Here is a 72,089-nt window from a genome sequence, read left to right on the forward strand (position 1 = left end):
CTGGAAGGATAATAAGAACCAACAATGCAAGCAGCTTTTTGTGTGCCAGTCCATCACTCTCTGGGGTCCATGGAAACATTTCTATTAGTGTTTTTATCACAGCATGTTTGTGTGTTTGCTTGTGAGTATTTTTATTTGCATGTGTTTGGATTGAGCCCTCTCAGCCACCGTACATTTAGGCCTTGTGAGGTTATAACAATTACTGACATCCGAATGAAAAGTGATACCACATTTCCTGCAACCATTCTGTGAACAAACTCCACAACTTATTTAAAATATATATACACTTAGTATAGGCACATATTGTGGTCTTATTTCACAATAATGGAATTTTAACTGCAACTTTGCATTGATTTTCTGACTTTAATAAGGCTATTAGCATCCGAGAGAGACTCTCACTGTATTGATATGGATGTACTGAACATTTTCACTGACATCATGAGGAAGTTTACACAAACAGAGAAAACTCCTTCATTCATGAGATTCTTGTTTTTTTTTCAGCTGGATTTTCCAAACGTTGAGACCTTTTGAATTAAGGCAGCGCTGAAAAGTAGCAGGTGGAGCGACCGGTGTGGCCTGCAGCAGTGCATCTGTCCACACAGAGGAGAAACGTCCCCACATTGCCTGTCCTGTCTCACTCAGCACTGTTCTTCCCCCAAAGACCCTCTGTCACTTAAGTCCAGGGAGTCGGCGGGTATGGGAGTTTTCCTCCCGCAGTTTGCCGCCTGGCTGGAGTAAACCTCCACAGATTTTGAGATGGAGTGCACGGAGCGATCCCGAAAATATCCAAAAGCCTCCCTCGCGTGCTCCTCCCGGATGCTTTGCTCAAAGGTCTTGCGCTTGTGCCTGAACTCGATGACGGTCTTGGTGTAAGAGTTGAGGGTGGTGACGGAGGCACCCATACAGCAGGTGAAGGAGGCCCAGGCCATGCTGATGTCAGACACAGAAAACACATTTTGAGAACTCAGCTGTGGGAAAAAAAACAAAACACTAAAACGCTTTGGGTTTAGCCAAGCAGTCGTTAGTGCATCCTAACATTTCACCTCCAGTGCTCTGACACTGTTGTATTTGGGGAGATTAGTGGCAATCAGGCAAACAGGCACACACACATGTGAGATCAGACAATCAAATCATCATCTCATGTAGTTTTCACGCAGGTTAGTTAATGCCCAGAAAAGGTCAAGAATTTGTTTCAGCATACTGTGCATATCGTAAAGGAGTGAATTATTATCCTCTTATGCAATTCCAATCACGCCTGTATTGGGGCTTTGGACACCAAAGCCTAATCCGTCCATAACATGAGAGCTTTGGGCTTTTTTCATTACAGACAGTGATGCTGGAGAGAGGTGAGAGCAGAGCGACAACTGACAATTTTGGCACTGTGACACGTTCCTCTGGATTCCCTAATGGAGGAGTTGGTTTCACTTTATAAACACATATATGTGAGACTTTAAATAAGGCAAATGATGTCATGCTGTAGTCTGGCCAGTCATCCAAATTCATCTTCTATTCTCTACAAAGAACTAGTTTGGTCTCTATGGATTTGAGTTGGATTTTCAGGGAGGGGTTAGTACCAACAGATGCAGAATGAACTGCCTCTGGATGCATTCACACACACAGACAAATGAAGCAGAGCGACAACCAGACCAGCATCAACAAAATCCAAAAGTGTGCAGTAGAGTCCGAAACATGAGGTGTAATTAGCAAATCTGTTCAATATAATAAACCTAAGCCTCGTTTCAGATAAATGGTTGTTATTTGGTACGACAGAGTTTGTACCGGCTGTGAATGGGAGAGATTCCAGACCCATTTTCACACAGTGAATGTGTATGGCTGGTCAGGCTAGTCATGTTCAAGTCCTACCAGAAAGACCAGCCGTAGTCCCAGTTGTATGGCCTCCAGTCAGGTGGGCCGAGGCTGACGGTGACCTGGAAGACCTGTGTGTACATCACATGAGCCACCATGCCAAGAAGACCTGAAATACATAGAGTCACACTCACTACCATTCACATGCAGCACAGCACAGTTCAGCGTTTGCAGTGTGATGTGCAGTATGATGGTCACAGTGTCCATTTATAATGTGCAATAACACTATTATCAGTGTTTATTTATTGTAAGCATTCTTTAATTTAATTATGCATCTTTAGCCAGTTATTCTATTGGGCTTTTTCTCACGATAACTGACGTTATCCTTCAGATTAATTTAAAAAGAAAATGACAATGATGGTGAGTGTAGTGGTATATTTTTGTGTTTTATGAAGATGTCACGTTGCAAAACAAGGAGAACTTCAGGCTACCTGAGAGGACGGTGAAGACGGCAGCGAAGGCGTTGAGCTTGAGTCCGTCGATGACGTTGCTGGAGTGGACCAGCTCCAAACACATGAGGCTGAATCCCACCACCAGCAGAACAATGTACAACATCTCAGAAACCAGCGACAGCCACAGCATCCCTGGAACGAGCAGAATCCCACAAAAGGGGTCTTTAATCCACGTTTAAGGCCAGATTGTGATTGTGGCTTTTACACAGAATTGATGACGATGGAGGGGGAAATAATTCTTCCTCTATAGGAAAAATCCTCATCTGACCTGACCCTCTGACGAGATTAGCTCATATCTGAGCCGATCTTCATCTCAGCATCCTCCTCTTCATCGGAAAGCTGAGGCTTTACTACTGACGTGCTATAATCGGACATCTCCTCTCCAGTGCGGCTCTCATCTGTCTCACTATTCAGACGTTCTGACACTTCACAGACCGATGGGAAGTGGCGAACATTTCTCAGCGCCAACACAGCTGTGTCTGTTTTTGTGTCCGCAGGATTAAAGGAACCAATGAATGAGGAACGATCGAAACATGATGGCACAGGAAGAGGATGGAATGGTAGAAGTGTGCGTCATCAAAAGATTATTCAGACAGACTTTCAGACCTTCACTTCCTGTTGTAAAAAGTAGATATTAGACGCCGTTGTTTATGCCACAGTAACTCACTAAACTGCTCTGAGCTCTGCAGGAAAAAGTTTCAAAAACGTGTCAATTAAACTTTTTAGCTCTCTCAGACAGTGAAGGGTTAATGGTTAGATGCCCAAAATACAGTCTGTAAAGTTCAGGTGGAGAAACTAGAGACTACAGAGGATGTCAGCGACATTAAACACATCTTTGTTGTGGGTAGAGTCGCTGTCTTCCAAAGAGATTTCCTGCAGGTCTTCTGTCTGCATTTAGGCTTCAATCATTTTGTCAAGATCACCATGGCAACGCTCACTTCCTGCAAACATACCTCATCTGCTGGTGGACACTCACCTTTCTCTGATGCAGGGGCTAAGTCAATGAAACTTCGGCATCTTTCACCTGAGAGCACAGACAAACACAAACATAACACTACATCAGCGACAGTGCCAAACAAAGGTGAATAATATACACATCTGGTCATCAGCCCAAGTTCTCGTCTGTGTTTAATGTCCGGTTTGTGTCCAGGTGTGTTTGACAGGATCAGACACAGACAGACCTGGTGAAGCTGCCCAGAAATCTGAGTTTATATAGGTTCAGAAACGCAACGTTCAACACGAGGCGTGTCAGAAAAACGCAGCTTTTTGGAACTTTTTTTTTTTTGCAGCAGATGGTGTGTTGGCTTGCAGACTGAACATCTGCTTCTCATTCTGTTGAATTACAGGTGCAATGCAGAGGATTACAGGAATAGAAGAATTATCTCATTAAAAAAGGATCTTCTGTGAGATGTAACGAGAGCCAGCGTCAATTAAACGAGCACAAGACATAAAAATGACCCCTGATGCCGTCATCTGTCGAGCGAAGCACGCTGCAGGATTTGTTGTAAGTGGAGCACTTTAATCAGGTAAAACCAGAATGAGGCAACAGCTGTTTTGAGGAAAAACTCATCAGGACTGCTGTTACATAATCCTTATTAACTCAAGCTCTCATTTCCCCCCAACACTCCCCACATCCTACAGCCACTTGATGAGATGGAGACGTGTGAGCAGTTCCATTTTAAATGATCTGAATGTGTTTATAACAGATCTGTGTTATTGGCGCAGTTATCAGGCCGTGGTTCTGTTGTACAGATGGATGAGGATGAGGATGAGGCGCTGCCTGATGAAGCTGCAGCGAAGCAGAGCGGAGCGCACTAATCTGCCAACATCACACTTCTGAAGGGAACTTTTTCCTGACCACGGCGACCCCTGTGACACGCACGTTATCTTCACAACTAATCTTCTCCCCTTGAGCCCTTATTAATGTGTAATACTCCACCGGGATCTGACAGCCTGAGGGAGTCCAGCTCGTGCACACACCGTGTCACTCGCTGCTTTTATTTTCACTACAACTGCGAAGCAATTACATTCAGGCCTCTTAGACACATTTAAAGGTCAGAATGTGACTCGTTCCTCTGTCACACTGAAACTATAACAAGCCAGATAAAAACACACATCAAACAATGTGATGATTGGACAGAAATGGTGCATAAATATGGTGGAATCATCATGAAAAGCATGTAATCTCCATTTGGATTAAACGATCCACTGTGACAAAGGAGGTCAATTATGATATATATTATATTATAATAACATGGTTAAAAAGAGTAAGAACACACAGCCATGTTGATTGACAGACGACTATGATGGACTAATATATGTGGATGAAATGAAACGTTAGGAAGGTGAAAATATTAATGCTCTGTGATAATATGCTGTAATATTATTATAAAAATGTTGATTCATTTGCTACAGGGACGGTTTTCCTAGAATGATCATCTTGCTTACAATGATATTCCAGCTTCTACAATACAACTAAATACTGTAATATAGTTTTAAAAGGTTCTTTTTTACTCATACAGGCAAAGGTTAAGTCCTGTACATAGATTGCACAGATGTGGATCTGTGATAAATACAAATGATTCCTGTTCACAAGTATGTTCTGTTTATTACAAGGACTTCATACATAAGGAGTTTTTTTCTCCTATACTATGACACGAAAAATTAAACATCACTGATCTCATAATAATAATACTTAATTTTCTCTAATGCAAATGCAGATGTCATTGTTCTCATCAACAATCATCAACAGCTGTCATAAAATGATAGAAGATGATCACAGTATTGCAGCATATTGAAGGTGGACTTCTGTATCATGTACTTGCCAACAAACGGGTCCTAAATCCACTGAGGCTTAAATACCCTTAAATGGATTTAAGGTTATTTAATGGATTTATATTAAATCAGCAACAAACAGACATGAAAACACTTTTTTAAAAAGGTATGTTTATGGTAAAACAGTTAACTGTGTTTAATCGTATTACTTAACACACCCACGCGCACACACACACACACACCTCTTACTTTCATCGTGGATGTTCTCCTCGCATGAGAACCAGATGCCGGTGTGGAACTGTCGAAACAGGAACCGGTCGTCCCCGGTCTCCCAGCTGTACACCACTTTGTTGGGGTCCGTCTCGTTCACTCCGTAGTCGATGCACTGGTGCGTCCGCAGCTTGCTGCACTTTGGTTTGGGCACTCTTTGGGTCCCCACGCACCAGTACGTGGTGATGAACGCGGTGATGGAGAACAGCAGGGCGAGGAAGTTGAGGCTCACCGACAGAAGGGTCCTGCATCTGCGCGTCGTCTTCATTGTCCGTCAGAAGGATACAGCAGCAGGAGCAGGAGGAGCAGGAGCAGGAGCGCGCGGAGGACCGAAAAGTTCATGGGTGCAAAGTGGGACAGACGCACGAGCCCTAAACTTCCAGAGCGTGAAGTTAAGACTTTTCAGAGAGACTCCACCTGATGCTCAGAACGCAGACAGCCTCCCCAGCAGCCCCCTCTGTCAGGCAGACAGCTGCGCGCCGCAGTGCCACAGATCCATCACATCCACACGCGGTGCCCCACGAGCCTCCAGCCTATAGGACGTCACGTTGTCAGAGGATTTGATGCCTGGATCCAGTGTGGGATTTTCTTCTGATGCTCTCTCCTCCTCAGTGTGTGTGTGTGTGTGCGCGCTTGCGTGCGTGTTAACTTACCAAGGCGATTATCAGAAAGTTGCCACTGACGCATCAGACATATAGCCTGTGATAATATGGAATTCTATAAAACATATGTGCAGACAGGATTTCACTGGAAGAGTTGGAAAGTTAAATAATTCACTTTTGGGTGATCTCTGGTATAACACACATGCATGATGCAGGTGTGTGTTATACCAGTGCATGCTGTGGAAAAAATAACATGAAGCTTTTTTTTAACTCGGATGAATAAGTAACTGGAGCACATTTCACCACTTTACAACACAATGAGCTTCTTGAACAGAGCCTTAAAATGCACCAAACACACAACTTCATGAAATATGTCAACGTATTTTAGTTTAATATTTATTATGTATTATTTTTTAATCAGATGTGGTAATGTGTGGGAAATACAGACACCAGGCTATGACAAGGATTGAGAAATCATGCGCTACAAAAATAACTACAATTTTTTTCTGGTGTCATAAGCACAGTTTGGCTGTCAGAGAGGCCAGATGAGATGGTTTGGACATGTGCAGAGGAGGGATAGTGGTTATATTGGTAGAAGGAGCTGCCAGGAAAGAGGCCAAGAGGAAGGTCATGGAGGAGATCTACAGATGTGGAGGACATGTGTGAGAAGTGTGAGAAAAGAGGATGGAGAGGATGGAGTCACATGGAAAGGGAGCTCTGAGTCTCTAACTAGTTTTTAGTAACATCCCAATCAGAGCTCATACGGGGCCACTGTGGAACCTGCAGACAAACCCACTTGGGGCCCATAAAGGCAGCCCAGTCTTAATCCACGCGGGGGCCCACATGTAAATGCTGGCTGGGGATGGTTTAGGAAGTTGGATAATGAGCCTGCTGCTGCTCCTGACTGATCCGACAGTGCCCTGTTGAACTCGGCACACTATGAAGAGACATCCCATAATCTGAACTGTACATTCTTCCCCTGCTAAAAATACAACTCATTTGAGCAGACAGTGTTTATAGGTCTGAAGTAAATGAGGCCAGATATGAGGCCTGACATCTCCGTTACCTCACAGCCTGCCATCATTTTTTTAAGCCTGGGAAGCTAAGCCGCACTTCAACACGACTCCCACAACTCAGGCCAAGACTCTCCACCAAAGTGCCCCAAATACTGACGAACAAGCCGCTGGTGATACTGCAGGTAACCTTGGCAGGCTAAACATGATTAAGGAGCACATTTGCTTCTGTGTGTGATTTAATTTCTCACGTCAACTGTTGTCAGCTCAAAAATAACAAATCTGATTAACTGTTGTGATGATGGCTATCGTCATATTCCAGGAGAAGAGAGGCTGCTCTATGATGTTAAATCAGCCGCTGGCTGCTGCCAACAGCTGGCAAGAGTCTTATTGAATATCAGCAGCATAATGGAAGTCCAGACACTTGGCTACAAACTGCTTATGACTTCCGTGCGGACGGTCAGAGGTTTGAAACAAAAAGAAGTTGAACCCTGCTCTCAAGTTAACAAAGTTTCCAGCTGCATTGTGGAGGAAATGAGTGTTCACACGTTCAGAAATTAATCCAGTTTGCAGATAAAGCTTTGCTATGCACTCATTCAGCTGAGTTTCACCTACCAACAGATGGTGAGGGCAAATCTGTTCATGTGGGTGCTGTCATTTGGCCCATAGGGCTGGGATTCAGCTGTCACAAACATCACGTTAATGTTCATTTACTGTTATGTTTAGGCAGTAAAAACACAATTTCACACATTTTACATGGCCAGAAGTGGCCCATATTCATCCTGGCATTTTCTGCTACCCCATCTCCCAACAACACATATGTCTTCAGTCCACAGGTGGGTACCAGATATGTACCAACTGTTTCAAAGGCCTGGAAATGTCAGCCTAATTTAATTTTTACCCACTGAGGACGGGCTCTAAAAATATCTTTATTTCTTCTTTTATTCAGGCCAAATGTACTGATGGCGACAAACCTTATAAACTACACTTCTAGTTCGGAATCTGCTCCACATTTAAATCACATGAACAAAACAAAAAACTTTAGGGCATTTCTTCCATGAAATATGCTGTTAAATGTTAAAATGTTACATTTTAACCCCTTTCTAAAAACAGAAACACACCATTTGACATCTTCCTTTGACGTTTTTATCATTAAAGGACATTGGTGATGTTGAAATTGTCGTCCTTTGCCATTATTAGCAGGTTAAGGGTGTATGCTCTAAGTGACTAAACTTAACTTTATGATGCAAGTTTCTTCGTTCAGTTTATCATCTATCAACGCTATGCTGCCTATTATAGTTATTTAAACACACTATAACATAAGTGTATTCCATATAGAAATCTTACATAAGTCATCAGTGACGGAAGCCAGAATGGATTTCTCTGGCCGCTGGACTAGAACTGATCCGTTAGGATTTGATGGGAGATAATAAGACGACACATTTCCTTACAGCTTTGCTTAAGCCTGGGAATCACATGGACATGAGCATCGTGAATGATCACTGAGGCCGGAAAGGGAGATATTTCAATGTGCCTTTGTCCCTTCTTTAGACGTCATTGCAAATGCACAGCTGCAGCTTTTGCATGCCTCACGATGGCCAAGCATGCAGATTAAAATGGAGGTGTGATTATTTTCCCTTTTATGAGATCATTTTATAGCCACATACAAAAAAACAAAAGGACCACTCAGAAACAGCGAACTGCCCAGACTTACAATGAGCTTTTGGCATTGTGCACAAGTATCCATGTCAAAAGAGATTAAGAGCTGCAGCACTGCATCGTTGGCCTTCAGTACCTTTGAAGCATATGTAGCGTGAGTGCAGCATAGAAAGGTCTAAGCTGTTGATAGACACAGACTTCATTTGTATTTCAGTGGCAACTTCCGCTTAAAGCTGCTAGGAGTAGAATTTGCCACTAAACAGATAGTCCCAACGGATTAGTCTCCATAATCTGCCGTTCACTGATCCTCGAAATCATACTGTCTGGGTGCTCTGAAATCAGCTTACAGTGACAGTAGATGGTGTGAGTGGTTTTATGATTGGTGTCGTGCGTGCTTTGTGTACAGTAGAAGACAGTTGTTTAGGGAGAGTGTTGCTTCCAATCTGCACAGACGACATGTCATCATCCACGCTCGCAGCAGCATGCTGCGTGCCATACTCTGGCTCATGCAGGCATGCAGTTGTTCATATTTCCAACGCTAGTCAGGAAAAGCCTTTCCTTCTACTGCACAGAGACAAAAACACATGCTGTGAGTCTGAACTGAGAAAACCTGAGCTCAGATCCAGAGGGGGTCAAAGTTTGGCCATTCAACCTATGAATCCTAAAGCTGACTCCACACTTAAAGGTATAAATGGCATCAATGAGCTTTGTGTAGCAGTGCAAGGAAAGACAACACAGACGGACTCCTGCTGGCAGGACTTTATACGGATAGAATTAAGAATCCAGACGGGATTACATAAAAAAAACTGTCCCTTTTAGAGCCTACAGTCGCACAGTGTATTAAAGTTTGATTACAAAGACACTTGGGCAGTCATTAGGTGCAAAATGCCAGACGGGATGAGAGGACTTAACTATAGCATACCCTATCAAGTCAAGTTAAATATAAATCTAAATGTTCGTCATTGAAAATTCAGTGTCACAGGTGAGCTGATGTGATTGACGTTCATTCCTCAGAACAATAATACGGGAAAGGTATAATACATCTAAAACTCAAACGTGTCAAGACCGGTGAGCCAGGTGAGGAAAAGATAGAGGTACTATTATAATTTATTAGTGAGAAATTTTCTAGACAAGTCATCTTTAGCTATAGACAAAGCAAACACACCTTGAACAGAGGCGGATGCAGTAGCACACTTTAGGACAAACAGACAATTAAAATATTAGTCTGAATCATTCTGCATGTTAGAAGTAATAACAAATATAAAACAGAGTTTGATATTGCCATTACAGGAGGCCAGTCTGGTTCTGGAAAACTGGAGCCGTTTCACATAAATACGTTATTTAATGAAAAGGTTTGATTAGGAATGTACCATTTCCCCCCTTTTCCCCCCAGTTCTTATCATGACTCAAGAAAGAGCATGATGAAATCAAGCAAGCACATATGGTAGACAGTCAGGGATTTTGCTTCTTTCTTCCCAAAAAACAGGGGAAATGTTGGTGGATCGTTGGTGAATGCAGATTAGAATATCGTCTTATTACTTTTCTGCTTGTGTTGGAACAGAGACGTCTACACAGAGTTGGAAACGGCCAGTTTCTTCAAGTGGTCCATGAAGACCTGGAGGCTGACGTCGTCTGTGAGGATGGGAGCTCCTGTCTCCTGCAGTCACAGAAGGAGAATGCAATTTAATCACTTTACAGTCTTTTCTGTGGCGCGGCTCCGACTACACGATCACTTTATTGCATGTTATTGCATAAACTTGAGTTGTTTAGATAATCCTATTCTCAGACAGCCATAGATCAGCATTGCAGCTGCTGCACACAGCAGTTTAAAGTTCAGCTCTTTCTTTGACGTGGGGAAATAAAAGAGACTTATAGTATTTTCAGCTTTTAATCTTCCCCACTCGGAGGGTAGCTAACCCAGGACCTGTGTTTACTGACAAATTGTCTTTAAATGTTCTGATTTGTCAGTCCTGCCTGCTTTTAATACTTGTGAACAGTTAAAAGATTTTTTTCCACTCTTTATTCGGATTTAAAGAAGCAGCTTTAGAAACGTAAAATTGTTTTTGTGGAGGATATGAAAGCTGTCGACCCAGACAAGATAAATCAGAAGTTATTTTATAATATTCAATGATGTCTTCACATATTAAAATGCTGTCAAAATTATATATGTGCTGTACTTTGCATCTGTAATTTAAGAATTAGGCCGGGGGAAGAATTAACATATAAAAGGCAAAACAATACTGTACCTGTCCCCAGGCATAGAGGTTGTTGTGGGTCTGTGATGGGTTGACCTTTGAGAGCAGGAAGCGGGCCTGGGAGCCCCCGTGCTCTGTATCTATGTAACGCGGCATGGGGAAGCGCGTCTGTAGAATCTCCTGGGCGTCATCCAGAGGAGCTTGCAGCAGCTGTTTGAAGTTCTCGTACTCGGGCATGTCCTGGTAGCCCGCCTTCCTCCACTGTGCTATGGTCTGAAATTTAAACAATAATTACTGCTTAATCACTACATGGAGCTAGAAGCAACAAAAAAAATGTTACAAGATTTATCAAGCACTTTAAGCGCTGCTGCCTCACCTCTCCATGGTAGATAACCAGCTGGAAGAAAGTGTCCATCAGCAGGATTCGGTCTGGCAGGATGCTGCTACTGTCCAGCAGCACAGGCTGTGAGACAAAACAGCACAGAATACAGTTTAGAACTACTAAAGACCCAAAGAAAGCCCAGCTGCTCTGCTGATAGAGAGGGATACACATGGCACTGCTGGCAGTGGGGTAAAAGGTATGAGGCTGACCTCTGGTGGTCCGTGGAAGGAGTATGCATAGAGGATGGGCTGGACCATGATGAGGGACTGGGTCAGGTCCTGCCTGACAAAGTGGTGCCTGTAATAAGACGATTCATCGGGGCTGTTGTTGAACACCTGCAGGAACGGAGACCGCCGCAGGTGGAACATAAACTGTGAGGGGAGGAGAGAGGAAACATTATTAATCCTTATGAATTTAGAATAGAACTTCTGCCATGCTTACATTAAAAATGGCGACAGTACCATACTTTAATGGAACTTACAGTTCAATCACATAAAGACTGTGACATTTAGGCTATTTTTCTTTTTATTTCCACTAGGTGGCAGGCTTACCTGTGGGTAGAGGGACAGAGACTCCGACAACTTGAAGGATGTAGGATCATCTTTGTTAAACTGGCCGAACTTTTGACACTAAAACAGACAGACAAAACTTAGCTTGAACGCTGAACATACCACAGGGTTACCTTTACATAACCAGCCACATCATACAGGTGCTTTGACTACTAATCTTGCAGCCCAAACAATGCCAACTATGTATTGTTGTAGACATTCTTCCTGTGTGTGTGTGTGTGCGCGCGCAAGTGTCTCACTCACCAGGCGGATGAGCTGCCTGTCAAGCCAACGCAGCACATCAGGCCCCTCCTCTGACTCTGCCCTGAAGACTCCCAGGCGAGCCATGAGCACCGCGGCCGCTTCCTGGTCGAAAGACGACTCGATGTGCTGAATCTGAGACTGGGCATCAGCCCAGCTTTGGTAGTAACAAAAGAAGACAAGAGTGAGGCACAAGTGACTGTGGGTGTGGTGTGAACGGCACTCATACAAACACACCTTTAAAGGCATCGACTTAAAAGTGTAGAAGAGCAAACATTCTTTCTAGTGAGGCCAATATTGATTCTAGCTGACATTTTCTTTGTGAAATGTCAGCCTCATGATAACTTGCTCTCAAAGTCTATTAAGTGAACATTCCCTGTTACCAATACTTTCAGCAAAATGAACCATTTGGTCGGTAACATATCAGGGAGCCGTATTCACAAAGATTCTAAGAATCCTCTCGGACATCTCTTATCTTGGCCTAAAAAAAATCTCAGTAAAGATTCTCAGCTTGAAAGTGATTTAAGAACATTCTCAGAGCAACTCTGAGGAAGGAGCAGACTGAAAGTTGGATCTTAGTGAGGAGGCGTTATTAAGCAGGAGGCATATCTAGACATATAAGAGACAGGCATGAGAGGACAGAGCGCAGCAGATCGATGCTTCCTTCTTCCTCCTTGTTTAAGTGAGGAGTGAGAAAAGTGATGGTATGTCTTCCTCGATGAGGTCGGATATTGCTTTGTGAACACGGCCCAAGGTTTGTAAAATTATATTTCCTTAATGAACAGTGTCTACGTCAGCAATACTTACTTCCTGGCAACAGTAGTGACACGTATCCTCCTCTGTGTGTTGGAGTGCTGGTACTGGGTTACAAACTGGATTGCCCCTCGACCTCCCTGGGGGACTGGTGCATTGTGCTACACACACATAAACCAGTAAGATTTTAGCTGACAATTCGTCTCTTGTAGGAGCAGAACAACACACAAAAAGCCATTGTTTGAAGAGGTTGAGTCAACAGAGGCTTTATACTCATTCACAAATATTCCCCTTGTTTGATTTGATTATTGCCTGTACTTTCATCAGCATAATGAAATCCTACAAGAGCCAACATTTTATTTCTCACCTGATTCACAACTTCAAAATAAATGCCCAACGTGGTGGAGGGATCAAGACTGCACACCTTCCACTGGCTTGTGCCGCCAATTCCCATTTCCTACACACACACAAAAACCCACAGAGGAACATATTGTGATGAGTGCCAGTAACTGATAGCTCTCACATTACCTATTGTGAGAGTGAAAGAATTTGGATCGCCCACTTTTATCTGGGGCACTGGGGCAGGGACTCACATTCTCTGACACACAGGAACCTTTAGAGTTGAGTGAAACACAGGGTCCAATGGTACCGCAAACCTTCAGCTCCCTTGATGTCTATAAAAACAGATAAAGACACAATTTACTTAAGATTAGCAACGTTTTAAGGTGGTAAAGCGAATATGTACGGAAGCGCTGAACTGCCACAGTAGAAAAAAAAATGTAATCACTATCTCGTTATAACGTGATAGCATTTGACGTTATAACGTCAAACCGTATCTCGTTATAACGTGATAAGACGCTATCTCGTTATACGAGATACGGTTTGACGTTATAATGAGATAATATGTCGCTATAACGAGATAGCATTTGACGTTATAACGAGATAGTGATTCAATTTTTTTTTTCTACTGTGGCAGTTCAGCGCTTCCGTAAATATGACTTCAATGACTAAACTAATTTTATCACCTTGACTTCCATGACGCCTCCAAAGGCCATGCGGAAGTCTCCATTGTAGTCCTTATTGAAGACTCTCTGGAAGGTTTGCTTGAACAGAGAGGTGTTGAAGGAGTCTCCCATCACTATGTGCCCACTGAAATAGTGCACAACTACACATTAACATGCTGCACAAATATAACACAAACCAAATGGATAGTTTGTAATGACTTTACCCTGTGAGATTAGACAAGCACTTCATCTCCAGCAGCCCAGTCTGGTCCAGGGCACAGGCGTAGATATCAATACTGTGGCCGTTTACAGCTGAACGGTTGGCCAAGGCTTCATAGTACTATAGAACAACAAAACAAAGACATTCATCTTCAGCATGCTAAGAATACTAAATGATTTGTAAGGGGATACAACTCAGGAACAGCAATCTGTGTTAAATTGCTTTGCTCACCTTGGTGGCTTTCTTTAAATGCCGAGCATTGTCCTTCTGGATGTCATGCCAGGAGCGGATGGGGGTTTTCAACTCATCTCCCACCACCATACCTGGACCTTGTGTGGGCGGCCCTCCAATGAAAAGCATCACACGAGCCCCAGTGTTGGGGAATGTGCCCTGAGGATGAGAAAGGGAGGATAAGGACCATTAAACCTCAAGTTACAGTTTGACAATGAAAGCTTGTTTTTTTTTTTAAATTATGCCTTATTTATAACCATATCAATTTTCAAACATTGACTAGTGTTCCGTTTTGCTTATGAATACCACTTCTGTTGATGCCCTGTGTTTGGCTGTGGATGTCGGTAATGCACACTAATGGACTACTGACCTACTTCTCAAATTTGCCATTTAAAGAGACGTAAGAAGGAAGAAGAGGGAGAAGTTGGTTGGGAGGGTTAAAACACATTTTTAAAAGGACATGCATTCACCTGTACAAATACACCTTCACTAATCAGAACGCTTAAAATGGCCGTCAAAATGCGAAATGTTTTGTTCAACTGTGGCTGCATAGCGTTTACATCAGAGCATAAAACGGTGATGAAGAGTAAAGTTGTTTAAAGGGAATCTGTTTAAAGAGCAAAGCTCACAGCCAACACAACTGCTAAGTCCATAGTCCAAAAGTCTGGGAAAGTCAGATACACTACAACAACTGGAGATGAGCCATGTAGCCAGCAAGCAGCTAAAACCACCCTTTAAACATCCTATGTAAATGCTGATTCATTTACTCAAAAGAGACAAAGCATAATCATTCAAATAAAAACAAAAAAAACAATTCAGCTATTTTCAGCTCAAGCAATTTAGCTGATACTTGTTCCTAAAGGTCTGTTTTTTTTAATGAAAAATAGTCATCCATCAAGTCAAGGACTCATGAGTAAATCTTGTTTCTGAAAGCAAAATGTATTCTAATGAGGCCATATCTCATATTGGCTAGTAGACAGTACAGCAGGGGAGCAATCTCTTGTACTATCTGGTTATATAACCACCCAGATTTGCAGTGAGGGAAAAGAGGATAATGATGGTGGCAAACAGAACCCAGCCTTTGAACTGATAGAGCACTGTCCCTGCAGAAGATAATTATCAGGCAGCCGTTCTGAACAGCAACATGTGGCTACAGCTGTCTTAAAGTGGCTAAAGTTCAATTTACTATGAAGCTCATTAACGACGGGTAATTCATTGTCTGTGTGTGTGTGTAATCTAAAAATTAGTATGCTGGTACCAGAAATGTTTTTAAATGGCATGTTATGGCACAGTGTATCGACAGTCCAACATTATTTGTATGCACTCAATGTAAAATATAAATGTTTGTATGTCGTACCTCCAGAAGCCCGACGGCTACTGACAGAGCGACTCCAGTGGAGCGGAGAGGCCGCTTGCCCTGAGGGACAGGCCAGGGGTCTCTTTGAAGTTCTCCAAGCAAATCCGTCAGATTCATGTCAACACGGTGCACAGGCTGAAGGAACCTGGGAATGCATACACATACACATTTTAAACATGGATGGCAAACGGCTGTAGGTGCTTAAATTTATTGGCAAATAGGAAGTATTTATGCTCCTATAGAGACACACATACCTGCAAGAGGCAGCAGCATCCTGGGGGGCCAGAGGACGGCCCTGCTGTCCTACTGCTGCTGCAGGCTTTGTTAAACCCAGCATTTCCTATAGAAAGAAAAACACACATCATTAACACAAAGTTCTGATGACTACAGTAGTCCAGCTTTATTTTGTCAGCTGTTGATTTATTCTTCTGTAAGAATCCTTTGCCTTGACACACCTGGATCTGTTTGGAGGAAAGGTCCTTGGTACCCCTGAACACGTAGCTCTTGGAAATCCCCTCACAGCTAAGCTCATGAACTTGGACCATGCGTCCAAATGTGATGAGGCCCACGAGGGCATTTGGCGGCAGCAGGCTAAGAGACATCTGGAGGGACTCCTTAAGGGCCTGGAGGTCCTCTTCCTCCAAACATGTGTCTACCACATAGAGGAAGATCAGAGGGGCTGGGGGTCCCCGCTGTAGATAAGCAAGAAAGGAAACAAAGGTTTGTTTCAAAAGACACGTCTTCACCAAATTTCTACTTTTATTTTTTAGAAACGAAAGAAAAATCACTAATCACTAAAATCACTAAGGCAAATTCCTAGTAATGTGAACCCCCTTCACTTACATGGCAATAAACATGATTCTGATTCTGATTCTGAAAAAAGCTTGCGACAAAGACACTGGTGCACTGGTTTGCATTATGCTATTGACCGTCACACTGACTGATGCCATGTGATCACCAGAAGCTCATATTACATTAGAGAAACATACATTATTAATGAAGCTACAAGCCAAATGCATGTCTTCATAATTACCATAAATAATGGCCATTAAATCCACTATTACTATAATTGTGAACAATTTAATTGAACATGATCACATTTTTGTCATTACAGTACCAAATTAAGTTTCCTAAATCATAGCATTGTAAAACAAAACATCATAATCCATCTGAATAATAAAATGACAAAAATACAAACTCTCCACCTGTTACTACTGGAAATCGTTATCATTCACCTTTGCACAGTACATCTTGGTTACTTCATGCACATGTCTGAGGTCACAGTGCAGACATATGTAATATTTATTTACCTGTACAATGTACTCAATGGTAGAAAACTGTGGCATGAGTTCAGCTGGCTGGTTCACTTCTGATATGCCTCCATATGAAGGTGGGAACTACACAAACACAGAGAGCTCCAGGTTAACAAACCTAATACAGGAAGGCAGCCAGTCCCCAATAAATTATTCAACTTATGGCAATCAAATGAAAACATCAGGACCAGATCACTTTGTGAACTTACTGGGTTCCTCTGGAAGCAAAAGTTGCATGCCCATATTTTTGCTCTGAAGTCAACTTGACTAAAAGAGAAAGGTAAAAAGAAAGGGTATGAATTTAATCGTCAGGTTTTAAAGTGGCTGACAGGGAGATGTGCAGAGTGTATTTGCAGTTCTTGTGTACCACACCCACAACTTACAACCCCTGAGCAATTGGAAATGCTGATGCGTTTTAAAAAAAACAGACAGCAAAGAAATGTCAACAACAGTTGTTGACATTTCTTTATTCAATAACTGACATGCAAAGGCAAAACGATCAACCTAACTATAACTACACAGGTGCTTGCTTGTTTTTTTTTGCACTGTTAAACTCACCATAGTGGGTTGAGAACTGCCTTGCAGTTGGCCCGGCTGCACATAACTGGCTCATACTGGACTGGAGGAAGGTTAGGTCTTTCCTTAAGTGGTGTAAAGAGGCAGGACACAGGGACCACAAGCCGGGTGGCATCCTGGCGGCTGAAAGGCCAGAGGTTCCAACTGAATCTTACCCCATCCCTGTCCTCATTCTGTTGGATGAACTCCTGGTAGGTCGTCATTACTTCAGAAAAAAAAGAAAAAAGAGTCCAAGTCACCAGAATTAGTCCAGTGGAACAGCGCGATACAGTCAAAACCCTTCCAAACTGTGTGCTCTTCTGTCTCTTTTTGGCTTGCCTATCTGCAGTGCACACCTTTTATACAGGTGTGCCTTTCTTTTCTGTGCTAAAAAAAGCCCTGCCCTTCGAAATCATGACGCAAACACGTGTCATCAGGGAACCTGTCCAGCATGTTTTGATGCGCAGTTCTAGATGTAGAGGAATCCCAGAGGTATTTTTATACTCTTACACCCTTTGTTAGTGTGTGTAAGGGAAACATCAATGACGCCTTCTGCAAAACATCTTTGCTGTTGTAGCAACTACGGTATACTCTAAATTTTTATCACCGTTATTCAGAGGACACAGTTTCTAAGAAGACCACCACATTTTCAACATGAACAACCTAAACCAGCCCAACTCATTACACAGACCTGAGTAATGGGTTGAGCTGAATGTGTTGAGATGTGTGTTATTTTCCCCCTTAAATTTCTTAACCGAGTATTATGTTGACATTATATCACAATAGTGAAATTTCCCAGCTTGGGATAAAGAAAGTATTTTCTATTCTAAACGTGCAAATCAGTTACCGATAAGTCAACATACCACATAACCCAGGGTAACATCGGAAGAAAGTTATCCGATCAACAGGTCACAGTCCAAAAATAATCAATTTATCATCATACAAGTTACCAAACTAAAACTAAAAGGTGGTAAATCTCACAATATAGAGGATGACACTGGGAAATAAAAGGTATGTTTTTTTTTAATCCAATTAATTTTCAAAGAATCATTTGAAATTAATTTTACTTACACATTCCATCATCTAATCAATTATGGAATAAATAGTTTTAGGTCTAAAGCCACATAAAACAGTTAAAAAACATAAACATAATTAAATGGATACATACGTGACATATGACGTATAAAAGCCTTCGGATTAAGAGAGAACACACAGAAACTATAGAAACTATAACACAACCAACAGGCCACGTATCATCACTGATAAAAACGCAATCTGAGCCGGGACCGGCCTTCAGAAATCATTCGATTAACAGTAACGCAGAGGAGTCATGTTGGAAGGTTGAAGAAGCGAAATTAAGCCAACAACACTCGTTAAAGAGATCTCTTTTCGCTGTTGTAGCATCCAAATATCTACAAGCTAACGCCACCTCATTCAACTGGCTGTGTTAGCTAACGGAATGTAGCATTAACCCACTTCCTGCCAATGTTTAAATGCAAGCAGATCAAAGCGCGCTATACATTCGAGTAAAATAAAGTACATTTCCTACCTGTGATATCAGGCTGGCCTCGGGTCTATAAAAGCGCTAATGATTCGGCTTTGTTCAATACCAATTACAGCATTTGGAGGTTAAAACAGACGGATGTGGAGGAGGACAAGAAGGACGACGGCGAGGGGATCACTCCCTATCAGCCCAGCCGGCTTCTTCACTTTCCTAGAATGACGTGTTACTCTAAGTTCAGGCGTCTCTTATTGGTTCTTTTCCGCTGACGTTGATACGTGCGTGCTCAGAGCGTGCTGTTCGTACGTAACGGAAGTAGGTAATTGTGGGAAATGGAGTTTTCAGTATTATAAAGGATGAAGGTTGACATTCATGTTAAAACTATTCACCAAACTGGGCTTTGAGTGTTTTATAGTTTAAACTGTTTTATTTATTTTTTTATTAGTGATGGACTGACATGTAAAGCAGCATTAAAATGTTGATATAGATTATAAGACGTATAGCCTATTTTATATTTATTATTTATATCATCATCTGGCTCAATTTATCATTTTTTAAGCATTCATTGTACTTTGTACAATATCTTCTGTAAAGTAGGCATAAGTGTAACTATACAAAGCAAAAATTAGAGACAAGAAGAAATGACCAAAAATATGTAAAAACGTAAAAAGTAATTGTATTTAAGTCAATTTACGAGAACTTACCCCCTTTTTATCTCAACATATCCTGTGAACACTGTTAAAAATGAGTCTGTTGACAAAAATGTCAAATAAAATTAATCTTACTTTAAGTAGGCTAAACCTGGTGAACAAAATATTATTGAGTGGGCCGACCTACCTTCTGGAAGTCACATGTTGTGTAAGTTATATAGCAAATTTGAATCACTTCGTAAAGTAGACTATACTTCCTTAAGGTCCATTGGGGTTTATGCCTATTTTTCTTTTAGGCAATTATTCCAGTACAGGCTACTTGTCAGCTACATTCACTCACACATTCATGCCCATAACAAGTTCAACTGTGCATAAGCTGAAACGTGCTTTGAATGAGGAATGAATCGACAGCCTTCACATTTATACAGGCTTCATGTTGTTTTCGTGTTGTTTGTGAACTCCCAGACAGCTTTATACCTTCATCATGACAGCAGATGGCGCTGCAGCCAAACTATATTTTTGTTGAGGCAACCCTGGAGGGAGAGAGCCACAGAGATGGGAGAGAGAGAGAGAGAGAGAGAGAGAGAGAGAGGAGGGGGAGCTGCTTCCTCTCTCCGTGTTTCTGCTGTGCACAGCGGACTCTCCTCTCTCTCGCAGTGCGCTGAATATACAAGCGGCAGGTGTGCGTCCGCCGAAGCTTTCCCCACTTTGACCACTGAATTTGGATTCTTACTTGAGGCCACAGCTCACACTGAATGTCGGTCGCACTGAGTCCCTGGGTGCTGTGAGGATGTTGCAGTGATAGTGGAGCATCTTCTCTCGCTGTATCGCACTCAGCCGGCATCGTCAGCTGTTGCTCTAGGAGAGAGAGAGAGAGAGAGAGAGTGGAAGAGTCGGGAGCAACAGAACAGGCCAAACTATGCCACTGATTTCCAATCGGTAACCGTTTTCCATCCTAAGTCGACCGGGGAGCGGATGCGAGCAGAGGTTGTCAACGAGCCTCCAAGTGTTTTCTGCCCTTTGTCGGTGCCGGAGGAGGAGCTGCTGTGCCAATGGAGAAAGCGACTCCGCCGCCCCAGCCCCAGATCCAGCTGTCGATAGCAAAGACTGAAAGTCCAGCAGAGGACATCTCCGGTCTGTCTGACGAGGAGCTGCTCAAGTGGACCAAGGAAGATCTGGTGCGCCGGCTGAGGCGGTCCGAGGCCGACAAGATGAGCGTGATTCTGGACCACGGGAATCTCATACGAGAGGTCAATCGCAGCCTTCAGCTGCACTTGAATGAGATCAGGGGGCTGAAGGTGAGGGGGCGCGCATCGGGGAAGGATGAGATCATAGGTTTGGAGCGCACCTGAGAACGCGCATAGCATGAGGGATGTTCTGCTGTTAGGAGAGAGACGCTGCGAGCGTGGTGTGAGAATAGATGGTATCACCGAAGTTCACTGTGCCATTGTGCAGGCCTGTATGAGATGTGTGTGTGTGTGCAGCCTATTGTTCATGCTGAAGCTGAGACACAAGTTTATACAGTATTTCAAATTGTAGGGCTTTTAAAGGGAATTTATGAGGCAGGGAGTGCTTGTGCTTGTAAGCAAAACCAATTACAAGTGATGCCTTTTTTTACTGAGATAGTAAAAACTATAGACCATGTAAAACTAGGCTGTAGGAGGCTGAATGTATCCTCCTAATACTGAAGAGTAGGAATGTCCTCGTCTGTCCACGTCTGTGTATCAGCTCTCTTCATATGCCAGTGCTCCAATCTGGCATCCAGACCTCTCTCTCTTCTCTCTCTCTCTCCACCCTTAAATATCCTATACAATTCCTCCACATAGATTTACACCATGTACAGTACAATTAACATTTAGAACAATGTGGCATTTGCTCTGGGAGTGTATTAAAGTCGTTCTGCACAGCCTAAAGTAACCTTTAAGCCACCCACTGCCTCATTTTATAATATGGCACAATGTCCAGTGTTTACAGTTGAAGCTGAGAACCTGCCGGCGGTAGCTTCAGATGAAGCACACAGGGATTATTTGCCTTTTCTGGGAGACCTCGTCACCTCTCCAACTATCCAAGCGGCCTAATTACACAGAAAGGGGCTGCAGGGTATGAGAGCGAGAGAGAGAGAGAGAGAGAGAGGATAGGGGAGAGTTAAATCATTACAGAAGGAGAGAGGGGGAAGGAGGGAGGTGAATAAGTTATGTTTAAGTAAATGTTGTGTTTAAAATGTGTGTATGTGTGTGGCCTTTTTTATCTCTTGCAGAGAATTCTAATCTACATTATGTATTTCATATTGAATGGTACACAGTGAGTCAGTGCTTTTATGAGGAAGATAGAGAGGATTAGGATTTCATTTCATTATGATTGCATACAGCTTTTGACTGATATCTAAAAGAGCAGTGAAATGGATTCACATTGGACAATGGCAGCACACACACACACACAAACTATTGATGCAGAGGACTGCTGAAATTAAGTCATGTTTATATTCCTCTGTTTCTTTCCCCCTCCTTTTTGCAGGACATTAACCAGAAGCTGCAGGAGGACAATCGTGAGCTGCGGGACTTGTGCTGTTTCCTGGATGATGATCGACAGAAAGGAAAGCGTGTGTCCAGAGAGTGGCAGCGTCTGGGACGTTACAGTGCCAGCATCATGCGCAAAGAGGTGACGCTGTACCTCCAGAAACTGAAGGAGCTGGAGCTTCGACAAGAGGAGGTAATCCGCGAGAACATGGAGCTGAAGGAGCTCTGCCTGTTGCTGGATGAGGAGAAGGGTGTGGTAGGTGGAGGAGGTGGCAGTGGAGGAAGTGGAGGTGGTGTAGGGATGGGAGGGTGCCGCAACTCCATAGACAGCCAGAACAGTTTGCTGCTGGTGCCCGGGCAGGGGCTGCTAATGAGAGACGTAGGGGACGGGAGCAGCACCTCCAGCGCGGGGAGTGCTGACAGCTCCGATCACCCTCACCATAAGCAACCTCACCTGGCTGCAGGAATGGTTGGGGTTGGGGGTGGTGGAGAAAAAGGCAGCCCTGAACTGGTGCATAAACCCAGGTGTAGCAGCATCAGCGCAATAAGTGGAATAGAAAGGGACGTGTCCAGTCCCGAACACCCTGCTGGACGCCACCGGAGTACAAGCCTGGAGTACCCATACACCCTGCCCCAGCTGTGCAGACCCCGCTGCGGCTCCATATCTGTGCCTGACCACAGTCGTGTCATGCGGGGCCTGAGTCCAGAAAAATATGGAAGGAACATAGGCCAACGTAGTCCAGAGCAGCACCCCAAACACCACAGCTCGGATCTCCTCTTAGGCCAGAGGCAGCACTTCCTCGGTCAGGGAGGCAGCGGTGAGCTCTATCAGAGACACAAGAGGAGCAGCATCAGCAGTACAGGCAGCCCTGAGCCCCGGCAGGCACATTTGGGGACTGGTGAGCACCATGAAAAGGGCTGCGTGGTCCAGGGGGGAAGCCCTGAAACTCATAGGCACAAGTACAGTATGAGCCCGGATCACGTGAAGTTTGGTAGCCCCGTGAGAGAGGGGCAGAGGAGGCCGGCCGGAGATGAGCTGTCGCCACATCATCGGAGCATCTACAATGGCATGAATGGTAGGTGGGACGATGTTTAATCCATCAACAAATGAAGGACCTTTTGAACACAGACAGACTCTTATCAGTTCAAAGATGCACACACAACACAAAGTTTTGCATCCTTGTTGTTAATCAGAGAGAGAAGACAGATTCTTTCTGGGATTTTCTTTGGCAATATGTGATGGGAATGTACTTATTTGATTGAGAAAATAGAGATATTCTTCCTCATTCTGACTGTTGCAAAATTTACAGCGCTATTGATTTTTTATAGCATCTCTAGAGAAATGTGGGTTGGCTCAGTGGATGAGAGAAAAGAGGGAGAAGATACGAGATTTGGAAATATTTATTTAACATGTTCTCTCTGTCTTGAACAGATTCAGCTTAAATGATCCATGATCTATGGATTCGCACTTTTATTAGACGATGAATTACCCCCTCCAAATGTTTGCCCCAGTCACGTCTGTCTCAGGGAGATCAGTGGGAGTTATGGATGTCAGAGAGGAGGAGGAGGAGGAAAATCAAAGTACCAACTTGGCTGCTGTTTAAATACCCCACAGTGGCTGATAATGATTTCTGGAGGCCGGGGGAAAAAAAGTGCTGAGTGGCACAGAGCTTTCAGATGCTAAAGGACAAAATTCCTCAAGGTGAAATATCTGCCTGACTTTACAATATGAGGCTGAACATTACAAAAGAAATAGAAACACAAGGCAGAGTCAACCCAACACTTACAGGTAGAATTTCAGCTACTATTGTTAGTGAATGATGAGTCATTAGTGCCTGTTTAGAAGCTGTATTGATCGGGTTTTTCTATAAACAGACAATGACAAAGCAGAGTGTCCATTTTTTTGTTACACTTATGTTTCTACTCTGCAGACACAAAATGCAAAAAGCAATAAAGTCTGAGATCATGGAGGTTGTGGAGTTCTGAGGTTCATCATCTGTCTGAATTCACATCAGGAGTTTTTCCATAGTTGCTGTCAGCGCTGGTACCTATTTTATGTATTTTGTGTCAGCAGTCATAGTCCTCATAATGGTGTTATAAGTGTCTCTGTTGCTTTTGATTAAGTGTCCTTGATTAAGTCTGTTTGCTCTTGATGAAGGTGCTTTCACAGAACAAGAGCCCTTAGTGATCTTGAGTATTTGTCTATGATTGGTTCAGATGTAAACACTGTTAAACTAGCCAGTCATTGCATAAAGCATGCTGCATTTTCGATAAATGGTTACTATCGGTGGTCCTGGTTGTGAAAAGAAAGGGTTTCTGATACATTGCACAGAAAGAATGTTTGTGGAGTAAATCAGGATAGGTTGTCAGGCTAATGGTAAATATTAACCCTGGTCAAAGTTAGCTTTAAACATCTTACAAAACACAGAGAAGTGCAAAGTAAAGTTTTTGCTATTAGAAAGGTGTAAATTCAACAGTATGTACATTAACACATTGGAGTCCACAACATACAACCAGTAATGATGCAATACCAAGGGCAGAGTGAAAGCAAAAAAGCATCTAAAATTCTCAGCACAACACTTTCTCACACCCTTCCTGTCACATAATAGATATATAGTATGGTCAGCATCATGTATGTGACATCAGAGGTTCCAACTTTGCACCTTAAATACAAACACAGAGATTTCATTGACGAAGGCAGCACTTGTAAATGCCCAAAGGCTGCTACGAAGTCAGTAGCAGGGATGGTGAAGATGCATGCTTCAACCAGGTCAACAATGTCACTGTGTCTGCTTTGTCAGACAGGCATCATAGCTAATATATCACACACAATATGGGTCTTTATTGCCATGGTTACAACTCCAGCCCCCTTGTGCAATATGATTAGCTGACTGACTGACATCACATTTATTCTTACTACTAATACACTACTATTAAATTAACCTAGACCAGCATTTATGGTGAAAATTGACACTGAAGTGCAACCCTTCAGAGAGGGAGAGCAAACCAGGTGGGGCCCAAACCTGGCTCAGTTCAACGCCCACATGTGGGCCACTTTAGGGCCACATACAGAATAAAACACATCTTAGCCAAAAGACACCCACATAAAATTTGGGGATTTTGAGCCACATTTGCTATTTCACATGTGGGCCACTAGAGGCTCACATCCATTTCATCAGGGCCAGATGAAGGCCCTGGTAAGGCGGTGCCGCATCAATGCCAGACGTGGGCCACATTTGCTTGCTGTCTGGGTTGTCTTCATACACAGGGAGCTTTCAGACCTTGACCATGTCTCTGCATGTGATGCTTTGACATGAATATCTACCTCAAGCATTGTTTGGCCAGCAGTGTAAAGGTGGAGAAAGGAGCCGGGGATGTTGATGTGTATTACCACACAATCAAAGCCTCCCTGGAAATATCCTCTCCGCTTTATGAAATGAAAACACTAAATGGCGGAGCAGACCTTTAAGAACTACAGTACAGCCACTGCAACCTCCGAAATGACAGTCTAGTAGTAAACATGCCCTCTTTAGCCATTTTGCAATCTCTATGGATTGCACCGGATTATTATAAAGACACACACACACAACTTTGATTCGGATCACCAGTCTGTTTCTATTTTAGCTCTCCGTGCGCCCTATGCAAGAGATTTGAATCTTGATGTAACCTGAAACCCATATGATGTCTGCAAAAGCCACGCCACATTAATGCCTCACAAATCCTTAACTGGAAAACATTGTGAGTGCACAGGGCACTCAGCAGCCCTCAGCCCTGGTGGTTTGCCAAATGTGGCATAAGTGTTGTGAACTTAGCTCGGAGTGAAATGCATGCACCAAAGAAGCCTTAAACCAGGGCCGTAAAGACTTCATTAAGCCTGTGTATGACAGCACTTCAAGTGTGTGTGTGTGTGTTATGGAGTCGTATTGGTGTATCATAGTGTGGTATCTGTCAGAATGGCTGTTTATCTCTATCATGAAACATGTCCCCTCAGGGCCTCCGTGGCTCCACTGACCTGACAAGGGCACTAACTTCAAGTGTCACTACAGGATATTTACAGTGAGATCAAGACATGCGATCAACACTTAGTCACTGGAGATTTTGCTTTTGTGGTGCAGATACAAGCTTAATTGATTCCACATTTAGACTTCATGTCTATCTGCATTTTCACTATGAGCAATGAAAAAAAAACACAAAGGCTTTCGTGAGGTAGGACAAGAAACAAGAGCAGATTTGTGTCCATGTCCATGTGTGTCATCCACTGACCCATCCTTACTGCTATGCCCTTTTTTGGACGAAGAGGGAATTTAATTCCTGTGACGATGTAGTACACTCCACTCGCTTGGATTATCCTCTAAGCCCTTTGCACAGTATTATTTCATTTTTTTTCATGTTCTTGCATGTATATGCATGTGTGTGTGTGTGTGTGTGTGTGTGTGTGTGATTTGGATAGAAAGTGTCCCGTCCAGGGTCACTGCAGACAAATGAACGTCTCATGTTAACGTGCCACTCAACAACACCGAAGCTCAGGCCATTTAAATTCCTGACAAAATCCAGAAGGAAAGCAAAACAACACTCTGACCTCTGCAGCCTTTTTGATACAATCTGCTGTTGCATCTTTTAGGAGGCTTATCGCACATCATTTTTTACAGTCAGGACGGAGCAATACCCAGAGAAAGACTAAGAGCTCCTCTGGTTTGGCTTTGTAAAAAAAAATGATGGTGAAAAACCCCATTTCAGATACAACAATACACATAGTCTTTCCTGTATTAAACACACTCGATGTGACAATGAGAGAAGGTATCGACATCTTTATAAAAAATTCCTCATCTGTGCACACTGCAGTCTCCTGACCCAGACTGGAGGGGTGACTGTTCGCTAAGCCTGCAGGATCTCTGCACTGCAGCGTGTCTCGTTTAAAAAAAAAAAAAGACTTAATCATGTTTTCTGCTTTAGCAATCACAAGTTCTGCATATTAGCTTAAGCTGCTCAGAAGATTGGAAGAATAAAAAAAGGCAGCATGGGAAAAGAAAGACACTGTGTGGGAGAACCTTTGCCCCTGTGATGCCAATGAGTACCACACACACATACTGATGCAGTGTGTGTCTGGAATACATGTTTTTTTATTATGGTAGCAGGGTTGCCACTTTTTAAAGTCATACAAAACATTCTTTTCAATGTAGTGATGATTTAACTGATCAATCACATGAGCTAGAAAAGATTAAAGATCATCAGATAAATGGCTGTGATTGCACAGATCGGGAGGAATGGTGGTGAATAAATATTTCTGTCTGTTGTCAAACTCTATTGTTTTATTGTGATCTAAAAATAACTTGCAAACACTGGCCTCTGAGTGTAAAATATCTGATCGAATTAGCAAAGACGATCCCACTGTCATGTTGCATCTGTTAATCTTTGTAACTGTAGCACAAGTTCAGAGTTTTCAGCTCCTCTGGCTGTTATATAGAAGTGCTGCTGCCTGTCAGTGGAACAGGAAATCATCACTGAAGCTGTGGCCTCTCTGATAATGCTCTCCTCTCTCCAGTGTCTATGAGCAAGCCAGGCTATCTCTCTCTCTCTCTCTCCTCTCCCTGTCTTCCTCTCCTCTCTCTTTCCATCCTAATTGGCTGCCAGTGTGAACAACCAGCTGTCGGACAGAGAGCAAACTCTGATTACAAAGCCCTCTTTCTGGAGGAGGCCAGGGGATGTACTGTTTGCCAGGCTGAGCCGGCGAAAGAGGGTTTGAGGAAGCATTTGAGTGGATTACTGGCTGTGTTCTTTCCCTCCTTCTCTTCCTCTCTCTAACACATCTTCTTTTCTTCCTCTGACTGCACTCTGTCCTCTTCTTCCTCACTTGTCTGCCAAGACGATGGATGGGAAGCATTCCCTTGACAAATTGAGAAGTTTTGAAGCCTAAGCAGCACTGAAAAACTCAAATGTTTGTCGCAGCTGTTTGGCATGAAAGGATTTAGGGGGAGCATTAGACTGGTGTAACTCACATGGATTAGTATTATTACCAGCGTGTCAGCTTCATCACCTTTCAGTTCTCTTTGAACTTACTGAAGTGGAACGATGCTGCAGAGGCTTGTTCGGGCACACAACTTTTGATTTGAGTTAAAGTCATCTGAGAAGTCGAATTCTCAAGGTGGATGTCTTTATTGTAATTCTGCAAAGGGGAAATGTTTTAAATGTTATCATGGCATTTGAATTTGTAATCACACCTGAGACCAATTATCCCAAACCATCAGAGCAGCCATTAACCCAGGAGTGCATGATTAGGCATTTTGTTTATCTATCTCTGGTGCATATCATTGTCATTTTTAATCAAGCCGCTGTCAGTTTTGTCTCTTTAAAGCATCTCCCCGCCTGGATCGAGCAAAGAGGCGTACACTGATTCGTTGTGGTGTAATATTCAAACAACGAAGACTTGTTTTTTTTTTTTTTTGTCCTATCTAGCTGAAACTCTCATGACAGCAGTAATGGGAAATGGAGTGTGAAATGGGTCTAACAAGAGAACAAAAAACATTTTTGGCAGGGTAAATTATACATTAGGAAAGGAGAGGAAAGAATAATATAATAATATGAAGTAAAAATTTGACAGTGATATTTGAATCTTCTGATTATGACAACTTATAATAAAAAAAAGGATAATTCAGTAAGCTCCAAGATGCTGCTAAACACACCCCCCTGACAAGCAGCTCCTGAGTAGCTGTTTGAGTTACAAGGAGGCTGCTTGGCGTGTATGAGCGTCGCTCCAGCCCAAACCCCAGAGGTATGTGACAAATGTTCCACAGTAGCCCCAGTCATCCGGTAGACACGCAAACCCAGTGGAATGGAGAACAGTCTTTGTCCTCTTACGCCATGCCAGTGGGGAACAGCCCACTGAGCTGAGAGGAAATTAGCTTGCTAGGCCAGGTAATTAACTGGAAGTTGAGTGGCTGCCATGTACGAGGGCAGGACTGGGCCTGAGGGAATCCCTGTCAGTCCCAAAGTCACCAGCAGTAGCCACATTTAACTCTGTTACATTTACTTCAGCTGTAGCTGTGTGCCATGCTGGGGATCTGGCAGTCTGAGGGTATCAGGTGATTTAGGTGGGAGTGATGGAGGAGCTGGACCGAGTGCATCATGTACAGTAGGCTGGCTGTGAGCTGGGAGGATTGTTGGCTGATTTGGGGGGGGGGGTGTCCATTATCATAAAATAATAAGCAATGTGTATGAGCTTCACGAGCTATTAAACTTAATGTATATTCAGTTAGTGCTACGGAACATGATAGAAATGAAAAAGTCACCTTTCCTCACCGATCTGACAGCAGCCATGTGTCTAATGAGGCTACACGATTAAATGCTAAAACATAATGTGAGAGTCGTACTAGTTTAGCAGAGGCATTAAGTCAGAAGGTGAATAACGTCCATTTTTATTGAACACACAAAATGCCTGAGTCACTTTCTAAAAGTCACAATTTCCATAAAAGTTTCAACGCAGCACAAATGTCAATGTGGAGAAAGGGATTAGCATAAAGACTGCATCAACATGAGCTAAAACCTGCACAAATACAGTCGCTCTGCTGTGCAGGGATGCCCAAACTGGGGCATGCAGGCCTAGATCTACCCATCATCCCTTTGTTTATGGGTGTGGCACCATGACGTTCTAAAACCTCAGCTCTTATTTTGGAAGCTAAGTGAAATGTGCTACACATATTTTATTGTAAATGTGCAGAAAAATGCTGTCTTTTGTGTCCATTCTGGACCATTCAAGTCTGCTCTGACTGGCTAAACCAATCACACCCCATGCATGCAGTGCTCCTCCTCCTCCTCATCTTCTGCCTCCACAGTGACTTTGTAGTGACCTACAGGTGATTTCTTGTGGGCGGAAACAAAATGCTAAATTGTTGTCTGTTAGAACGTGTACACAATAACCCCTAGAATACGACCGGAATAAATGAGGCTGCATTATTATGCCGTTTTTATAGGATTAGCATTTAGTGTTCATCCAGAGAAAGAATTCCTTTGAGCCTCACAGTTCTCTGTAATGCTTGGACAGCTAACTTGTCTGTTGGTGTCTGTTGTTGTTGTCTCACTGGTCAAGCAGCAGATGAGCTGCTTTGCAGCTGCTATCAGTGTGATGGCTCTTACTGCTCGACCATCTGTTAGAGGAAGAAAGTGAGATAACATGTCGGGGAATTTAAAGATGTCAAAAGGAGGAAGTAGTTATCCATTTCCTGGGGCATAGATTTATCTCCCGCCCCATACTCTGTGCATTATGTGTAATGGTTTTCCTGATGAGAAGGACAGAAACGCACGTGTGCAGCTCCCATTACATCCGATGGATGGGCTGATCCTTCTGACATAAAATGATTGGCACCACTGTCATTACATTTATGTCATTATCTCTTACTAGTTCTCTTTCAGTGATGTCTTTTGGTCTGTGAGATTTCCTCTTGGATATGTTGAAATCAATTTCATTACCCCCCACTGTTCCAGACTGACTGGCTCATTTCCTTTACTGTTACAGCTAAAGGTGCATTTAATTATGTCTTTCATCTGGCTTTGAGGGAGCTCCCAGCTCCAGGTGAACCTGAGAATTCTTCTTTTAGCTTTTAGGACATTTTCTGGGCAGGAATGTTTTCATAGTTTCTCTGAAGGATGGATTCTCCAGTATATTGTTTGGCAGTATTCTAGGGCTACAGATTTTTTTTTTGAATCCGACATAAGAAAGTGCTAAGAATCTTATTTTCACTTCAATCATGTGAGAAGAGCTATGTGAGATGTGTGGAGTATTTTAAGAGCAGAATGTAAATTCCTGTCAACACCTAAACGTTAGGGTAGACAGTGTTAATGTAATCTCATCCTTGCATTAACTGTATAGGATGCATATTTCACTGTATTCTGTGTAAATCTGATGCTTTTCTACATACACAACTACAAAAGAATCACAGTTGCTGCCACTAAGGAGGAGCCTGGAAACGTATAAACATGTTTCCGCTGCAAGTCTTGGGTCATCGAGGTCCAAAGGCTTGATGAAAGGAGTCATTAAATGTGAACCCTTGGGGTATCTGCAATGAATTCTGGGATGCTAACATTGTTCACAGCTGGTGAAATTACAAATATTCTATCTTGTCCCCGCCCGTGTGAGATCTGAGCCGCCGCACGCATCGCAGCCCCTCCGCACGCTACAGAACGGTCCTTTCATTATTCATCAGCACGGAGGAGTGATGGGTGTGACATGGTAAAATAGGACAACAGCAGTTTATCTTGCAAATGTCCGCTTAAATATTTTATTTACCTTTGAGAATCATAGCAGAAAGCCAACTGCAGCAACACAACTGACGAGACAGTCCCTTGTAGAATGCGATTGGGGGGTGATGTGGAGACACGAGCAACAAAAGATGTTGTCACGTAGTCACAGCACTTGGAGCCTCACGAGGAGAACATAATAAAGATAAACTAAGGCCGTTAAAAAGGTGCGTAACTGCTGCCTACTTTTGGTCATATCCACAGAATGCACGTCAGTCAGTATGTTGTTCACCCATCATGATGCAACAATTTAGCCACATAAAATGAGTTCAGTGTTGTGAAAGCATCCGTTTTAACCCTTTCCCCACATTTGACTGCTGCATGCTGAACGATTTGCTTTCTGGATAAATTTGCTGACAATGGTTGAAAAAACCTAGAATTTATGTAATTTTAAGCTTAATGAAGCAACACCATATGAATTATTTATAGATGAGATTGTGTATAAAGTCTATAAGATGCATGGGATTAAAGGTAGGGTAGGAGATTTTGAAAACTCAGTGAGAGTCAGCCAGATTTTGAAAGTAAACACACGCCCCTTTCTCTCGGAGCTCACCCCGAAGCCACACCTCCCAATCACATGGACGCGCATTACCTGAAGACGAGTTGCGGTCTGTGACTTCGACCATCATGCACGTACCTCTCTGGTGCGCGCAGAGCAGGAAGAGAGTGACAACCAGCCAATACTCCACGCAGGGTCCACCCGGAGGATTGGCTGATGTTTTTAGCGTTTTATAGCTTCCACAGATGATTCATATTCTTCGCTTTAAAGCGTAACTGCCGAACTAATCGGTTGCTATCGGATTGTAAAGAGAAGTTACACTAATTGAACAAAAAGTGCATCAGAATGAAATCTCCTACCCTACCTTTAATAATGTTCATGTTGGAAGTAAAAAAAAAATGATCAAAGCATCTGTTTAAACACAGACCACCTGAAACTTAAAAAAAATAATTTTTTGATGCCTCAAATGTGATGTTAAAATGACATTTGTTCAAGCACTTTCTGTCAAGTACAAAAAATGAAAAGAAAAAGAAATCATGTGAATTTCTCCTGCGGGGACTAATAAAGGATTATCTTGTCTTATCTTAAGTCATCAGTCCCACGGGGGCTTCCTGAGAGAAATCTTGATCCAACTTTTAGAGCAAGAGGTGGAGAGGTCAATGGTAGCTTACCATTGACCTCTCCATCTCCTCCCTCGGGGTTTTGGCGCCCTTTACATGTGCGTGCATCAGCCTCTTGGATAGAATGCATCAGCCAGATGTGCTATCCTGGACATCAAGCAAGCACTTAAACATCTGGAAGTGGATGTGAGGATGTGCCAACATGCTTCTAGCTTTTTTTGTAGTCTGTTGATACCTTGTGATTAAATATTAACATTGACAAAGTTTTAAGTGTGTGTATGTGTGTGTGTGTGTGTGTATTCAAAATGTGATGACTGCATGTGTTTGCATGAGCATCACAAAGTAAAAAGACACACACACACACACACACACATAAACAGCCTTTGTTGTTCTTGATCAGCCTACAGGGCGCCAATTATTCCGCTGTCTTCCAGCTTTATCCTCTCAACTCTCCACGGTCTGCTTCAGCTGCCGCGCTGCAGACACACAGGCTTCAAAAGTATTTGCTGTTTCTACCTGCTGCCATCACTCACTTCATTACAGTTGTTAAGCTTTAGTCCAACATTTCAAATTAATTATAGCAGCATGACTGTTGTTGCTCTCTTATTCATAGCATTTTGATTCTCTGCATAATAAAACAAATACAACAAATTTCAGCGTGAATGATGATAGATCATAGAAAAGAACAAGGAGAGAAATGAAGATTCAACCAGCACAGATTGCTGTTTGTTTGTTTTTTTATGATTAAATTATTTGCAGTCAGAAAGTGCAGCTCAAACTGTACTCAGTCCCTTATGAAGCAGTTTTACATGCTAGCAGCTGACCTGATATTTGCTTTATCATTCAGCATCATCTCTGCTTTTCAGAACTGCAGAGTGCAAGCTAGCCATAGCCTGCTATGGTGAGTGACTGAGTGAGGCCAGGCTTTAGCATTACGGGAGCAGGTAACGATGTCATGGAAGCTGTATTCATTTTAAAACCAAGGATGCTCAGATGGTGAGCGTCATTTCAAAGCCCTACGCATCATTGCACTTCTAGCAAAGCTTTAACTACTGTAACAAACTGCCCAAACTCTGTGTTTGGCTTATTATACTGCATTCAAAGCCTGGAGGAGGAATCAAGTGCTGCAGAGATGACCACAAACAGATAAACAGAAATGGTATCAACTCACAAGACTCCTCTCTAAAAATACCCTGCCTCTTGTTTCTCTTAGTGTGTGTGTGTGTGTGTGTGTGTGTTATGGTCATGCATAATCTCTGTATTATGCATTCAGAACTTACCCTCATGCCCCAGAGTTGCACATACCAGCACTGACTGCTGCTGCCTGAGGGACTTTAAGGCAAGAAGCTCTCCTGCCAGGCAGCTTCGCTGGCTGACTGACTGACTGACTGTGGGTTTGTCTGACTGACTGCCAGATAAACGGAAGGTCACTGATCTACCATGCATCTCCACAGGCTTTCCTGCCCAACCAGCCTGAATAATTTATACAGCAGATTTTTAGAAGATCTGAGGCAACAGCCATGTGAAATCACCTTGCATTGATTCTGTAAATTGAGAGAAGGGCAGAAAGAAGGAGGGGGCAGACAGATGAAAGAGAATTGAGAGATTAGCAGCCATGAGGAGACCAGGTTCATGTGTTTACTGGTGTGATTCAGACATCAATAACAACTTTACTACCTGTTTTGACAAATTAAGCAGCTGTGCTATTTCAAGGTGTTTTACTGTTATTGCACAGAGTGTGTTTCAAAATGTTCATCAAACAAATATATATATATAAATATATATTTTATTTTGTTAAGAAAGCGTTCCCTCCATCATGAAGTGTAACAGTATGTGTTATACAGAGTTAATAATTGGCGTCTGGCTGCAGAGGGAAAAGGGTTTCCCATCCGTAACAGTGATTTATTCAGTGTGGGAGCAGCGTGTCCCAGGCCAATCTCGCAGATCTCTTTGCGGGGAAATTTAGAGCCTTTCACTGTGAGCTCTGGAGTACAGAGGTGGAATTTGAGGGAGCTTAGCCCCTACATTATTCTGGAGTAATCACATTATCTATATATTCTTGACCCACACCAAACCCCCTTTCCCGCTACGCATCTCTCACATCCCGTTAAATCCAATTTTGGTTTTAACACCCTGCCCATTACTGCATCAACAAACACTGTCCGAGGAGTGTGTAGCATGTTTTTTTTTCACTTTATATCTCTCCTTGAAGAGGTCACAGCTGCTGGTTAGAATTCAGAAAGAGCAAGTCTCATTAGGCAGTGATCAAGCTCTCTCTCTTTAAGGGGATTCTCTGGATTTTGGGATGTTTGCTGGTGTGTGTTAACTGAACTGCACTATCACAAGACAGCAGTTTGTAATCTTGTGACCAGTGTGTGTGTGTGTGTGTGTGTGTGAGAGAGAGAGAGACAGCTGACCTTGAGACAGAAAATCCATTCAAGCTAATTGTTTTTATGCTTCAGCTGCTAAGATTTGAGTCTTAAGACTTGGAACTGATTTAGCCTAAAACAAGACAGCGTATTATTTCCCTCAGTGTTTGTCTTAGCTGACATATTTTCTAAATGTATGCCCTTTATGTTATGATACACTGAAAAAAATGTCAAAGAGGCCACTCTGTTAGCCAGAACTACAGTAAGAAAAATATCAAGCATGCGTATGAAACTGATCATCGCAGACACGGAGCTGCCGGAGCAGAAGGGCGCCGTTCACCTTCATACAGCAGGGTGATGACAGGGCCCTGCTGACATGTGTTTGTTATGAAAAAATCCAAAATGCATCTGGAAGGAATCAAAGTGTAACATTGGCACTGGCATAGTGTATACAGCACAGCCCTAACATAACCAGCATGTCTCAACAGACAGCAAGGCTCACGTAACACTCAGAGAAATGTGACGACGTTGTTTCCCTTCTGCTTATGCTGCAGCAGAGTATAAAGCTAAATACAGTGATGCACATAACCAGACGGTGTGCATGTATTAATCTTGCCTGCCACTTTTTTTGCTCACACCTGCCAACACTCCAGGTTCTCCATTTTTCTCCGGGTTCCCACTGTTTTTCAGATCATGTCCTCTCAGCCTGCTGTTTTGCCCTTTATTGTGACTAATCGTTCCATACATTTTGTATGTTTGATGTTATATATATATTTCAAGCCATCAGTCACAGCAACTTTGCAACCCACAGCTGCTCTCTGTGTATGCAAGCATTCCATTTATGAATAAACAACTGGCAATTTTGGAATCAGACTTAAATCACTCAGAGTATTATCTGCAAATGAACAATGTGTCCCCTCTGTCTGTGCAATCTGCTCCCAGAGCTCTCTGTTCATTTACCTAGAAAGGTTCACCTAATGACATGAAACCCATCAGCTGGTCGACTACGGGGCTTTTGTTCAAACCACAAAATTGATTTCTGATGCATTTTTTGATGTTCACGACCGACTCCATAGTTTAATTTCAGGACCGCTTGTCTTGTACGAGCAGAAAAGAATTCAGCATATAAGGAGGAATAGATGTCTTTTTGGTTAAGGATGCATATGATTTGTAACATTACAATAAAGCGTTTGCCCACACAGACACAGGAAGGTTCAAGATATGATGCCAAAAAGAAACACAAAAAGGATGGGATAGGATAGGAAGGAAAAAATTCTGGGTGTTGTAGTATATTTCTGGCATGAGGGCCTTGGCTATATGACACCAATTTCAATCTTAGACGTAGACCACCAAGTCCAAGCTCAGTGTCACTCTAAATGCTAAAAGAATTGGTAGCTAACTTAGCTGTAGGCGATATATCAGGGCAGGATATAAGTACAGAACAGAGACAACACACAAGCAAAACCTTCCATTTTCCTTTTCTAAAGACCCTCCTACACACACACACACCCCACAACCCCCTTCTGTATTTTAACTTAAGTGTTGGCGGGTATGACTGAAAGCATCAATTGACCCGTATTGATGTTGCTGCTTCTTACACAGTCCGCGGGCTCCCAGCAGTAAATATTCTGGCAGATTAGTTCTAGGTGTTACACCACTTGCACGTTGAAGCTGTTGAGTCTTCCATTTTGTAGAGATTTACAGTTGTGCCCGAGCTGTGGAGCGTGCACACACAAACCTGCAGAGACAAGCAGCAAGGGAGGTGTCACAAAGAAATGTGCACCAAACCTGCTCGCCACAAACATTACTGTCTGTTAACAGCACGTATCAGGTAGCTATGTTTGAAAGTGAATCCTGACAACATGTCTCTGAGCTCAGGAGCAGAAGGGAGGGAGGGGGGGTGTCGACCCTGGAACAAATGGAACTAATCACATTGTTCAGCAGCTAATTTTTGTACCGATATAACCAACTCAGACACAAATCAAAGGTTAATCCCATTCGTTATTGAACATGATATGATTATAGCACCAATACAAAAGCTGATTTATAAACTGCCATTGTAAGACCACTTCTGTATTGATCCACTACACCACGTTCAGAGTAAACGCTGCTTTCAGTCGTACCATCTAAATAGCTCTCCGCTCCACTTCCTGTACACTTTCTGGCTGTTTGCTTGTTTCGGTGTGTCACAAGGAAGCGTGTTATTGTGCATTTTCCACGCTTACGTGTTTCGTAAAAATCGATCCCATTCAACGCACCATGACCGCTGAGCTAAAACACTCTCCAGCGCACAATCACGTCCAGCCGGCACTTCAAAGGAAGGAGTTTTCATATCTTTGTGCCATCTTGCCTCGTTCCTTTTTTCCCCCTGTGAACATGGCGAGGGACCGGGCTGGGAACATATAAGTGAAGGTGGATGCTAAAATCTTTTGCACCACTTGGCGGTCACAAGAACATTATGAATCTTTAATGTGAGATGTTAGCGTGCCAAGGAGAGGAAATGTGCTGAAAACGTGATTATAGGCTCATGGGGAGGAGGTAGCTTTTTTTTGCTGGGAGAGAAAGAGGTAGAGATATCAAGCAAGGGACCAAGGATAAAAGAATTCTGAAGGGCAAAGGAGGTAAAGAGGGATAACAGTTTTTTTAACATGTGGACTGCTTAAGGCAAAGGCATTTTTACACTGTTTAAGTGAACCAAGTTGTGACCAGAATGGCTCACAGAGTCAGTGAAATAAATAGACTGTCCCATGCTTTAAAAAACTGCTTTTACACCATTTTGTTTGACAGCGGCATTTTTCCTGAGAGACAGAAATAAAGCAGAGCAGTAGTCGGTGGTCAAGGATGTCAAGAGGGTGTCAGGAGCCTGCCTTGTATTTTTTTTTTTTAGGACAGTAAAGCTTGAGTGCGACCTTGTGATGTCAGGGTGAATGTGAGATAGTATGACTTTTGAGTTTTTGGTGTTTGCTGTTTAGTTTGTCAGTCCTGAAGCAATGAAAACCCTTTATCTCCTTTATATCTGTTGTGCATGTGGTCGTGGGCCTTAAGGCGTTACTATTTAGTCACTGTTATGCCATGTATGGCTGCAGCGCTGACTGAAATAAGCTACCTCAAGCCCTTAATACACCACAAAAACAACCCTAAAATGCATATGTTTAATGCTTATCATATTTGCAGTATATAGATGCTTGAACATTAATTATTCATCTTTTAAATCTATTTATGTTTTATTTATTGTTTAGATAAATATCTCATTCGGGAGTTAAATGCCCCTTCATAATATGCCAAAAATCACATTTTTACTTTTAATATGACAGAGAAATTCTAAAAAAAAGTCATATTTATAATGATTACTTTTGTAAAATGAATTTTGACCATTCCTATAAAAAAAAAAATCTAAAACTTCATATTCTTTTTGCTATAGTGCTTTAAACATAGACAAATGTAGATAGAACATTCACACTTCCATCCATCTCTCCAAACCTTCATCTGAACCTGCTTGGTAGGGTTTTGGAGCCTATAGCCCAGCTGTCAGTGGGCGAGAGGCGAGGTACGCCCTGGACAGGCTGCACATCTACACAGAGAGACAAACAACCATTCAAACTCATGCGAGTCCCCAGTTTACTAACAGGCCTCAGCCAGATTTGAGTGCCCTGCACCGCCATGCAGCCTGGATTCAAACTTCTCATGTACATTCTTCAGCACATTAAACTTCGTCTTGTCTTTTTGTTCTGTCATTTTTTTGCAGTGATTGGCACATATAAATTGTGTGTATCCCCATTTCCATATCCGATAACAAAAGCTGAGTCCTCCATCAGCATGTTTTATGTATGAGTTGTTTTCCTTTGCTTCGCCAGTCTAAACAGACAGACGTCAGCTCTAAATCATCAGATTAACGAGGCGCTCCTCTCTTGTCAAAACAACACATTTACTGACTCGTCTGTCTGTTTCTTTGTCACAGCTTTGATATCTGCTGGCTGCTGCACCAACAACTGTAGAAATGTCAAGCTATGGGACAGGTAAGCCCCCCCCCCCACCCCCTTCTTCTTCACCTTGTTTCTTTTTCCATAAACCTATTTAGTGTTAATTAGAGTCTCTAAAAGAAGAAGAAGAGCAGCCAAAGAAGGTCATTGTCTGCTCTTTCCACAAGGGGCCATAATCCTGTAATTAGCTCCCATTATTCTATGTTACCATACAGTGAGGAGTTTTAAAACCTATTTGCATTTTGTTGGGTTGTGAAGGATTTACATGAGAAGGATTTACATTAAATAATGGAATCCCTCAGTCGGGAGCGTTACCCAGGAGGAATAATTGCACTTTATTCTCTCGCTAATCAACAAAATATATTCTGTTGTGATCCTGTGTCATTGTAGGGTCATTCTATGAGTTAGGCCGGTGTACCGCCTCCAGATGAGTAATGTGTTTGCATGCTTGTTCTGGCCCAGGTGTAATCATAGTGGGTATACAGTGGGACTACAGAGTTAGAGGTGACCCCATCCTGTCCCCTTATGCCATCCTACATCTTCAATCAGGCCCCAGCGGGAGGGCGAGATGGCTGTGTTAATATTTAATGACTGCAAGACAAGACATACCTCCCCTTGGAGGACAGTAAGACCCCCATTGGACATCCACATGCACAAACACGACTAATCACAGGCCACACACATGGCCGTTCCACCATACGTGCTGATTTTTTTTTTCCAGCCAGTATAGAAGGTGTCCTCTTTTTCATTCACAGTGTTTTTAGTTTTATCTTCTTCTTACCAAAAAAAAAATATGAAAAGAATAAGGTGTACTTGATGTCAAAAAATGATTTGCAAGCTCGGAAAAAAGCAACAAGGATGCGCTAACAATGCAGACTGAAGTCAGGTCCCTCGGCTCTCCACTGCAGTGGAGACAGACGCAGGCAGGAACAAAAGGATCTGTCACTGATAAGCAACACACAAGCCTGCAGAGATGAACGTCTTACTCACTCAAACGCTCCCTTCTCTTTTTCATTCACCTACCTCTGCAGGCTGCTGCTGCTTCAGTGTATTTATTCAGCTTTCTATCGAAGGTTAAAGGCTAATAAAATACGTGTAATTATTCATAATTCAGTAACGAGCTTTTGTAGTTGAATTGGTAAACACGGCAGCACATGAACGCCACGTTATGCACATCTATCAATCAAATGACGTGTCACTGGTCCCCTGACAGTTACCATCAGTGTTGTTTGTGTGTAATGATATGCCACAATGAAATAGGACAGTTAATGTTAGCTTGTTAGATTAGTCAGTTATGTTTGTTGTTTCCGGTCAGTGCACAGGTTACTGTGTAATTTGAACCACAGTACACAGTGTACTACATCTAATTGTACTGATGCAAGTACCCATAAGAACATGGGTCAAATAGCCTTTGTCATAGAAGACACAACGATAGATCACAGAATGAAATGCAAGGGTCCAAAATAAAATGAACGATGGCTGAATTTTGGGCTCAGTGGTAGAGCAGGGTTGTCCAATAATTGGAGGTTGGCGGTTCGATCCCAGCTCCTCCCTAGTCATTGTTGTGTGTCCTTGGGCAAGGCACTTTACCCACCTTGCCTCCAGTGCACTCACTGGTGTATGATAAGTATGAATGATTCGGCGGTGGTTGGAGAGGCCGTAGGCACACCTTGGCAGCCATGTCTGTCAGTTTCCCCCTGGGGAGCTGTGGCTACATCTGTAGTTTACTAGTGCCACTCTGTGTGAATGTGGTGTGAATGAATAATGCATCTGTAAAGCGTCTTTGAGTGTTCTAGAAAAGCGCTATATAAGTTTGATGTACTATTATTATTAATTCTTTTGAGCTGTCTCAGGATCCTGTGGGGTGTTGTTGTTTTCTTGTTGAAACCCTTTTACCCTTTAAAAACCAAACCTGCAGCTGTCACCTCATTTTCTTATTTATCAGCTCAGTTAAAGAACGATAGAATCAATAAAGTCTGCACCAAAAAAAAAAAAATTAATATCTGTTTTTCTGTGCAGCTTTGATGCTTCCTCTTGACCCCAGCTGAGCCACCCACGCCTCTCTCAAAGGGGAGGAGGGGCTGCAGCGGGAGAGCCCTCCTGCGTCTCTGGCCTTGACAGACACAAGGGCACCGGGATGTCACCCTCCACGGCTCCGGGTGGTCTGTAAAGTCCATGGCCTCATCCATGTCCACAGCCCTTAAAAAACAGACTGCCTCCATGTTTTCATTTCTACATATTAAAGCATGTGAGTGGATGGGGGTGGGAGTTTTGTCGGAAGGGGAATGCTATTGGTGCAGTTGGTAAAACTTGTGAAGACGGAGAGTGGATATCTCTTCATCCCAACTGTGACATGGCTACCTCCCAGGGAGCAAGGGAGTGATGCTGAGGACTGGTGAGAGGAGATGAAGAGGACATTGCACTGTCTGTGCTGCTACCCTCTGTTTACAAAAGTGGTGGAGAAGCACATAAGACTTTCTGCTGTTCTAAACCTTAATTACCCCCCCCCCACACACACTCTTTGCTCTTCTTCATTTTCCCCTGCTCTCCTTCGTCTTCAGAGATTTAACATCTTCAAAACGTGTAATGAGACTGGTGTAATCTAATGTTCTGTCTCTCAGTATCCAAATCCACACGGTTGCCGCTGTCTCCTCTCCCTTCCTTGTAACAGATTTTCCAGCCATTACAACTGAACGTAAAAACAAAACAAGTACATATTTGTCAAAGATGTTCTACATAAAAAAAAAAAAAAAAACAACCTCTCTTCCTGTGTCTTAAACCAAGATGGTCAAAATTACTAGCTGCTGACAGATGTTCTAGTTCGATGAGATGCAATGTTCAGGTGTAATCTTTCTTTTTTGTATTATCTTCTTTGCTCCCTCAAAGCGCCTATATATTGAAGCTGGGGAGAAGGTTATACATTTCTCCATGTTGTTTTTTACAAGGAAGCAAAGTCCAAGTAAAAAGTAGATTATTGGATTAGTTTTCTATATATCTATATATACAAATATAATATGACTATTATTTTTGACTTACTGGTATTAGAAATATTATATGAAAATGCATATATCTATATATATCAAACAATAAACAGACTTCTTTATCTAAAAGTGTATCGTTCTGTTTTGTGTTATATGCTTCATGTCAGCGTGGTGAAATGACGCAGAGGTGACTTCACTGTCGTTTTGCAGTTACAGGTCACATTGGACACGAGTCGATAAGGTTAAACAGAAATCTATAAGTAAATATGGCTTTTAGCATTTGTTGAATTAAAGTAATTTATCACCAACGAGCATACAAACACACACACACAAACACACGTTGTCATATCGCATCCTGCCAGATGGGAGACAATGCTGTCACACTGGACAGAATTTCCTGTTAAATCATTGCAACTGTTACAACCAGTCTTCTTCCTTCCTCTGCACTCATCACCTTCCCTCACATCCTGCAACATCTGCTGCACTACTAAGGATTTCCGAAAACCACAGTGTGTGTGTGTGTGTGAGAGAGAGAGAGAGAGAGGGACTGGGGTCGAACTTTGGGCAGAGGATATGGAGGACAACGTAGATATTTTCTTTACCGTCAACAAATTTCCACAGAAGGACAGAAACCCACACTCTGGATTTTGATCTGATATCTCTTAGTTTCTCAGTCTATGATTCAATCAATAAAACTGAGTCATAACTATGCAGTACACTTAATGCTGTCTTATCCACCGGACCTGCCAACACATTCTCACACCTACCTCATCAATTATTGGACACAGGGTCAGGGTCACACAAGTGATGCTAAAGGTCATCAAGACCAATGCTGAATTTGTTCCTGCCTAATAGAAATACTTTATTTATCCCAAGCTAGGAAATGTTGCTATTGCAGCAGCAATATACAGGCACTATATGCAATACTATATACAAACTAAAAATATACCTCTAATGGTAGAAATAAACAGTATAAACATTATTTACAGCAAATAAAAATATCAAACAGGTACATAAACAAGAGTGTGCAATTTAGAATTTGGAATGAAGGTATAAATACAAGTATGAACCATTAACTGTCAGTTACAGCAGTCAGTCAGTGTTATCTCTGGCACAGAGATGAGGTGTTGTACAGTCTTATGGCATGAAGCAGGAAAGATTTCCTGTAACGATCTGTATGACAACAAAGCTGTCTGAGCCGTTTAGAAAAAGGCGCTCCGTTGTCTGTCCAGTACAGAGTGGAGAGGGTGATAAGGGTTATCCATGATAATAGAGGCAGCAACAAAGTCTGGGACAGGTCTCCATACAATGAGAACTCTGGGTAAGATTTCACTCTCTCTTTCATTAGTTTAATATTTTTACAGAAGCCCTCAGTTACAGGTGTAAAACTAACTTGAAGTCTGTTTTAGCCTAGCCCTAATGATTGAAACGGGGTGGTCAAAGCAGCTTCACATAATGCATTTTAAAGGTGCAGTATGTGAAGCTGGTAAAATATAATGCATTATACTGACACAATTTATCTATTGCTTTGACCACCCTGTTTCAATCAGTGGGGCTAGGCTAAAACACATTAACAATACAGTTTAACAGCACCACAAATTCTCCATCATGATCAGACACTTTCATCACCACTCTTCAGCACAATGTAAACTAAATTATTACCATCTTGATTGCAGGACTCTTTTGGTAGACTACAATTGTTTGTGATAGGTGTACCTATTATTAAACTGCCAGCATGGTATAAAAGGCCCTGTAAACTGCTTAAACCTGGCCACTGCAGTGAAAGGCTGGGCAATAAGCTAATGGCTATTAGTATACCTTAGACCCTTATTTTGTAGGTATGTTTTATGTTTTTTTTTCTTTGGACTCCAAAGCAGGACAGGATCCGCTGAGCAAAAACAGATCCAGACCGTTAGCAAAGTCAAAAACCAGTTAGTAAAAAAAAAAAATCACAAGCAAATGTATCAAAAGATCTAGGCGAAGACAATGATCCAGAAGGCAAACAGGGTTATACACAGGATTTCTGTAGACTCGAAAGAAGTCTGGAAACGCTCGGCTAAATGCACAAGACGATCTGGCGAGGAGTGAAGCGGAACACACACTATAAAATACACGAGGGAAGGGAAGACTGTCAACTGGTGACCTGTCCAGGGTGTACCCCGCCTCTCACCCAAAGCTAGCTGGGATAGGCTCCAGCCCCCCCCCCCCCCCCCCCCCCCCAGTGACCCTGCACTGTAGGACAAGCGGGTTAATAGAAGATGGATGGATGGATGACAAGACAATCAGACACAGGTGGAACACATCAGGGCGGGGCAGGCAATCAGTGGGAGGAGGGAGCGCACAAGGAGGGTTGGACATGACTCTGGAACGGGAGGGAGGTCAGTAACTACAGAATAACTTTCAAAATAAAACCAGACCAGATGGAGGAGACCCGACAATACTCTCCTTAAACCTTGAAGCAAATAATAAACACATTAGATGGTATATTTTTATAGATGATATTAATTTTTATAAATTTAAATGAGTCATTTAATTCAAGAAGAGCGTATCTCAAGGTAATGAATGAAAGTCAGTGCAAGGTCAAAAATACAACTGTGAGTCCACTCATCGTGGAAAAAAAGAAGAACTGACGCTGATCTGGTTTGATCTGATTGCTCAGCGTCATTAGGGTTTGCGTATATGCCCCAGAAAATCTCTTTAATGAGGCTCTGTGCCGTGCTGGTATTTAAAGTACATGGCTTGGCACTGCTGTTACATATTGTCCTCCTATGGGATGCCCTGCTGGGGTGACTGAGGGCTCTATAGTGGGTAATAAGAAGTGAGTGATTGCCTTATCTCACAGTTGCCTGTTAATAGATGTGTGAGATAAGATGGACATGGGGTGTTTATATTTTATATAGCTCCGTGTGTCTGTGGGTACATCTCTGAGCACCCTGTCTCCATGTGTGAATTTAAGAAAGGGCTTAAAAGTAGATGTATGTGAGCTGCTCAATATGCAGAGTCATGTGGGCGATGTGTGCAGCAGCAGGTTGATTAGGACAGGACACAGGATGACAAAGCGTTTGTGTCAGTTTGTGTATGTCTGTGCATATTTTGCTGTTTCATGATATAGGGCTTCTGTTTATGTGTTTGTGTGTGTGTGAGTGTGTGTGTGCAAGACACCATGCAGCGCTCTGATCTGCTCTGCTGCATTGCAGCACATCCTGCCCATCCCGAGGTCGCCGTTGTCCTCCACCAGGGCACTCTTCCAAGGTCGCAGCAGGTCAATCCTCTCCATCTGCATACCCAGCCGCTGCAAGGGTAAATCTATAAACACCACGCCAAATCTGTCGGCTGTAAGAGCAACGAGACACCCGTAAGAACCCGAGCTGGAGATAACCATGCTCAGCCTGCATGGTATAACCGTCATCTATCAGGGCAGGGATCAGGCATGTAATCTACACAGATGATCGGTCGATCAAGTGGGGAAACCTATCAACGTGAGATGAACTGCTGCAGCGCACACATTCTACATGCAAATACATGCAACTGAAGCCTGATACAGTCACACTTTGACTGGGGAGTTTACTGTCCATCTGCTGAAGATGAAGACTTTTATGAGAGCTGTCAGCAGGGGTGTGACGCCAAGGCTTTATGACCAAAAATGTTCCAGCTCTAATTTATTATGATAGAAGAATATTATTGCCTCATATGTCACTAACTGTCATAACATGTGAGGAAATAAACACTGCTGAGTGGTCGAAAAAGCAAACACAACAAAGAGACAATAATGTGTTCATGCAGCTTCCAGTAAAGACACAGTGACTCAAACAAAGGAGAACATTGAGTTTTAACACAAAATCTCCATCAGATGAGGTTTCTCTGAGGATAAAGTGGTAAAAATCAGGTGAGTTTTCTTTGTTAGCTCAGTATATTAGCAACTTAAATGCTGATATCATGATTGCCCTGCCAAAATGTATGCAGTATGTAGACAATATGATTGTGTAGTGGCTAGCATCGCTGGCTGACTACACTGACTACCATGTGGAAGGGCCAGGTTCGGTGAGATCAAACCTTAAGGGCTCAGTGGTAGAGCAGGGTTGTCCAATAACCGGAAGGTTGGTGGTTCAATCCCAACTCCTCCCTAGTCAATGTTGTCATTGTTGTTTTCCCTCTGGGATTATTAAAGTATCTAAAAAATAAATAAAAAGGATGACAACTAACAATCATTAAAACCAAGTGCACGATTAGGACCAACACATGTTCAAAAAATCATCAGAACATGGGACGAAAACAGTCGCAGAAGTCCAACTAAAGATCAACGTGGTAGGTTGGGAATGGTGGAGGTACAGGCAATGTGGCAATCTTTCACACAGGAGTCCATGGTTCAAGCCTACGCTTAGTTTTTAATTGCAGATGAATTGGCATATAAACAACTGGTGTAATGTTAGCCAATAAACACAGGGTAAAGGGGTTATAGGAAAAATCGTGTAACCAAATTCATAACATTCTACATATTTTACAAGGAAAACCATTCCTACTATCCTGGTGAATCCCCCCAGTATGCTCACATTTTCCAGTTTAATGGACTGAAATATCAACCTCATGTTACATTTTCAAGGTGAGGACGTGCTGATGAAGACATTGAAGACACTGCTTCACTCTCCTCAGAATGACTAAAGAATACACACAGTTAAAACCTTCATACCTTTGCTCTATTAAAAAACAAACTACTACAATTAAAAAAAGCAGCTTGAAAATGTAAAATTGATTTTTTTTATTTACCTTCAAAACAACACCCTGATATAACCATGCCCCACCTGGAAAACAGCTAAAATGCGATCAAAAACCTCTCCCCACTGGAAAAAAAAATCCATCCATCCAAATACATTTAATACCAACATATGAAGATCCAATAAATCCCTGAACCTCCCAAGACTAAACAGCCATTAGAGGTAGCCAAATACACCAAGTAGAGGTTGTTAAAGCTGAAGAAAAATGTCACTAATGTTACAAATATGACTGTGTTAAGCCCAACTAAAACCTAGTGAGAGCCTTCTGCATCATACTGCAAACATTGCACAGAGTTTGTGCAATGATCGACGAGAGCTGAGAGATTTTGGCACGCATCAAACAAAGACCTCTTTGGGAAACGCAGTTTGCGACAGCTGACTGACTCTCCTTCTGACCGTGTATCTGGCCCGATGTGGCTTCGGGGAGCTGTTTGACAAGGAGTGGCTTGTTGTACAAATACTCAGCCTCAGCTCATCTGCCAGGATGTGTGGGATTTTATTACAGTCCTGGAGCAGGAGGATTTCAACGAGGCTATCAATGATTTATCATCTAGATGAGCGGAAACAAACAAATAGATCCCCCACCCCCTCCTCCCCCAATGATTTACTGTAACACACAAAAATCTCAAATTTCACTTGTATGACAGAACGTTGTTTATGTATGTAAATGGCGGCATCCCAGAGTTATAAAATGTAAACTGAATCACCTTACAATGCACTCTGTGCTCCCACTGGAGGTTCCCTGTAGACTGAAAGAAATAAGGAGCTTCCTTAAGCTACGCTGTGCTCACATATGATCCCGCTTGAGGTTTTATTGTTTTCTGTGACTCACGATTTCACTTCTCTCAGTGCAAACACTTCTGTAAAGTGATAAATATGTTGTTTTGCTGCATCCGCATCTTATATAAGGAAACATTGTGCTTCATCTGCATTCTGTAGGTGATCATAAAAACACAACTCTCTAACACTCTAACACAGTCTCACAACAACGCCTGTGTAACTTCTCCCTGTCTTGTAGGTCACCATCATAAGCAGGATAATCAAGTCGATGCTACATACGTCTTAGGCTCATTTGCTAACGACCCATCTCTACAACAATAGGAGTTAATTACATCCTCTAATGACTTCACACACTAAGGCTAATGGGCAACAGAGATAACAGATCCGCTATTACCACTCGGCGCAGTATCTTGGCTGGAAGAGAGGACGTGTTGAACAAACTGCTCACACTTCATTGTAAGGGACACAATGTGTGTATGGATCCTGCTATAAAGGATGAGTTATGTGTTTAAATGTGGCATGTACTGCTCGTGCCACTGAGGCCACTGGTGAGGTAATTGCAGTTTTGTGAGTAGGACAAAAAAGAAATGAGTTGAAGCAATTGTCATGGAAAGCAAGAGAACACAGAGCAATAATCTGATTTATACTTCACAAAAGTAGCTGGATTAACAGAAAATAAGGATATATCTCTGTTAAGAGATAAGTTTATTTTTCTGTTATATAAATGTTAAATCATCAAAAATAAAACATAAGACGTACACACAGTATTTAATCCTAGTAGGAATTAGGATTACAATAATGTATGTGCTACTTTTATTATTCATATCCCAGGGGTTTAACTAGCTGTACAAATACCTAAATGTCTGTAAAGAAAATAATTAATGCGTTACTTTTGAGATGTCGTGATTATTAAACATCAAATCGTATCTTTTAAAACTTGTCGTCTGCCAATATACTAAGGCTACAACAGACAGAAAAGAAACATGTCAATTAAAGCCTGAAGCCATCACACAGATTAAACGTGCTAAATGCTAGTATGCTAAATTACAGGGGTCAGGGACAACCAGTGTCAACAGCAGGTTTGTATAAAGTTTATGTGTGTTTTGTTGTAGTCTCCATGATTTTCAGTCATGTCTCAGTGGTTGTGTTTATGTGCACAGATACATCTTCTGCTACCAAACTCCTACTACCAAGCAGTTCAGATGACTAATGAAAATACATTCGCACTAATATTCTGGTTTACATGCATCTGTGCATACTCTGATTAACCCAGCTGGAGACGCTCTTTGCACTAATTCTTCAGCTCAGAATGGGTTTTCTCATCGTTTCTTAACAAGCAGACACGCACAGCTGTTATAACACAACCTCCATCTCTCGTCCTGTGCAAGCAAATGCCAGTAATAGGCTATGCATCTCTACTCAAGCAGACTTATGTCTGTACCATCAACATGAGTCTGAATGAGTTGTGTACATGTCCAATCTATGCTCTCAAAACTAACATGATTCCCACACGTACAGTATATTCAAATGCTTCTTACATGCCCTCTATCCAAAGTATCTAGTTGTGTAATCCTGCATGTAAAGTGCATGTAATCCTGCTGCCTGTAATAAAAGACTCTTTGTACTGTCTGGTTAATAAAACTTGAGCTATGACATAAACTGTCTGCCGTGCAGAGCTTTGAGTGGAAGACGAAATATTAAAACAATTTTGTCTTTCATTGACTAAAAACTATTGAACCGGAACACTGAGGCAATGAGGCAGGACAGTAACTCATGTTATGGGCCTTTGGTGGCTTGATCATGCAGACTGAGGGACGGGTGTGCTGTGATTGATGGATATGTGAGGACTTGTGCCAGTAAGCATTCATTCTATTTGCAGTCGCAATCTGTGTGTAATTAGCATCTGATTTACTAAAGGCAGCAGGTAATTATGCAATCAGCGGCTGGGTCTGCCTGCTTTCTGAGTGCACTCTGCAAGGGAAGGAAAGCTTAAAAGGAGCAGTTCAGCAGTGGGATTCATCAAAAAATCCTCTCTTCCAAGTTTTGTAATGACTTTTTGTAATGTGCTCACACTGCCTGCTACCAGGTTTTAGTGAAAAGTTTTTCTCTGTGCAGAGAACTGTACAAATGAACTGTACAGTATCAAAATGCAATGTGTTATATAAGATAAAAATGTCTTCCAGTTCTTTGTTTTTCTCTGTCTGTCCCTCTCTTTATTTCTGCTCGGTCTTCTGAGTGGGTGAGCGGAGTCGAGAATGGTGAAGTGAGATGTTTGCATTAAAACAAAGCTGATAAGCAGTGACAGTGGTGGGGACAGGCAGAGGTAGGGCTTGAACTCAGAGAAACAGAGACCCATGACTGACTCATTGAGACGGGGTGAAAACGAGAGAACGGACCTCTGTGCCAAGCTTCTACACGAAGCTGCCTCTGTGGCCTCTTGTCCTTGTGCTGATTCTCTGGGATTTTCTTTCTTTGTTTTGGAGTTACCGCATGTGATAACTCCACTGAAACATTAGTTTTAGAGTGTTGCTCTGTATTTATGCCAGAGGTGTTTGTAGATCATGTAACTAGGCAACTGGGAAAAACAAAAGAAAAACTACTGATCTGCTTGTACTGCTGTGTCTGTTCTATTTCGAGAACCAGAAGTGTTGATTCAAAAACATAAAAGACCAAAGCCTGCAGTTCCTCAAACGGCCACTTGAGGCACTTTCCAAATGTCCAACTATACAGCAGAAACGTTTACCAAACCGGCGTTGTTCTCCTCTCCACTAATTACGACTGTACAGGTGGTGAGTCTTCATTTAGATTGTATTAAGTGGGTGTGGCCTCATTGAGTGACAGGTGGGTGTCATCACAAGTGCCAGCTGTCTGCCCAGATGTCACCCACTCGCCACAGCTCCATCCAAAAGTGGGCATCTCTGCCCACTTTTGGATGGAGTTCCTGTGCTCCTCCACAGTTTTTCTTGTCCATGTACAAGACCTTTCATTTGAAAAATGTGAATTTGGTTTTTCTCTGGTGCCTAACTAGGACAGAGCAGGCAGGGAGAGCCTCAGCTGGACTCAGATATAGATAGATAAGTGGATTTAATTCACTACATTGCTAGAAGGCATACCATATATTAGATGCACAAACAGCACCTGGCACAGCGACAAATTCTCAGATAGAAGAAATCTGTCTTGGTCTTTGGTTGACGATTTGCTGCTTTAGCCGCTTGTTATCTTTCACGTTACAGCGGAAAACCCATCAGCTTTGCAAAAGTCTAATGTCCAGTGTTATGACTTTCAATCTATCTTTGTCAAAGATCAAATTAATACAACATAGTCTGAAGCAGAGCAATGACGCCAGCGTTAAGCCAAGCTGCACACACACACACACACACACACACACACACACAGTGTAATTATCATTTGACCCAATACAACAAGAACACTGGGCAGCCAAGCTGCAGCTGGATGTGTTCAGCTTTTCACCCACTTCAAAGAAACAACAGATGCTGGTTGCTCAGCTTCTGATAATGTTCGCTTTTTCTTTCGTCGTATTCTATGTTCCCCTTCTTATTACGTATATATTCTGTCCTTACTCTGAGAATGCAAAAAAAAAAAAAGGTAATGATGAGATTAAACCAGACTTAAAGTTGCTTTGATGATTGATGAATCCAATATCAAGAATTTGTCACATTTACTGCATAGCATTTCATGAAAATGCTTCTACTGTGTGCCATTACGTGACGTTAGCGGTGGGAATTATAAAACATAATAGAAAAAGGATACCATTTTGCACAAGGGTGCAGGCATGCACATAGACACAAACACACACTTATGCATTCACCCAGAAGATAAGGTGAGAAATAAAGGGCCATCTCAGATCGTTTCACTGTATTAGTTTAGCTACAGGGCTTGAAATAAAGGATGAAATGACTCCTTGGGGATATTTTTTGATGACTTTGTCCCCTCCTGCTCTTTACCAGATTGACATTCCAGGTCTCCATTTTTTTCCTATGGGTTTATTATCACTTTATAAATAGCCAAGCCCCAGCAACCATCTGCAAAAGCAGACTGCTGGCGTACTGTCTGACAGGGATGAGACGTATGTGCAAACATGACAGTACATAAACAGGAAGAGAGCATCCATGCATAACACAAGAACATATATATGATGATGGTTTCACAAGCTAACAAATACACAATGTCAGGGAGGGATGCTTCAAAGTTGGATTAAAAATACACACTGGTATGAATGTGCATTCAGCACCCACCATGCACACATGCAAACACAAATACAATAATCTGTTAATCTGTTAATCTGCATACACGTCAATATGCCATTAGTGTTATTTGAAATGAGAGGGGATAGGTATCATTTTCTATCAGACCATCAGCCCTGCAAAGGCTTTAGGTCGATTTATTTGGGCTTATCCCTCCTGTGGATGGAGAGAGAGACTCTGAGACGGAGGAGGGACGGGGGCTGGAGTGAATGAACGGTGGGTAAGGAGGCTCAAAGAGAATGAGAAAGAGTTTGGAGGGGATAAAATGGGCGGGGCCAGAGTTAGGCACTGCAATACATGAGTGAGTCTGTAGAAAGAAAACATCTATCCAAGAGGAGAAAAGGAAAGGTGATTTCTGTTTACATTTGTTTTAATACAGCTCCTAGAAACAGGCAAAATATTCAGTACTGTAGAGAATTCTGCAAATTTAAAACATGAGACTATAACCTTTCTAGCGAAAATGTTCCACTGTGCAACAAACCAATCAGCATCCTGCTACATGACTTTAAGAAATTGTTAAAAATGACAGAAAAATTGCATCAAAATTAAAATTCTAGTCTTTAACATAGTTTCAAAATCAGTTTGCTGCTAAAAAGGACAGACACTAGAGCAGGGGTGGGCAATTATGTTTTTGCAAGGGCCACATTTTTTCATAAATAATAATATAAATATATAAATTATATAAGACCACTGGCACAGTATCTACCTTTATAAATATGCTCCTGTTACATTTTCATCATTGTAAGAATCTGTCATTTACTGGTTACTCCTCTGTCCTCTCTGTGTGTGTCCATGTCTACTCTGAGTGTGTGCTGGTTGTATGTTTAAACACACACACAGTGCAGAGCAGCACAGATGATGTAAAGATAATTTTACAGAAGAAAACCATTAGAGTTAAAGTTAAAGTAGCAAATCCCAGAGTTCTGAAAGTTGGGCAAGATCTGAGCTTTTTAAGAGCAGATGACGATGAAATATGTCGGCTGCAGCACCGCGGTAACATCTGAATGCGCCGTGTAGTTTCTGTGTGCTTTACCGTAATTTTCAGCATAGTCGCGCAGCATTTTTAAAGTGTAGACAGCGCGACTGTGTCTCTCCAGTGAGTAGATGGAATTACGCAGTACAGCAGCATGGAAGAGACAAGGAGTGTTGGAAAGACGTTACCTGTAATGCCGTGCTCAACAGCTGACTTTTGCTGCCTTAATATTGTGTGCACGGTCAGCGGGCCGCATTGAAGACGCAAGCGGGCCGGGTGTGGCACGCGGGCCATACTTTGCCCAGGTCTGCACTAGATAGACCTACACGTGAGATTGTTATTAGCTAGATTATTTGTTTCAACTCAACAGAAATTTAAACATGGACAAAGGACATGAATGGTTATACTGGATGGATTATCCTGAAGGTTATCACAGACCAGCACATAAGCGTTAAACCCATTAAAATTGAAGTCTAAATATGTGTATGTATGTATGTATAAATATATATGATCATCCTATTTATTTAGCTCTCTGCTCACTAATTTCGAAACTCATATTATCTTGAAAGACAAACAAGTATAAAACTCTGGAATCTTTTCTTTTGCCAGGAACCAAAATGTGCTAGGGTTGTAAATTGTTTATCTTATACCTCATATTTATCAACTGTAAACATATACATCCAGGTACTGTGCACAACATGACAGCATTTGTATTTTACTGGTAATGTTTTCATTTATTTGTCGCTCACACCTCCTAATGTGCGAAGCTTTTTTTAGACTGCAACAATGAGCTTCATTGTTATGTTAGCAGTTTAATGATGGAGCTTCGTTAATGGGTAAACTGTTATGTAATTGTATAATTACACTTAAGATGTACTGACACGTCAAAATAACAGATACAATAAAATGGAAGGAAAGACTTTTTGTGTTTAATCTATTGTAATTGTGATTAGTCTCATCTGTTTATGTGAAGCCACGCTGAAGATCCGACGCTGCGGAGGAAACGCTGTCGAGTCTAAAACAGTGCTGGATGGTGTGAAACAGCGGATGACGTGTGTGCAGCTTTGGGACAAAAATCAGAGAGCCAGAGAGACAAGCTGCGGCAGCCGTCCTGCTGCCCAGCAGGCCTCGGCCTCATTAGATTCAGCAGCAGTTTGGTTTCTAAGTGTGTGTGTATGTGTGTGTAAGAGTGTGAGTGTTTGCTGGGAGGCCCAGTGGGCAGGAGCAGATGCTCCATCCTCACACTCAAAACTCCCCCAACAGAGTGTTATCTCTGTCTCTCTGAGTAAGGCTTTTGTGGCTTCCTCTCTTGCTCTGTCTCTCACTTGCCCTTTCAGGTTCTGATACTCTGATATGTGTACAGCTGATACCTATATTACAGCCTCCACTTTAACCCAATAACGGTACCCATGCATTATGAATGTGTACAATTAGTATCAGCTCCTATCATACTTTCCTTCTTGTGCATCCTGTATAGATAAACATGAAGGAAAAGATTTCCCTCATTACACTGCTGCACTGGACATTAAAAAGTCATTATGAGGCTGAATAGAGATCCTATGCACTCTCTGTGTGTAGTTTCTGTCCTCTTGAACTTTATCATTTTAAAGGTAGAAATACCACAGCGTGTCATACCACGATGCATTCATCTGTATTTCGCATCCTCACAGCAGAGGGGTGTGCACTGACCCATACTGATGCGGCCCTGCTCCCAAACTGAGCCAAACTGTGATTATCCCTGGCCAGCGTGAGCGGCGCTGACATCACAGTGACCTGATTGGCTCAACATCAACATGTGTGGCCAAGCAGTTGACAGGTGCTATCTTTGAATGTTTATATGTATCATAGACACGTCACGTCTGCATTTCACTGGCTTTGCTTTCAGACACATATATTCTGGCAAACCACTGCAGTTGCAGATGTTAATACTGCCAGCGGCTCCTCGAAATGCCAAGAAATGGTTTGTTTCTTGGTCTAAATAACTCAACTATTAAATATGGACACTCAAACTTGGAGGTCAGTGTTGTCATTTATCTTGTGAAATATCTACTGATTGTTGGCACAAATTCTGACATGGATAGTTCTGGTTTTCTAAAACTATGTGTCCCACAGTCTTTAGTGGTTTCCTCACTGTTGCCAGATCATTTCCTGTCACACCATCATCTGATCAAGTTTACAAACTGCTGTAGACATTCCCATCATTCTCTGGCGTGCTAATTATCATAGGCTAGCCTTGCATGCTAATGCACTTAACTCAAAAGGATGAAGAAACTCTATGGTCACTGTAAAACTGCAAGACAACAAAGATAGTATTGTGTAAATAATTCAGTGCTGTTTAAATAATTTGCATACTTTTACATTCTTGCTTTGTTATAGTAGATGCTGGTAATGCTTATTAAATGAAAATATAACAGCTGCAGTGATTACATTATTTCTGTGTATATGCCAGAGTGCTGCTGAGCTATTTAAATATATATCAGTCTGGTGTTTTTACAAAAACATTTTTAAAAGTGGGAAAGCAGAACTGTAGTGGTCACTACAAATATGTTGTTGGATGATCATCAGACTCAAGGTAACACCTTTCTTTCCAATCACGATTCACCAATCATGACTGGTGCTGTTCCTACATCGAAGGGCCCTGATCACAGCTGCTCACAGTGTGACACCTAGCTGTTCTGACAGGAAGTAGCATGTGCTTGTGAACAAAGTTGGGTGGACAACTTTATTAAGGAGTTCTCTTGAGTCAGAGATCTTTGTTTATCCCCATGGGGGTCGGCCTTGATTGGCAGCAAACAGTGAGCAATAGTGACACTGCTAGAAGTCAACTATGAATCTTTGATACAGATGAAGCTTTACTGAGAAAGCTGTTTAAAGCAGGACGCTATTCATGAACAGAAGACAAATATTATCTTGGTGAAAACGTATTTTAGCAGCACATTCATCAAGGACGACTGTGATTGTTTGTTAAATAAAACACTCCTAAGCTTCTTTTTGGTGGAAATTACTCATCCTCCAAATAGAAGTCTTATTTGTGTGTTGAAAAAGCTGAACCAGATCCTGGTTCTGCTCAAGATTTCTTCCTTTTAAAAGGGAGTTGTCTCTCACCTCTGTCATTCCTAACTGTTTTCTCTGTGGGTCTCTGTAAGGCATATTCAGACAATTTCAATTAAGAAATGATGCTATATAAATAAAGCATTGAACCAGTACACACATCTATGTTTACTTTACTGTAGAGGCCCCAGATCCCCCATTATGTCTGCTGTATCATTGTCTCTGCCAGCCTCCCTGCCTCGTCTTATCTCCAACAAGGAGCTTTATCATTTTGTCTGAGCAGCAGTGTCAACAACAAGACTAAATGGCCTTTCCCAGGACCCATTTGGCTCCACATCGATTAAAGACCCTGCCACCCTGATGGGTGATAGCAGCAGGATAGAGAAGGGGGATATGTCAGCGAGGAGGCCCCCGTGATGGAGTGACTCAGTCGGCCAGAATTCTAAACTCAGGTATGGTACAGTAGATGGAGACAAGAGAACGAGGAGCGCTGCTGAACCACATAGCACCAGTAAATACTGGATATAGGCTGTTTACTAACCTGTCAGGGGGCAGTATTGATTTCCCCTTGTGTCCAGTCCAAAGAGGTAAACAAGAGAATAGGACACATATGGTGCCATGCCTATGAGACCTTGAATCAATGCTTGTGCGGAAAGTACATTGTTCTTTCACCTAGAAATAAATGGCTGAGCTGCAACGAACATGGAGGATGGCACTTTTATTTTGAATGACAGCTGTTTTATTGGAACATCTGTTCACCCGTCCTACGGAATGTAGTGCAGCCATAAAATGAGAAAAATATGGTCAAATTTGAGGCACAGCGTAGCAAAAAAAAATGCAAACAACAATGCAATCCTTGATGCAACCTTCACCTCAGGAGTGAAGTAGCAAAGGTCACATTATGTCATCATGACAGCTCACTAAAATACTAATAAGACAAAGGTAGAGCACAGTGTGGAGGGATTTGAACCTTAAAGGTAGGGTAGGGGTTTTCATTCTGATGCACTTTTTGTTAAATTAGTGTAACTTCTCTTTACAATCCGATAGCAACCAATTAGTTCGGCAGTTTCGCTTTAAAATGAAGAATATGAATCATCTGTGGAAGCTATAAAACGCTAAAAACATCAGCCAATCCTACAAGGCGCCCTTGCGCGTATAGTTGGCTGGTTGTCACGCTCTTCCTGCTCTGCGTGCACCAGAGAGGTACGTGCACAATGGGCGAAGTCACAGACTGGTTGGGAGGCGTGGTTTCGGGGTGAGCTCCGAGAGAACGGGGCGTGTGTTTACTTTCAAAATCTGGCTGACTCTCACTGAGTTTTCAAAATCTCCTATCCTACCTTTAAAGTTCACCCTGGATAAATGAGTGACGACCAAATATTTGAATAATGATTTAATATTTACCCTAATTACTGACCTAAGTGTGTATTTATGCTAAGTGATTTATGTACAATTAATGTTTGTGTTAATAACAAAAAAAAATCTTTAGAATGTGACTTTTGTCACCCAGAAACTTCATCATCTTGATTAGTCCTGCTGTTGTTATTGGTCCTATTTTCCTGCATCAGCGTGAATGAGAACTGGAATATTTATGTAAGAAACATTGAGTAAAGCAATTTCTACATAGCTTTGGATCCAGTATGAACATAATGTTTGAATATAGACTAAGAATACACAGAGCTAATCTCTTACAGTTTGGTGCCTGCCTGTTTATCCTCAGAGAGCCAAATCTGGAGGGTCTGCAAAAGCGGGCCAAGCTGCTCTTAAAATGGCCACTGGGGTTGGAGATTTATCACACCACCTGCACACTAGTAAAAAGAGATCATTTGCTCCACCCCCCCCCCCCCCTTCCTTCATACATAAACTGGTATGTCATGCCAGGGGGGCAGAACATTTATCATGGCACACTTTCTGCCACTTCATCCCGTCCTCTATACCCAGAAATGGTGTTGTGTGGTTACAAGGGAAATTTATTGCTCAGTACAGATGTCTCGTCGTGTAACGTCAGTTACCGTTAGGATCAGATTTGCATAAATGCACGTAGGTCAGGTTTATGTTGACTCGGGGGCGAAAACATAGAAGTGAAGTAAATCAGAACATGGGTTTCAGTTTGGAGACTCAAGCAAGATCAACAACAAATCGCAGCAGACAGGCTGTCTTAAAAGAACACGCAGCATATCATAATACCGATCCCGCAGGTTTAGAAAACCAACTGTCTGTTCATATTTGTCCATATGTCCCCTTCAGTGTCTATGACTTTTATAAACGAGGCCCTCGCAGCTATGTTTTGCTGTAATGCTGATATTCAGCAAAGCTTGGGTTTGAGCGTGTCAGCCTGAGTTTAAGTCACACGGTATCCTGGAGGACTTTGCTCGAGGATGTAACAATCGCTGAGCGGCAGCAGCGCAGGAGACGAGAGCGCTCTCCAGCTGCAGCCGCACCGGCTTCTGATAGTCCTTTAAATAGAAGTACTTTGGGTTGTTTCAGACAAAAGTGGGCCTTGACATGTTGAGTGTGAGGACACACACACACACACACACACAAGCATACACACATACGTTACTTCCCCTCAATTTTCAAACACCCTCAAATCAATTGCCTGATTGAATTTGGTTCTCCGCTTCTTGCTCCCCTGGGGTCCTGTTGATTGGGCTTGGCAAACCCAATGTAGTTTATGTGCAACAGAAAGAGATTATAAATATGAGTGTGTGTGTATGTGTTCCCTTCTTTGTACACACAGCTAAATGGTGACTCTGATCTACAATCTGAGAGGCTGCCCAGCAGTCGCAGGAGAAAAATCAAAATCAAATGCTCTCCAACCGTCTTGACAAAGCACTTCTCGCAATTTCCAGAGCCTGTCCAAACGTCATGAGCGTTAGCAGAGGAAGTCACCTTCAGATGGAGTTAATCCAGTATAGCTCAGGGCGATTTAGAATGTCTGTGAGACAAAACATCAATGAATCTCTGTGAAACTGTTTGAAAAGTCTCTTGAAACAAGTGAATAAAAATTTGATGTTTGAATGATTTTTATCTCAGAGCTTTCAACTGCTTCATTAAAATGTCAGATTTCCATGCAAATAAAAGCCTGTATGTTTTGTCTTGCAGTGACATGCTTTGAAACAAATGTTAAGTAAAACATACTTTAATTATTCCCCTCACTGCTATTGTCTTTATCTTGTTCCTCTTTTGTGTCATGTAACAGCTTTAGAGCCAATTATGAGAGAAAAATGAGAAAAAAGAAGACGAATTGTGTGCTGCTCCTGCTCCTGCTCCTGCTCCTGCTCCCCCATCTCTATGACTTTGCACTTTTCTCCTTATTAGTGGAGGCGGACCTGCCAGTGTCCTGCCGGGGACGGCAGCAGCAGCAGCAGAAGCAGCAGCAGCCCAAAACTGTGGCCAGAATCTCTAATGAGAGGTCTAGAGAGATAATTGATGGCAATTTTGAATTTGTTGGCCATTACACAAGCCTTGAACACTTTAGTTTAATGAGAATTAAAGATGCAAAAGCAATGCATTTTATATCAATCAGGCAAACAACCCGTGGGAGGGGAGCAGGACAGAGGGGTCTGAAGTCAGCAGTGGAGAAGGAAGTCCCAGCTGTTTAATGCAATATTAATGTGTGGTGCCCTTTAGTGGTTTATTGTTCTTATTTATTTTTTGAAAGATATTTGTATCTTAAAACAGATCTCTTTGATAGATTTATACCAGTGTGTGTGTCAAAAACTGCCGTTCCTGGAAAGACCACTTGAGGCCCAACTGGTGGGTCAATCCCCCATAGACTTCCATGCTTATATGACCCATCTCACAGCAGAAATAAATGTGTTAACAGCGTGGTAAATAAGGCTGGGCCCAGACATTGTCAGAGCTTTATAACTGGACAGGCTTTCATTTTTTTTATATAACACCAACACCATGAACATTTGTTGACAGTGGCTGCACATGTAGGTGGTCTTCCTTTTCATTACCCCCCACCACCCCTTGTGTGAAAAAGGAACACAATGTCCTGCTGACAGCCTTCAGGCAGACCGGGGATGTCAACTCAAACTGTCACTACAGGGTCTCAAAAGTGAAGGAGGTGGAGGAAGATGAGACAGGGAGTGCTGCACAGCATTCGCTCTGTCGGGAAGTGGTGATGACATCAGAGACGCAGCAGGAACAGCCTGCTGACTCTCACCATGCAGAGACAGGGTGGCTGCCCCCACAGTGGGGTGCAGAGCATGGCTACCTGTACCTTGTAATGCACATCACACACACACAGAAGCTTGGGAATCCCTAGGTAATGACTCATAGCCTTTCTTCGAATGTTCAACAACTACTTCTACCAAACTCTTTGTGCCTTTACAGAGCATTTACATTATTACTTATAGCGAGGTCATAATTTGTCTCTTTCTCCGTGGATGACATTTCCAGAGCTTGAAAATTCTTTGACTCTTCAAGCCTTGGTGAAACAACCATGGGATCTACTAATCGAGTGGCTGAGGATCTGTAACTGAAGTTAATTGATGCCTGCAGAGCACGGGGAGGCTATTAAAACATATTAAAGCATTTCTAGCTTCATCTGTCTGAAATGCCATTAAGAAATGACAGTTAGGAGAAGTCAACGCAAGATCTGGACAACAAAGACCAACACAATGCTGCGGTACTCTTTTAGTGCGTGCAATGTTCCAAAGTGCAATGTGCATTCTATCTATGCAAGCCTTCAACATAAGCCAAACTGTGTTGCTGTGCTGACTGGTGTTGCGTTTTTGTGGGGGAAATCAGATTAGAAGGGGACAGTTCTTATTACTGAGGCAACCAAGAAAATGTGGAAGCTTTTAATTTGTTAAAAAATATATTTTTTTTTACCCAAATGATGATGTTTTCCTAAACTAAATCAAGCAGCGATTGAAAGCATAAGGAAAAAAGGAATAGAAGCGTAACCCAACTGACCTTAAAAAGAAAACAACTTTACCCGGCAGGATGTAGCACTACACTGTGCTCAGAACCAGTGCTAAAAGGTTACTTGCTGCATTATAATATGAAGCCAATGGGTACAAGTTAGGAGTGGGAATGTGTTGGCACATTTCTGCTGAGCAAAAAAAAGCAAGATTCTGCTTCAGAGAAGTGTAGCTAAACTGTACAAAAGTGGGCTGTAAAACCAAAACTGAAAAGTGTTACCATGCCCCATGGAGCTGAAAAGAACTGCAGAGTTGAGTTATAAACCTTTTTGGTATCCCTTATCACATTACACATGATTATTTAATCCATTTTTAATATAAAACTATTGATTGGGGTGGGTATAATCTGAAAAGTAATTAGTAACTATACTAAAAGATTGGGATCTTCTAGATGTTCCACCTTTGAACATTTGGTTTCTGTGACTTTCAATGCGAGCTTTGTTTGGATAATCTGTGCTCTGTCGCTTGCATAAAAAGCATTTTGAACCAAGTTCCTGTTCTAAAAGGAGCCCAAATTACTCTTGTGACCTGACTGAGCCCACTTTGATAGATAATTCCCTTTACGTAATCATCTTAACATGATTAATGGACTGTGAGAGCCGTCTAAGAGGTGACTTTTGTTAACCTTTTATGGGTATTTCCCTCTAGAGGAGCTATAAGAGGCTTGACTATTGTCTGTTCCACCATCAGGGCCAACGCTGTCTGCCAGAGTTCATATACCTCTGTGACGTATTGGCTCTTTCAGAGGGAGGGGGAAATGAAGTCCATAAACTCAAACATATTTCCCAGTAAGCACATGAAAACAGCGTCGATCGCTTATTGTCCTCAGGAGGATGTTTTAGCCGGAGACACAAGCAGTGCACATACTGTAGAAGTGTATTCCAAAGACAGTACAGTGTATTTGTGTACATCAAATGAATCATACATCAATACAAACACAAGGAGACGCATCCACAGCCATTCCTGCCCATGAACACACATACACACACACACTTGCAGGGCTGTGACAGCAGCAGGTATCCAGTAACAAAGAAGGGCTGGATAGTAACTACTGCAGAGGCTATTCGACACCCGTCTATGGAGATACAGACGCAGTGCACTGGCAGCATGCTGAAACACTAACTCTGGCTGCCTGAACTACATGCTTTAAAACATACTAAAATTTGTTCTGAATGCTCGGCCTTGAGGCTAATCTGTACTTTTATGTTTCTTTAAAATTCATCTGTGACATTTTCATCAAAAAGGTATTAGGGCTCAGCATTATAATATGCCATTCTGCACTTCCATGAACACATTTTCACAATGAATCTGTCAGACATCCATGAGAAAAAAGTTAACAGTAAAAGCAGAGGCAGATTTCTTTTTCTTTTTTTCTTTTTTTTTTACATGCACACAGTGAATAAATGCATGCTTAATCACAGCATACACGATATACTAGTGTAGAGTAGCCAAAGGCAGGAAGATGTTTCAGCCGCCAGCTCACGATCTGGGAAGGCATCCACCTGTCACTCATACCCTTAAATACACATACTGTATGTTCTACAAAAACTCCAGCAAAAGGGGAAGATATCTCTAAATTATCTATGATGACCTAAACTGATACCAGGCTGTAAACATGTCAGGCGTTTCGTCTTCACATTGGCTGATGTTCACATTTATGCAGTAATCCTAAAGGGTTCACAAACTTTTAAGCAGCACTGTAGATGAAATGTGATGCAGCCCTATGAAATAAAAATCAAACTAGCACTAATGACTAGCTTAATCCATCCATCCATCATCCATTTACCCACTTCGTCCTGCAGTGCAGGGTCACGGGGGGCCGGAGCCTATCCCGGCTAACTATGGGTGAGAGGCGGGGTACACCCTGGACAGGTCACCAGTCCATCGCAAGGCAACATACAGACAACCATACACACACACACACCTATAGGCAATTTACCAATGACCAGTGACCAACTGACCTAACAAGCACGTCTTTAGAATGTGGGAAGAAGGCGGAGCACAGAGAGAAAACCCACGCAGACACAGGGAGAACGTGCAAACTACACACAGACAGGCAGAAACCCCAGTCAGAATCAAACGGGGAACCTTCTTGCCAGTGCTAACCACTGCACCACCCTGCGTAATCCTAAACACAGAATCTTTTTTAAGATTACAGATATTACATCGTGAAAAACAGGCTTGCACAGGAAGGGCAGCAGACAAGGTTGAACACTTTGTTTACACAGTGTGGTGACCTCTCACACTGAGCTGGCCTCCTAAAAAGATGAGAAGATTGCTGTACAGACAGCAAGCCTCATTAAAACGGCTGAGAGGATATGTTACCGATTTGTTTGTGCGTTCATACAGTAATATGTGTGTTGGTTTGTTTTGTTTGTGACAGAGCAGAAGTAAACATGTTGCGTGACCACCAATACATTCAAAAACAATTTGGAAGCAAGCTTTTTGTCTGTTAATATGCCCCCCCCCCCCCCCCCCCCCCACACACACACACACACACACACACACACACACACACACACACGCTACAAAAAGTGCTGCCACCCACACGTCCACACCCACATGCACCACAGAGAGTAACAACATGATGCAGCCCTGCTAATCCGACTGGTCATCTCTGGGGTCAGGGCTGACACACATCTCTTGCATTCTGACAGTGATTTCCCTCGTGTGCTGTTATGCAGCTGCCACCTCAATGTGCACCCTGCCCCTCCTCCACACAAACACAAAACAGCAGAGAGAGACAGCTTGACAGATCACCAGATAGTCCAACAGACAGACAGACAGACAGACAGACATTGCTCAGCCTACTTCTACACCTGCCCTCTATGGCTTTGCTCTTCCTGCCTGTCTGTCTGCTTGGTTTCCTCTTGTGTTTGGATAGCTGCATAGTTGCTCACCCTTCAACCCTTAATTGTCTGGCTTGCCTCTCTGGCTTAGGTAAGGGAAGTTATAGCAACAATCTGTTGACTGGAATTTTTAACACCCATTCAGGTCGCTGACTGTCTAAACCAACTCCCTACCCAGCTGAAAGGATAAATGTCTTGCTTGCACCTGCTAAGCCGTCTCCCTGTGCGGGGACCTGGGGAACGAACAACACTCGGTCCTTTAATAAGAATATTCAGACAGGCACCTGCAGGGGCATCCACTGTGAGCCACCACTGAGCCTTTGGGATCAGAGGGATTACTGATGGTGATGGGAGACAAACGCACTGACATGGGGATTCTCTCGAACATTCTCTCATATATATTTTATAGCTTTTCAACAGTTGTTAGCAGCATGGTTTGGTCTGTTAGTTGGTCCTCTGCTTTGGTGCAGACCACCATATAAAGAATATCTTCAGACCACTTTAGGTAGGGTAGGAGATTTCATTCTGATGCACGTTTTGTTAAATTAGTGTAACTTCTCTTTACAATCCGATAGCAACCAATTAGTTCGGCAGTTTCACATTAAAACGAAGAATATGAATTATCTGTGGAAGCTATAAAACACAAAAACATCAGCCAATCCTCCGGGTGGACCCTGCGCGGAGTATTGGCTGGTTGTCACTCTCTTCCTGCTCTGCGCACATCAGAGAGGTACGTGCATGATGGCCGAATGCACAGACCACAGCTCGTCTTCAGGTAATGCGCGTCCATGTGATTGGGAGGCGTGGCTTTGGGGTGAGCTCCGAGAGAAAGGGGCGTGTGTTTACTTTTGAAATCTGGCTGACTCTCACTGAGTTTTCAAAATCTCCTACCCTACCTTTAAAATCCATCTTGTAGACTCCAGTTACACTTTGGTTACTTGGGTTTATAACCAGTACATTTCCTTTGACAATATTTAGGTCTATTGCCATAGACAACAAGTTACACTTCCTCATTATTGTCATTGTCATATGTGGGATATTTATGACCTGCATCACAGAAATCGGGGAAGGCGGTTGAAAATAGATGGTTAGATGGAGAACACAGTAATCATAGCATAAGTCATAAATCTGACATTAAAAAATAATTCAAATGAAAATCTATCAGACTTACTTTTTAAAATTTTAAAATTGAAAATACATCTGAAGAGGCACTACCTCACATTATACTTCTTCCCAATATAAAAATGAATTACTGTGAATTTTATTGAATTTGTCCCACAAAATCAGTTATTGATGGAACTGCAACACGCATTATGCATTTTCAATATAACATTTATTAGCTTTTGATTAATCACTCGCCCTGATCTGACTGCTCGCTCTTTCCATCCTCTCTCAGAACGAGGAAACATTTGCAGCTTAGTTTCTACTGAGCTAAGGAAACAAACATCCTGCCAAGTCTGTAAATTATAAGCTGCTCAATTTAAACAGCAACAGTTTAGTGCAAACTTTACACCCTCACTCAGCAATAACATCAAAGCTCAGGTAGTTAGTCACCATCCAGGATGAGAAATCAATGGCAGACTGCAGTCTGGTTTCACTTGGCTGAAGGGAAACGCTTTTGTTCAGACACTGACACAGCTCACAGCTTGTTAATGTGCTTCTGCTTAAAATAGGGGGGTATTTGTCTTATGGTCTGGACTTTCACCAAATGCATTTTAACACAACATTACAGAAGGACAGTGCAGATCTTTATGTGTTTGTTCAGTGATGTTCAGCAGAAGGTCATTCCTGTGCTTTACTTCATTGGGAAACTTCATGTTTTCTTATTCTCCTGGGTGGCATAAGTGGCTGATGGTATACTCATGCACATTGCTGGTCATTTTACTATGTATAAATGTTTGACTGCTATCATCATATTACTGCATGGAGCTGTGAGTGGTGTGTGTGTGTGAATGAGGAAACATGGTAGTACTCTTAATAGAGCTGCTACAGAGAAACATCACTACAAACGTGGAGCCCATTGTCTCCACTGATCACAACTTATTTGCACCTACAGGACAATATAGATATCCAATGGGCAATGATAGAAAAATACACACTCATCCTCGTCGAAACACTCACACAAAGGGTGAACAAATATTTTCCTCACCACAGGGATTTCTATTTAGTTTTATGAAAGTGAACTGAAACCACACACACACACACACATAGGTGATGAGACAATATTGTCATGACTGGGGGGAGTTGTGTTTAATAACTTACTGAGGGAAAGTGTTTCCATAGGTGGGCGGAAGCAACTTTCTCAGTAAACCGTGGGTGGAAAGATCGGTGGCCTGAAGCTGCAACACAGAGGGAGGGAGAAGAAAGGCACAAAGAGCGGGGCCACAAACACAGAGAGATGTGAGCTGCAACAGTGCCCCGTGCGTTCACTCGCTCGTATCAGTCATCGGATGCTGTACTATAAGAACGCAGTGTGAGAATCCAGTCATCACCTTGTGGATCACTTGGACAGTGTCACGGCATGTGACCCGCAGTGTCCCTCCGGATCCACGCAAGGAATGCAGAATATGACAAGTGACACAGAGGATGCTTCAAAAGTCCCACTCACCATGACTCATCGCTAACTGCCCCTGAGGTTGGCATGGCTGTCACTCAAACAGTTTTCTAATCAATGCTACTTCAGCAGACACACTTGATTATCGCTTTAATGAGAAAGCTCCGATTGATTTCCATTCGTTTATCACAGGCCTGGGCACCCCTGGGACCTGGTTTAATTTTCTTGGTATCCATTTTCCCCTAAAGCTGGGTCGTAACATGCCACTTATTGGTGAATCATTGTTAGAGTCAATGAATTGGGTTGACATGATTACCTCTGGTGATGTTTGTGTTGCTAGGCAATGGGAGATATAATATCATATCATAATGCATTAGAAAGCAAATACAAAACTGAGACTTTGCATTCGTCTGTAGTAACTTCTAAAAACAGTCTTCTGTCTGTACTCAGCATGCATGCTCACAAAACGCATGCATCTGCTGCAGTTAATATACATTTCTATGATTATTACCACTCACCTGGACAGCAAAAGATGCAATATGATGCAAAAGGAATTATGAAGCGACTTCAGCTAACAATACAATAAACCTCTATTCCCATTGTGTTGGGAGGTAGCAGTAATGTAATTACTGTTTCAGTAATGATAAAGTATATTAGATTTAGTCTACAAATCATAAAACGCTCACTTCAATTCACTTTGGGGGATCAGCTTGTTATTATGCTGTCAGTTTGATGGGTATAGGTTGAATAATTATGTCTCTGAGCATTCAGGAGAATCACTAATGCATACAGTCAAAACTGTTAATGTAATTGTTAAGTATAATCAAAACACCTTCTCTGACACTTTCCAGTTTCTGTAACTTTCTAAGAACTGACACTATGACATTCACACAAACTTTCTGCAGCCTTCAGGTGTGTAGGTTTATGATCCTCACACAAATGACAGAATAGGTCAACTGGCATTGAAACCTAAAGCATGTATGCTAAGCCGTTTGCTCTAATAATATGTTAAGACTGACTACCATAACATTTGAGCATATGCGCTTTTGTTTTTTAAGATAAATATATAACCTCAGAAGCTCAGCAGTCCCCTGTTTGTTTTAAAGGTTATCACATTATGTAACCAAACAAATGCAAAGCTCCTGGTTTATGTTGATATTCAAGAGCTGTTATCAATGAACGCAGGCCAACTGGATAGACCAGCAAGAAGTCACAGAAACAAAATGGAAACCTGGAGAGCAGGAGAGGTTGTCAGAGCCGGGACAAAAGTAGCAAGCCCCCAGATTCACCTGCTTCTCATGAATGTTTTTTTTTCCAGCTGGCCTCCTAATTAAAGATAGGGTAGGAGATTTTGAAAACTCAGTGAGAGTCAGCAAGATTTCGAAAGTAAACACACGCCCATTTCTCTCGGAGCTCACCCCGAAACCACGCCTCCCAATCACATGGACGCGCATTACCTGAAGACGAGCTGCCGTACCTCTCTGGTGCTGCAGTCTGTGACTTCGGCCATCATGCACAATGGCCGAAGTCACAGACTGCAGCACCAGAGAGGTACGGCATGTACCTCTCTGGTGTGCTCAGAGCAGGAAGAGAGTGACAACCAGCCAATACTCCGCGCAGGGTCCACCCGGAGGATTGGCTGACGTTTTATAGCTTCCACATATGATTAATATTCTTCATTTTAAAGCGAACTAATCGGTTGCTGTCGGATTGTAAAGAGAAGTTAGACTAATTTAACAAAAAGTGCATCAGAATGAAATCTCCTACCCTACCTTTAAGATCTAACCAAGTCCTTGGTTTTTACCTAGCTGCAGTAATCAGACCTAAACTATCTGTTCCAAATGTGTTGAATGCAGATTTGATATGAAGATCAGTGGCATTTACAGGAGAGTGATTAACAAACAACAACAAAAAAAGAATAACAATAAAAAATTACAAGATAACAATTATATTTAAAGATGCTCTTATGTTTCTTGCTCGTTCATGGTTCCCAGAAAATACACTAATGGCCTCCCCCACCTCCACCCACACGCTGATGTCCTGAGCTGTGAGGAAAAGCCTACAGATAATCTCTAAACAGCCAGAGCCATTCTCTAAACTGCACCAGCTGTGTGTGTGTGTGTGTTAACAAGGCATTCGTGGACAACATGCACATCTTGATTGCATAAAGACGTGGGTAAGTGTGTGCCTGTTTGTGTGTTTGCACTTTATCTGAGTGTGTGTGTGTGTGTGTCTTCCTGCAGCATCACCACACCTACAGTACAGACAGCCGGTGAGTTAGAGGGCCTGCAGACAGACCTCTGAGTGCTCTCTGCCTCCTCCATCGTATCCATCACAGTTGTGATAGAGTGCTGTGAATTTGTCTCCTTCACTCAGATTTATTGAAATGATATACACTCACTGTCTGCTCTTGGCACAAATTTTAGACTGCATTTTAAAATAAGAGTGCTCCGTACTTTGAAAGCTGCAGAGAAATTACTGTGGAAATGTTGCATGAGGAGTTTAAATGCTGCATGATATAGAGCGAATGAAATACTGTCTATGGTTAAAGCCTGATAATTGCACTTTTGATCTAATTTGAAAGATTTCTCCTCCATATTAAAACACAAGACTCTCTTCTCTCTCATGTGAATGATGCTTGACCTTATAATGCTGTCATTTCCATATAACCTTAAGCTTTACAGGCATACTTACCATGGCTGGATTATGCTTGTAGACCTGACAGGGTGATGGGGACGTCTGTAGCACCAAGGACAGCTCTGGAGACAGGATGGCTGGTCGAGAAGCGTCTGCAGGGTTGAAAAGAGAGTAAAATGGATATGTATTCATCGCTTGTTTAAATTCTTCATAGTGTGAAAAAGGGGGGAGAAGACAAAGAAAAACTTATTACAGAAAGAAATACCCTGGAAATAATTCTCATAGAGACAACATAAAACATTTCTACTATCAGGTATCAGGCCAGAGTGTGTTAAAAAATATAAAAATCTTCTGCACCCATAGACTATTCCAAAATATTAATTACAGATATGACAAAGGACTATTAATAACAATGGAGAGGGATGTTTCTTGCTGCCTCTCTCCATTCCTCTTTGTCTCATTGGCCTGTACCCTTTAATGCTTAAAATACCATGTTCAGTGACCCTTCCTTTTGTCTCACGAGGAGCTTTTGTCCTTCCATTGTTAAATGTCTCCCCTGTCTCAGTTCCTAATCTACAACCTAATGTTTTGCTGAAATTGTCTCCAGGATGGAATAAAAAACCCAAACCTCTTTCAACATCAGTTCCACAATGCTAGTCTTGCTACTGCTGATGAGTTTATTTAATTGTCAGGCTCCTACTCTCACTCTCTCTCTCTCTCTGGACAAGAATTTTCAGTTTCAGTTTTGTGTACTAAACTACATTCTTGATCTATTCCCACTGTGTGATGTGTGACACACTCGCTCCCTCTGCTTCCCTCACTTAGGATGTTTGTAGTTTGTGAGGAGGATGTTGTCCCCTTGTTGACAACTGAAGGAGGATGACCCCATCTCACCAACAGCCAGCAAGCCAGTCCTAACCAATCACAGATCAGGTTGGGTTGAAGGGGGGGGGGGGGGTATCTAGATAGCCTGTCTGCTGCAATCAGGGTCCTGACACTTGCACCGCAGCAACCTTGACTCCCTCCGCCCTTCACCACCTGCTGAAGCAGGTTCCATCACATCCTATTACCAGCTTCCTAAAGAGCACTTGAGGAAATGGGGGAAGGGGTCATTTCTGGTCAAAACAAAAACAGTCCAAACCAGTGGGAAATCTGGGAGAAGGTTATGGTTGGGATGCTAAAAGAGCAAAATAAGAGCCTGAATACCAAAATTGGTTAAATGGGGAGAATGACACAAATTTGTTCCTGACAGCTGACACTGGAGTAATTTAGATAGAAAGAAAGAAATTCTGAAGTATATTTTAAAATAATTGATGCTATTTATAAAAGTGTAATCTATCTGTTTATATCTGTGTTTATACAGAGTATAGGAGTATATTTATATAATAAAAATGTATTTCTTTATGAATCTGCTGTCATCAGGTGATTGTTTGAACTACCCATCGATCCATTCATAATTAAACATCCTACATGATTCATATTTATGTCCATTTGATTTATTATTCTTCTGTTCACATCACACAAATAACCATTTAACATACAATATGTATTAAAAAACTACAGAAATAAAATGCCTGTCTACTTAGCAGTTTAAAACCTAAAGATAATTAATAATTATTAGGAAGAAATTGATGGTAATCCAGGAAAATTGTTGAAAGAAATTATTAATATTTATTTACTAATATAGTTATCTGGGTGTTTCCTTTTTCGTTGGACTCTTTTTGTAACTAATACACTCTGTCATGATGCTGCTGGACTGATTTCCTTTTCCCATGTAGAAGTACTTGAGAGACTGAGTCAGTCCTCTGCCCTTTGTGTCTGAGACACAGCGTCCTGATCCTCCTCCTCCTCCTCATCATCCTCAGCACACAGCCAGCTCTCATTACAACACAACACACTCAGCACTGGGCTTTATTCTGACAGAGGTCACACTTAATGAGAGTATGTTTCAGTGAACATTTCACAGCTAAATACTAACTTGCAATTTCTAGTGGGAGACCAGATACTGTTGATGATTTGTCTTTTTCTCTTTCTGCAGAGTTCATTTTCTGAACTTTGGTTGTAACATCTTCACTCACGACTGTTGTTTCTAGAGAAGGAACTTCAGCTTTACCCGTAATTGGCTGCACAGAAGTGTGCATCTCACTCTGCCTCCGTCAGTAATGACATGTTTATTTCTCTTCCTCTTCTTGGTTGATTGTGGCGTGAGATGAATTTTAGTTTGAGAAAAGTTGAATCTGAAGATTGCAAATACGATAATAAGATACATTTGGACTTAATTTTGACTGCAGAACTGATTCTTTTCTCCACCATCATCCATGGTCAGTGAGCAAGAAACAGCTAGAAACGTCCATTTTCTCTCCACCCACTGAGCACAGCTTGGACCGTATTGATTTTTTGCTCCGGTGGACGAGAGTGAACTCCCACAAAATGAATGACCAAAAGAAAAGAATATGGTGCTGTGAGGTAGAAAGGTGATTAAAGGTAAGAGAGACTGGCCTTGCTACCGACGTGGTGCTGCAGCTCAAACAAAAGCATGCTGTCCCCCTCAATTAGAAATTAATCCACAACACTTTCCCATAAATGCATCCCCCCCCTGTTTAAAAGACACAGAAAAAGCTTCGTCAGCACTGACTGCACCCTGACACTTTAACACTATTGTACTTAATTCTTATACATCGTGTTGGCAATTTAATAACAGCACAAGAAGGAACAGACTCAGGAGAAACCATCATGTTGCTGTGTGAGAATAAGGGAAAAGACAACATCCACAGTAAGCAGGAAACGACATATCATATTATGCCAGATGTGCACCCTGTTCCTCAAAGCACAAGATAAGGCCATGTATTCCTATGTTTAAATGCATATAGTACATATCTGATGTTATGCCTAAACAGTTCTATTGGGATGAGGAATTAAACAGAGACACTGCACTCAAATATAATCCTGTGTTCAGGTGAAGGTCATTCAACTGACCACTTAATCTCCTTGTTTTGTCTTTGCCCCTCTCTCTCTGTTTTCCTCTTCCCACACAGTCTCTCTCTCTCTCTTTTTCCCAGCTCTCCACTCCTATTTATCTCTATTCCTTCTCTCTTCTTCCAGTTGAGCCGTCCAGTTCAACGGTTAAATAGAGGAAACATTGTGCATTCTTCAGAGCCGCAACGCAGCAATCGGTCCTGACACGCACACACAAACACAGCCTCGCTCTGACAGGGGCGAAGAATTGCTGTACCCTCCACTCTACCAGCAAGGAACCCTGCTCAGATGCAAATTCAAATGTCAGCTTACTTTCTCCTCAAAGGCAGAGTCAGTTCAGTGAATGAGTGGGATCTTAAAATCAGGTAATTGGTTTTGGCAGATCGTTGTATTTACTTACTGTATCGAGTTGACCCAAGCCGCTGGAGGGCACAC

The 72,089-nt window shown here is 42.3% G+C and overlaps 3 protein-coding genes across 3 annotated transcripts; 1 reads left to right on the forward strand and 2 right to left on the reverse strand.

The window, feature by feature from the left end:
- Positions 1 to 638: 638 nt before the first annotated feature.
- LOC114437866 (germ cell-specific gene 1-like protein) lies at positions 639 to 5,631 on the reverse strand. The gene is made up of 5 exons (XM_028408798.1): positions 5,343 to 5,631; positions 3,295 to 3,342; positions 2,298 to 2,450; positions 1,864 to 1,975; positions 639 to 930 (listed from the first exon to the last, which is right to left on the reverse strand). The coding sequence occupies exons 1-5, from the start codon at positions 5,629 to 5,631 to the stop codon at positions 639 to 641; spliced, it is 894 nt and encodes a 297-aa protein (XP_028264599.1).
- Positions 5,632 to 9,381: 3,750 nt separating this feature from the next.
- On the reverse strand, positions 9,382 to 19,169 carry sec23b (SEC23 homolog B, coat complex II component). Its single transcript, XM_028404362.1, has 19 exons — positions 19,006 to 19,169; positions 17,460 to 17,682; positions 17,111 to 17,168; positions 16,899 to 16,985; positions 16,044 to 16,280; positions 15,843 to 15,928; positions 15,589 to 15,733; positions 14,232 to 14,390; positions 14,005 to 14,120; positions 13,802 to 13,925; positions 13,370 to 13,450; positions 13,144 to 13,233; positions 12,831 to 12,937; positions 12,027 to 12,180; positions 11,766 to 11,843; positions 11,424 to 11,585; positions 11,209 to 11,295; positions 10,884 to 11,105; positions 9,382 to 10,294 (listed from the first exon to the last, which is right to left on the reverse strand). The coding sequence occupies exons 2-19, from the start codon at positions 17,678 to 17,680 to the stop codon at positions 10,205 to 10,207; spliced, it is 2,304 nt and encodes a 767-aa protein (XP_028260163.1). The 5' UTR covers positions 17,681 to 17,682; positions 19,006 to 19,169; the 3' UTR covers positions 9,382 to 10,204.
- A 1,107-nt stretch (positions 19,170 to 20,276) lies between these two features.
- On the forward strand, positions 20,277 to 41,505 carry ccdc85al (coiled-coil domain containing 85A, like). Its single transcript, XM_028407790.1, has 4 exons — positions 20,277 to 20,905; positions 22,122 to 23,199; positions 38,861 to 38,918; positions 40,902 to 41,505. Exons 1-4 carry the CDS (start codon positions 20,660 to 20,662, stop codon positions 40,918 to 40,920), a joined length of 1,401 nt encoding a protein of 466 aa, XP_028263591.1. The 5' UTR covers positions 20,277 to 20,659; the 3' UTR covers positions 40,921 to 41,505.
- Positions 41,506 to 72,089: the final 30,584 nt, after the last annotated feature.

The sequence above is a fragment of the Parambassis ranga genome, chromosome 1, assembly GCF_900634625.1.
Source record: "Parambassis ranga chromosome 1, fParRan2.1, whole genome shotgun sequence".
In the NCBI taxonomy this organism is placed as follows: Eukaryota; Metazoa; Chordata; class Actinopteri; family Ambassidae; genus Parambassis; species Parambassis ranga.

Bases quoted from the DNA above. Each gene is read 5' to 3' on its own strand.
- LOC114437866 (XM_028408798.1), bottom strand. From the start codon at position 5,631: ATGAAGACGACGCGCAGATGCAGGACCCTTCTGTCGGTGAGCCTCAAC. The intron at 2,451-3,294 runs GTGAGTGTCCAC...TGCTCGTTCCAG, and splicing joins AGCCCCTGCATCAGAGAAAG to GGATGCTGTGGCTGTCGCTG. The intron at 931-1,863 runs GTAGGACTTGAA...GTCTGACATCAG, and splicing joins GACTACGGCTGGTCTTTCTG to CATGGCCTGGGCCTCCTTCA.
- sec23b (XM_028404362.1), bottom strand. From the start codon at position 17,680: ATGACGACCTACCAGGAGTTCATCCAACAGAATGAGGACAGGGATGGG. The intron at 17,169-17,459 runs GTGAGTTTAACA...TTTCTCTTTTAG, and splicing joins GCAGTTCTCAACCCACTATG to TCAAGTTGACTTCAGAGCAA. The intron at 14,121-14,231 runs GTGAGCAAAGCA...GTTGTTCTATAG, and splicing joins ATTTAAAGAAAGCCACCAAG to TACTATGAAGCCTTGGCCAA.
- ccdc85al (XM_028407790.1), top strand. From the start codon at position 20,660: ATGGAGAAAGCGACTCCGCCGCCCCAGCCCCAGATCCAGCTGTCGATA. The intron at 20,906-22,121 runs GTGAGGGGGCGC...TCCTTTTTGCAG, and splicing joins ATGAGATCAGGGGGCTGAAG to GACATTAACCAGAAGCTGCA. The intron at 23,200-38,860 runs GTAGGTGGGACG...TCTTTGTCACAG, and splicing joins CATCTACAATGGCATGAATG to CTTTGATATCTGCTGGCTGC.